This window comes from Giraffa tippelskirchi, chromosome 9 (assembly GCF_054371585.1).
Source record: "Giraffa tippelskirchi isolate mGirTip1 chromosome 9, T2T-mGirTip1v1.2.pri, whole genome shotgun sequence".
Taxonomy (NCBI): Eukaryota; Metazoa; Chordata; class Mammalia; order Artiodactyla; family Giraffidae; genus Giraffa; species Giraffa tippelskirchi.
In genome coordinates this window covers 149,743,657-149,795,176 of record NC_137283.1, presented here as the reverse complement: position 1 = coordinate 149,795,176, position 51,520 = coordinate 149,743,657, and the positions used below count along the sequence as shown (strand labels likewise).

The following is a 51,520-nucleotide window of genomic DNA, read 5'->3' as shown; positions in this document are numbered from 1 at the left end:
TCATTGTTCTCTTGCTTAGCCAATAATCTAACCAGTTATTATTGTCTTCGCACAACAATCTAACTTAAAACAGTTGTGCGTTTAAAACAATTTTTGTTTATTAAAATCCACTTTCTCTGAGTTCCACCTGAGATGTTACCACAAACATCTGCAGGGATCAAGGCAATAAGAACATTGCTAAATTCATTTCAATTTCATTTCACACTGCCCACCAGCCTGAGAACATAAACACCAACTAAATAAAGTTTCTGCCCCTTAGTGACATGACTGTCAACAAAGAGTCAGTAGACTTACAATCTCAGTAGAGACGGTCTCCAGCCCTCAGTCAGAGACTCAGACACTAAACAATAGGGCAATGTGTTCAGTAACCGAGGTTGGAGAAAGAATAGTCAGTCAGACAGCTCCCTGGAAAATTGTTACTTTTCTTACTGTTGGTCGGTAAGAAGGTCTGAGATACTTCAAAGGCTAGACGACCTTTCAAACGCCAGGCCCCTCTCTTGATAACCCTGAGCACTCTGAGATTCAGTTTTCCCAACCTGGTGACTTCATGATGACCCAGAAATGGAAGTCACAACAAAGCTACCCACGTGTGAAAAACACATTAATGATTCAATTAATTGTTATTTTTAAAAATGAAAATGCTTTCTAAACAAACAAACAAAGCTTGCTCCGTTCCTCCCAAGTTGAGTTGTTTCCCTGTGAACCTCAGCCACAGGTAGTCGGTCATGCTTCTTGTCCCTCTGAGCCTCTGCCTGGGTTTCCCTCCATCTGAAACATCCCAGAGAACCCAGCCTTCTCCCAGGACTCTTCAGACTTTCCTTCAAAGTCCACCAAGCCACCCTTTCCTCCGCAAGGCCTCCTCTGCCCCTCACGCAGTCAGCACTTCCCCTTTGATAGGACCTCTGATCTAGCACTTTTGAATCAGGGGCGATTTCACCCCCAGGGGACACTTCACAATGTCTGGGCACACTTACAGTTGTCACCACGTGGAGGGTTGTGCCACTGGTATGGAGTGGGTAGAGGCTGGCTGCCATCCTACACTGCACAGGGCAGCCTTCACAGCAAAGAACCCTCCAGCCTGAAACATCAGTGGTAGTGAGGTTGCTTTCATCCAGGTCTGCTTCGGGCTTCCCTGGTAAAGAATCCACCTGCAGTGCAGGAGCCATAGGATACACGGGCTTAATCCCTGGGTCAGGAAGATCCCCTGGAGGAGGGCCTGGCAACCCACTCCAGTATTCTTCCCTGGAGAATCTCCATGGACAGAGGAGCCTGGCGGGCTACAGTCCATGGAGTCGCAAAGAGTCAGACACGACTGAAATGACTCAGCGTGCACGCACACAGGTCTGCTTCACACTAATGTTTACAGTGACTGTCACTCTTTGTTGACAGTCATGTCACTAAGGGGCAGAAACTTTATTTAGTTGGTGTTTATGTTCTCAGGCTGGTGGGCAGTGTGAAATGAAATTGAAATGAATTTAGCAATGTTCTTATTGCCTTGATCCCTGCAGATGTTTGTGGTAACATCTCAGGTGGAACTCAGAGAAAGTGGATTTTAATAAACAAAAATTGTTTTAAACGCACAACTGTTTTAAGTTAGATTGTTGTGCGAAGACAATAATAACTGGTTAGATTATTGGCTAAGCAAGAGAACAATGACAGCGGCTTTCCCACTTGCTTCTGTCTGGGTTGTGGGTGTGCACGTGGCTGCTGAAGGTCCAGATGTTGTTCTGCTTGTCTCTGTAGCCCTGGCAGTTTTGTGGTGTTCCCTGTGTCCTAAACTTTCCATTATAAGTTCTAGTTATCCCATCTTCATAAAAGTTAGTGCTCATAATAACAACAGCTAACTATTAAGCACTTACTCTATGCCAAGCACTGTTTTAAGCACTCTGTGTGCATTAACTAAATTCTGAGGATATCCTGATGAGACAGGTGTAATTATTTTTTAAAGCATTATTTATTATTGACCATTTTATTTTTATTTATTTTTTTTGGCCAGGCCACGTGACTTATGGGATCTCAGTTCCCCAACCTGGGATTGAACCCAGGCCACTGCAGTGAGAGCACAAAGTCCTAGCCACTGGATCACCAGGGAATGCCCTAACCATTTTCTTTATGATTACTATTTGTTTTTATTTTTCTTTATCTTTTGGCACTGCATGGAACATCGGATCCTAGATCCCTTACCAACAAACCCGTACCCCCTGTATTGGCAGTGTAGAGTCTTAACCACCAAGTCCCCGGTGGGTATGGTTCTTTTCCCTATTTTACATATGAGGAAATGGAGGCACAGGGAGGTTAAATAATTTGCTCAAGGTTACACAGCTAATAATTGGCAGGGCAGTCTGACTTCAAGTTCATGACACCACACTAGCTATTCTGATAAGCTTAGCTCTTTTCTTATACCATTCATAAAAAATTCCACATCATCATAAAATATCCAATCACAAAAAGGGGAAACTTACAAACTTTAGAGATAATATAGGAAAATATCTTTACAGTCTCAGGATAGGGGAGGACTTCTTAAACAAGATTCAAAAATCACAAGTGAAAAAGGAAAAACCAAGTTTTGACTCCATGAAAGGAAAGACATCCACAGGTCCCAAAACATCATAAACAAAGCTAAAAAGACAAGCATTTGACTGGGAGCTGAAAGTTACCAAGGATACACATATACAAGAGAGCAAGGATTGGTATGAAGAATACCTGAAGATTAATACCAGCTAATAAGAAAAAGACTACACGGTAGGCAAATGATCAGTAGAGGGAAAAAAGAAGAAAACTGGATGCTCCATAAGCATGTGAAAAGATCCTCCAATTTACTGCTCCTGAAGGTGCCCAGTCATATCCGACTCTTTGTGACACTTTAGACTATAGCCTGCCAGGCTCCTCTGTCCATGGGATTTCCCAGGCAGGAATACTGGAGTGGGTTGCCATTTCCTCTTGCAGGGGATCTTCCCGACCCAGGAACAGAACCCATGTCTCCTGCATTCTGGGTGGATTATTTACTACTGTAATCAGAGTAATAAAAGTTAAAACAACCATGAGAAATGACTTACCATGTCTCACACATCAGGCTGGTAAAAAGCAAAAAGAATCACAGGCTCAAAGTTTCATGGGGTGACAGAGAAAAAAGAACTCCCACACACTGCCAGTGGAGGAGTCGATGGGAGGAAGCTGGTGATTACCACCAGAGCTACAAATACCTACACCCTGTTTTAGTTCACCGAGAAAACGGATCATACAATCCAGACTGTTCTTGGTGCTCACGGATGCTGTTTGTACAGGGGAGTAGCCAAGCCAAGGACTCTGCCCTGAGTCCGTGAACCACTGAAACAATCCATGCCATCTGCCCACGTGTTCCTGTGTGCCTCCCTGCAAAGGGTCCATACCCCATATTTAGGAGCCACTGTCTCAGCACCTCCACGCTGCTTCCTGAAAGCACAGATCTCTGTCTCTCACCGCAAAGGGCCAGAGTGGAGAAAAATAGCCTCTGGGCAGACTCCGTGCTCATCTTCAGCACAGCAGAAGAGGGAAGTGTGCCACGCTCGTGGTCCCACTCTTCTCTAAGTCTAATAGCTTTAATTTTTTTTTAGCCACTCAGCATGTAGGATCTTAGTTCTCCAAACAAGGGTGGAACCTATGGCCCCTCCAATGGAAGCAAGGAGTCTTAACCACTGGACCGCCAGGGAAGTCCCCTAATAGCCTTTTTTGGAGACATGTAAACATGGGCCCAAGTTACCGCTGCAAGTGGGAAGCTCCTGTTCTCTTTTCAGTGTCTTCTGGGCAGAGTCTAGTTTGGGGTCAGCGATGCAGTAACTAAAACTGTGACCTCTAAGTTCAGTTTAGTTGCTCAGTCATGTCCAACTCTTTGTGACCCCATGAACTGCAGCATACCAGGCCTCCCTGTCCATCACCAACTCCCAGAGTTTACTCAAACTCATGTCCATTGAGTCGGTGATGCCATCCAACCATCTCATCCTCTATCGTCCCCTTCTCCTCCTGCCTTCAATCTTTCCCAGCATCAGAATCTTTTCAGATGAGTCAGTTCTTCGCATCAGGCGGCCAAAGTATTGGAATTTCAGCTTCAGCATCAGTCCTTCCAATGAATATTCAGGACTGATTTCCTTTAGGATGGGCTGGTTGGATCTCCTCGCAGTCCAAGGGACTCTCAAGAGTCTTCTCCAATGCCACAGTTGAAAAGCATCAATTCTTCAGTGCTTAGCTTTCTTTGTAGTCCAACTCTCACATCCATACATGACCACTGGAAAAACCATAGCTTTGACTAGATGGACCTTTGTTGGCAAAGTAATATCTCTGCTTTTTAATATGCCGTCTAGTTTGGTCATAACTTTTCTTCCAAGGAGTAAGTGGCTTTTAATTTCATGGCTGCAGTCACCACCATCTGCAGTGATTTTGGAGCCCCCCCCAAATAAAGTCTGTCACTGTTTCCACTGTTTCTCCATCTATTTGCCATGAAGTGATGGGACTGGATGCCATGATCTTAGTTTTCTGAATGTTGAGCTTTAAGCCAACACTTTCACTCTCCTCTTTCACTTTCATCAAGTCTCTTTAGTTCTTCTTCACTTTCTGCCATAAGGGTGATGTCATCTGCATATCTGAGGTTATTGATATTTCTCCTGGCAATCTTGATTCCAGCTTGTGCTTCATCGAGCCCAGGGTTTCTCATGATGTACTCTGCATATAAGTTAAATAAGCAGAATGACAATATACAGCCTTGACGTACTCCTTTTCCAAATTGGAGCCAGTCTGTTGTTTCATGTCCAGTTCTAACTGTTGCTTCCTGACCTGCATACAGATTTCTCAGGAGGTAGGTCAGATGGTCTGGTATTCCCACCTCTTTCAGAATTTTCCACAGTTTGTCATGATCCACACAGTCAAAGGCTTTGGCATAGTCAATGAAGCAGAAATAGATGTTTTTCTGGAACTCTCTTGCTTTTTTGATGATCCAGCGGATATTGGCAATTTGATCTCTGGTTCCTCTGCCTTTTCTAAAACCAGCTTGTACATCTGGAAGTTCATGGTTCACGTACTGTTGAAGCCTGGCTTGGAGAATTTTGAGCATTACTTTACTAGCGTGTGAGATGAGTGCAATTGTGTGGTAGTTTGAGCATTCTTTGGCATTGTCTTTCTTTGGGATTGGAATGAAAACTGACCTTTTCCAATGCTGTGGCCACTGCTGAGTTTTCCAAATTTGCTAGCATATCGAGTAACCTCTGTAACTTCTGACAGGTTACAATTAGGGAGAAATAGGCTAAACAGTGGGTTCAATCCCTGGGCCAGGAAGATCCCCTGGAGCAGGAAATGGTAACCCACTCCAGTATTCTTGCCTGGGAAATCCCACGGACAGAGGAGCCTGACAGGCCACAGTCCATGGTGCCACAGAGCTGGACGTGACTGAGCGAGTGAGCGTGCCCGCACCCAGGCTGGCTAAACAGTGGTTCAAACCTTTCAACTTCTGACAGTCGTGGCAGCTAAGTCATTTCAGTTGTAGAGAAACCAAGATGCTGCTGCTGCTGCTGCTAAGTCGCTTCAGTCGTGTCCGACTCTGTGCGACCCCATAGACGGCAGCCCACCAGGCTCCGCCGTCCCTGGGATTCTCCAGGCAAGAACACTGGAGTGGGTTGCCATTTCCTTCTCCAGTGCATGAAAGGGAAAAGTGAAAGTGAAGTCGCTCACTCGTGTCCGACTCTTAGTGACCCCATGGACTGTAGCCTACCAGGCTCCTCCGTCCATGGGATTTTCGAGGCAAGAGTACTGGAGTGGGGTGCCATTGCCTTCTCCGGAAGCCAAGATGAATTTTCTCTAAATCAGATACCATAAAGACACCAGACGGTGGTTCTTTTCTTATGAAGACCGCGGAGTAGCTGTTTTTCAGGTTTACATAATGTCTCTGAGATTTCAGACACAGAATTCTGGGGTCTCTGCCAAATAAATGCTGGCTTGTCTGATAGATGAGCAGGTTCTAATGTCTCTTTTTGCATTTGCTGCTGGCCTCTGTGTTACCTGACCTGTGCAGAAGCGTCCATCACCCTGGACTGATATAGATCAGGATTCAGAAATTTCATTACTCAGGTTCATCTTTTGTTAAGTGTGCAGCATGGTGGCACCTGGCAACCTCCACAGAGAATTCCTTCCTTGACTGGTTGCTATCCTGTACATAGAAATATTGTACCTCAGAATCTGGTATTTGGGCAAGAGAGTCCAAGGAGCCCGTTGGCAGTGATTGGTTCTGAGTTCTGTGGCTTTATTTGACCAGACAGTCAGAGAACAAGGCTCCTGGACAATGTCAGGTCATTTCCACACAGAAACCCTTCCCTGCATTGAGGTGCAGCACCACCACTTGGACAGAGGCTTCCAGGGAAGAACGGGCACTCAATGCCCCTGTATCTACTATGGCTTCTCAGGTGAGGATAGTGGTAAAGAACCTGCCTGCCAATGCAGCAGACATTAGAGATGTGGGTTCAATCCCTGGGTCAGGGAGATCACCAGAAGGAGAGCATGGCAACCCACTCCAGTATTCTTGCCTGAAGAATCTCATGGACAGAGGAGCCTGGCGGGCGACAGTCCACGGGGGCGGCAAAGAATCTGATACAACTGAAGGGACTTAGCATGCAGGCATGCATGTTCTACAGGACTTGAGCTGAAAATATTATCTGCTATATTACTCAACATAAGGACTTTGATTTCTCCTAAAATTTCATACCAGGAAAATCTTTATTTCTCTTGAAAACCGAGCATAGGTGTTTGAGAGCTGAGAGGTTACCCACGGCCAGATAAAGGGTGTATTTTGGAGCCTGATGGCCCTGGATTTGAATCTTGACTCAAACCACTTACTGAGTAAACTTGAGCAGTTTAGTTACCCTTTCTCCACACCGCTCTGTGTGTGTGTGTGTGTGTGTGTGTGTGTGCGCGCGCGCGTGTGTGCGCTCAGTCATGTCTGACTATCTGCAACCCCGTGGACTATAGCCCACCCAAGCTCCTCTGTCCATGGAATTCTCCAGACAAGAATACTGGAGTGGGTTGCCGTTTCCGCCTCCAGGGGAACTTCCCGACCCAGGGATTGAACCCGTGTCACTTGCGTCTCCTGTATTGGCAGGTGGCTTCTTTACCACTAGCGCCACCTGGAAGCCCTTCAACACTGATGACCTCATCTCAAAACTGGGAAGACTGGTTCCTGTGCTGTAGAGCTGTTGTGAGGATTAGGAAACTTTGATGGAAACTTAGCAAATGTACCAGAGGGGTGAACGAACCTTAGAAAACCCGTTTGTTGTTAGAAATCTAGGTTTGTTATTACAAAATCTATTGTGTCCCAAATTTCAAAGCTAGGATCAGGGCTCCAGTGAAGTGACTATTTTAACCCAGGTTCTAGTACAGTGTTCTTTTTTTCTTTGAATGGTTTCTGATTCTTGTTTTTGTTTTTAATTATTAAAAAAATTCTTTTAATTGTATGACTTTTCATCATTTAAAAAGAATTAGAGTATAGCTGATTCACAATGTTATATTAGTTTCAGTTGTTTAGCAAAGTAATTTAGTTACACACACACATATATTTGTTTTTCAGATTTTTTTCCCTTATAAGTTATTACGAAATATTGAGTATTTTGTATACTGTGCTATACAATAGATCTTTTTTAGTTATCTATTTTATTTTTTGAACATCTCAATTTATTTATTTTTAATTGAAAGACAATTGCTCTACAAATTGTGTTGGTTTCTGCCGTACAACAACACGAATCGGCCATAGGTACACTTACGTCCCCTCCTTCCTGAACCTCCCTCCCGCCTCCCACCCCATCCCACCCCTCTAGGTTGTCACAGAGCCTGGGTTTGAGCTCCCTGAGCCATACAGCACATTCCCACCAGCTATCTATTTTAAACATAGTAATGTGTTTATGTTAATCCCAAACTCCTAATTTATCCCTCACCCCCTCCCCGCTGTACTTTTAATCTGTATTTAGGTAATCCATTCTATACGCGCCTTAATATTGCAGACTGCCCCCCATCTTCTGTGTGGCACAGATGGGGAATGAAGAAAGCAGAGTATCGAAAATCTGGTAACTTGTGGCTTTCTTATTTCCTCAGCACCGACTCCCAGGCTCTAAATGCAGCTTGACTAACTGGCTGACAGTGTATTTCTGGACTGGTCACATTAGGGACATTGGCATTTGCCGTGCAGGTGGGTTGCTGTGGGGTTTGATTGTGTTCTTTCCTCTGATGGGCATCCCTCAACGCTGGAAATGATCACAAAGCTTGAGGTCTGTTGCCCGTACCTGTTGAGGCTGCAGCAAGCTGGGCTTCAGGATGCTGGGGTCAGGCTCCTCCTGCCACTGTGAGAGAGGAGACCGCCCACCCTATGCAAGGCCACAAAGAGGGAAGCCCAGGGCCGTATAATCTCCTGATAGAGGCCAGTGCCCTGCTCCTCCAGCAAGAAGGACTTTGTGACCTGCCTGGGACCCCTGTGAAGGCAGGGAAATCCCCACGCCTCCGTGCACCCAGGTTCTGTCCCTGCCCCGCCCCCACCTTGGCTCTGTGTAACTTGCAATTTTGTGTATAAAGTTGTGAGCACCCATCCTCCTAAGAAGCATCTAGGATCAGATGCTCTTCTCAGCTGGCGGCCCGAGTGGGAACTTGGAGCAGCCGTGTCCACCGTGTCCACCGTCGAGGGTGGGGGTCGAGGGGAGGCAGAGAGCTCATACTTTCGTCTGCCCCAGCCTGCCCTCACAAAGTGTGTTTTGCATGTGGTTTTTGAACTTTGATTCAGTGACTCATGCTGAGGTGCAGGCTTCATCTCCCTCCCTCATCTGATTGCTTTCTTCCTTTCCTTTAAAAGCAAAAAAAAAAAGGCAAAGCAAAACTACCTTTGCAGCTGAATGTGAATGGTGAAAGGAAGCAGAACTTCGGCTTGAAGTGACTCCCTGGGCCTCGAGGACACCTGGACAGCTGGGAGGACAGCTGAGGGGAGCCGGGTGTCCACCACGAGGGCCCTCCACCGGCCCTGCTGGTGAGTGCACGTCCCCTGGCATGGTCAGTGTGACAGAGTGCTGTCAGACTTGCGGCCGGGGGTGGGAGGACAGAGATAGAGCGCTCGGGGAGGCGGGGGCCAGGATGCAGGGCATGCGTTCTTGGATAGGAAGCATCCTAGCAACAATCTCATCTCCCTCAGTTACTCTGAGGGCTCAGTGGGGGTAAAAAAAAATAGGTAAGCATCTTTAATTTCCTTTGGGTGAAATCTTGTTCTATCTAGCAAAATTGTATTTAGTGTCAAGAGGGCTTTTACTGGAGAAAGATTAATCAAAAGAAACTCTTCAGTTTACGTAAAAGCTCCTGATTTAAAGATGTTTTAATTTTATGAAATCGGAAGGACTAGGGTCCCAAAGAGTTGGACATGACTGAGGCGACTTAGCTTGCATCCACAGAACTCTGGGGCACATCTGAAACCTGTCTGTATGCTTTTGAGAGCATCTTGTAGACGAGATGGTGACTGGTGGGTGTCTAGTTTCCTGGCAGATTGGGAACGTTTGGCAGTGGCCCCAAATGCCATGTCCTCTAGAGGATGGCCCTGTGGGCTTCAAGAAGGCCTATGAGGACATTGAAATAAGTCTTCACCTGACGTCAGTGAATATAATCCTGGCTTACGTCCTGGGGCCAGTTTAGAATGCTTGGCCACAAACCCCAAGATGTGACCTCTTCTCCAGGGCCACATGTTGCCAAGCCAGGAGTGCCAACACCTGGCAGGTGAACAGGTTGGGAGGGGCATTGAGCAGAGGGTTTTGTTTTAAACTTTGCTTCAGAGTTGCCCTGGGGTATCGATCAGGGCTGTAAATACTTGTGTGTACACCAGAAGCAACCTACAGCAGCACACAAGGGCAGGAGAAAACAGAAGGCCAGCCCAGTCTCCCCAGGCTCATAGCAACATTATTCACAACAGCCTCCAAGCGGCAGCAATCCAAGCATCCATGCATGAGTGGAAGGGTAAACAGCGTGGTTTACACAACACGGATGAACCTTGAAGACATTATGACAAGGGAGACAAGCCAGTCCCAGAAGGACGAATACTGTACCATTTGACTTGCGTGAAGTAGCTAGGATTGTCAGCTTCATAAAGACACAAAGTAGAACTGTGATTACCAGGAGTTGAGGTGGGGGGATGGGGAGTTAGTGTTTAATGGGGACAGAGTTTCCATTTGGGAAGATGAAAATGCTCTGATATGGAGGGTGATGATGGTTGCTTAATGCTGCTGAAATGCACTCTTAAAAATCGTTAAAATGGTAAATTTTATGCTATGACTATTTTGCCACAATTTTTAAAAATTACAATTCTGTTAAGGAAAAAAAAAAGAGGTCGGGCCAAAACCACAAATCTCATGGGCTGAAGTCTTTGCCTCTCTCTGACTTCCTCAAACTCTGACAACTCCCCTGAGGGCTTCTAGATCTAAGCTGAACCAGAAAACTTCTGCAGGGACTCTGTTTAGAACTGTCCCCTCACCACGGTGGGTGACTTCCGGTGGGCGTGTCTGGGAGATTTCTCTGCAACTGGCCAAGGCAACCTGGGAACGGACTTGGAGGTCAGGGTCCAGTGTTGAAGGTGGGCTGGCCCTGCTCTGTGGCCCCCGAGTGGCCCTGGGCAGCACCCTCTGGCAGGAACTGCCACCCTTGGGAGTCTCCCATCCAGCTGTGAGATCCTGGGTAAGTCAGCCAAACCTCAGTCTTGTCACCTGCAACCTGAGTAACTCTTTCCATGTCGCAGGGACTTTGGGATTTCCCAAAGATGACACACGAGGAGGCACCTTGTAACCAGATAACACGGTGTCCGTGTGAGCTGCTGATTCTCTGCAGTTCTTATTGCTCTTATCTTCTCATTCTTCAGTTTGCCGTGTGTTATTTTCTTCCCCCAGGGGCTCTTCCAGCCAGACTTTTTGGCCCAGAGCCCCTCCTTCCAGATTGACTGATGCTAAAACCAGGTCTGACCCGTCTTGTTCCACCTGTGAGGGTCCCCCATGCCCCCTCCCCCTTCTCCCTTTCTCTCCTCTGGGTCATCAGGTCTGGAGCCCACCCCCCACAGCCTCGACACTGAGCATCGGACAGCGTGCCCCGCTGACCCTTGTCAGAGGGCAGGAGACTTGGGAAGGTTTTCAAAGTGTGACTAGCCATCTGTGCTGTTTGTCACTTCCAGTCAAGATTGAGGAAGAAAACCAAGATGAAATTGTTCGTACTTTCAGGTCTTAAAAATAGAATGGAAAAAGTAGTTGCCAGCAGCCCTGAGGCTCAAAGACCATCACAGCTCGGGGTGGGGGGGGGTGGGGGTGGGCTGTGACTCGGGGCCCCAGAGAGCAGCCCCTCACCCTAGTGTTCTCCCTTATTTAGAAATTTTAAAAGGAAATGAAGTTATTTTAGAGTCTCAAGGCGGGGGGGGGGGGGCGGGGAGCCTCTGAAGCAGGTGAATTCTTTCAGTTAATTTCGTGTGAAAACAGCCCTCCCGTCCCACGCATACCCTACAAAACTCAGCTCAGAAAAGGAGCTCTGTTGAAGCTTGAGGGTTCTGTGGGGAGCTGCCAAGGCAGGGACCCCCCTCCCACTCCCTAGGAGAAAGGTTTTTCACTTCAGGAATGTTCATGCTTCTGCCCTACCAGAACACAAAGTGACAAAAAACCTCAGACTCTTCTCGTAACTGTTACTGGGTGAGTCAAGAGAAGTCTCCTGACCCAGTCATATTTTGACTTTTCCATTTCTGGAATGATAAGGTATTGTTGCTATCTTGAACCACAGCTCAAAGCAACCCCTTATTTGAAGCATCTACTTATGGTCAGTCTCTGCCATTTGCTAGCTGTATAGCCCTCACTCTGTACCACTCTGAACCTCAGTGTCTTCATCTGTGAGCAAGGAATACTTTTTTTATCCACCCTGTCGACCCACCAGGGATAATGGGAAGTTTCAAGTAAGAGCCTCTGCAAGAAAGTGAGTGGAAACAATGAAGAAAAACGTGAATATAAACTTTTATGTTCATGTTGTCTGTACTGTCTTCCTTCCATCTTAGTTCCCTCCCTCTTTTCTTTCTCCCACCCTCTTCTCTCAAGCTTCCTGTCTCTTTCTTCCAAATCCAAATAAGAGCTGCAGTGCATGCACAAAGAGCAGGGGAGGGGTGGGGCAGGAGAAACGGAAGCCATCAGGTCTGGGAGGACTTCTTGGAGGAGGTGACAGTGAGATTAGGTCTGGTGGAGGAGGGGCAGGGGTTCCACAGAGGGAAGAGCCTGGGGTGCGGTCTCCAGGTCTGAGACTCTAGGGTCTTTTAGGGACAGCGCACAGTCCCTGGTATGAGCTGGTCTACTGAGGTGGGTGCGTGTCGCCTTCCTCTATGGAGATTGGGTCAAAGCTGGACCCTGGTCCAAGGAAACAATCACCCTGAAAGAAAAGAATGGCACTGGTCAGGGAAAAGGTGAGGCTGGACTAGAGGTATGTGGCCATGGAAACCGGAGAGGGACTCGGTCCCGGGTGTGATCAGTCTTGCTTCTCATGCTGAGGGGTTTCGACGTCTACTCTGTATAGGATGGAGGGACATGGACGTTTTGGAGGGACACGGAAGTCTTGATCAGTGACTAACTTGGCTAGAGTGGTTGTGGGTGAGAGTGTGGTGAGGTGGCCCTCCCAGGAGCCCAGGGGAGATGACCATGTGGCCTGTTTCTGGGTGGGAGAAGCCAGCTTGTTCAGCTCTGTGCGGGCCCCTCTGGCCCCACCTTTCTCCTCCGACGAAGACAAAGTCATTCCTCTCTTGAGTTTTGAAAGCACATTTTTCTAATAGAAAGTATTTTGCTTATCATCATGATGTATAACTTGTTACATTTTTTGTCTGTTTTCCTGAGTAGATTGTAGAGAAATCGGATTGTGGATTATTTTGTCTTTATAGAACTGGGTCCCGGCACATTGCCTGGTGCCTAGGAAGTGATCAGTAAGTGTTAGTTACATGAATGAAAGAATGAATGAATGGATGAATGAGTGAACTTGGATAGTGGTGGTGTGAGTGTAAAGGAGAGCATGATTATGGAAAATGTCAGGGAAGCAGAATTAATGACTCATTGGATGTTGAAGTGTGGGAAAGGGATGAGTCAAAGCTGACCTCATGGTTGCTTCTATGGATCCCCAGGGGATGCCATTCGGTGAGATGGGAACTCAAGAAAAAATATTCCAGGAGGGAAGATAATTTCAGCTTTGGGCATTTATTAAAGAAAAAGCTACAAAACTCTTCACATATATGAGGCACTATGCCAGATGCTGGCTTCCTTGGTGGCTCAGATAGTAAAGAATTCGCCTGCAATGCAGGAGACCTGGTTCGATCCCTGGGTTGGAAAGATCCCTGGAGGAGGACAGGGCAACCCACTCCAGTATTCTTGGCTGGAGAATCCCCACGGACAGAGGAGCCTGGCAGGCTGCAGGCCATGGGGTCGCAAAGTGTCAGACACGATTGAGCAACTAGAACGCATATGCCCGGTGCTAGTGACTCTGAGACAGACGGGTCAGAATGCAGTTCACAGTCTGAGAAGCAGATATCTGACAACTCAATATGTCGTTACAGAGGTGTGTGCACGCGCCTGGGAGCTGAGATGCCCAAGCCACTCATTCTGTCAGGGAATCAGGGATGACCACTGTGAACGCGTTTGAGCTGAATCTTTTTTTTTTTCAGATGAATCTTGATTTTTGCCAAACCCAAAATAACACTCTGGGTAGACAGGACATCATATGCATAAGTGCAGTGATAGGAATATTCTGGAGTGGGGAGCAGAAAGAGCTTCAGAGTGGCTGGAGAGAAAGGGCCAGAGAGCACTTGTGGGCTAGAGGTGGACGGGGGCCTGCAATGCATCCTGACAGCTCAGCCATCTGCTCAGGAACTTGGTGTTTTTCTGGAGGTCAACACGGGGTGAGAGGGTGTTTCTAAGCAGGGGGTGACATGGTCAGACTTGTTCTAGAAACCCAGAGCTGGCTACAAATGGGAGCTGGGCCAGATGGGATGGAGGAGGGGCCCCTAGGAGGCTGTGGCCCGCACTGGGGGTGGGATGCAGAAGGTGGGCACGGAGGCTTGGGTGGGGCTGGTGGACAGGAGGTGGGTGTGAGAGGGGCCATGATGAAGGAGAGAAAGACATAGGGCTTCTGTCAGGGGCCCTGGATGACATGTCTATAGGCCACCTACACAGAACCATATACATGGAAAAAACTGTTGAGCAGCTGTGGATTGAAGAAGAGGGTTTTTGGTTTCAGAATTCCTTTCCACTCTCACAAACTATTAAGGACTACCCCCACCACCACCATTTTGTTTATGTGGTTTATATCTATCTGTCGATATGTACTTTATTAGAAACTAAAACTATGAAATTCAAAAATAATCATTTACTTTCAAAATCAGGGTAAACCAATCATATCAACATAAATGATGTATTTTACGAGAAAGAACTCTATTTTCCAAACCCCCAAAATTTGTAAGAAAACTGGCACTGATTTATATTTTTGCAAATCTCTTTAATATCCAGCTTAATACAAGACAGCTGGCTTCTCATATCTGCTTCCATGTTCAAGCTGTTGGCAATATTACAATGACATGTAGCTTCTGGGATACTTCATGGTACACTCGTGAGAGGATGGGTGGAAGAAAAAGCAAATTACAACTTAGCAGTTATTAGTGAAATAGTTTTACCTTATACACTCCCTGGGAGGGTCTTGGGCTCCCTCTGGACTGCACTTTGAGAATCACTGAAGCCAACTCAGCAAATATTCTGAGTTCCCTCAGTGCTTTACCAAATAGCACATAGGGCATTTATCTCACAGGTTTACAGCTGTGTGTGCCTGGTGCTTAGCAAGAAGTCTGAGCTGGAAGTGCAGTTGTAGGTTCATAGATCTAGGGAGCTGGTGGAGAGCACGAGGGGGAGGGAAGATGGCCCGGGCAGGACCCCGACATTGAACAAGGGACCAGAGGCTAAGCAAAGAGCTGGAAAGAAGTAGGAGACCCAGGTGAAGTTGTGCAACCTAAGGGAGACGAGAGAAGGAGGTGGTCCAAAATTTTTGGATTTAAAGTCCCAAGTAAGGACTTTCAGAGCCAAAAGCAGCAGAGAAGCTGCCCAAGGCAAGGAGTGGAAAGATGCTGCTGGCTTTGGCAGTTAGGAGGTCACTGGTGACTGTGAGGGCAATTTCGGTATGGCAGTGATCAGTGGGCCAGGCGGGTAGCAACCGACAAGTGGCAGCAGAGGCCTCTCTATCCAGGAGTCAGTTCAGTCACTCAGTCGTGTCTGAATCTTTTCGGCCCCACAGACTGCAGCATGCCGGGCTCCCCTGTCCACCACCAACTCCCAGAGCTTGCTCAAACTCATGTCCATTGAGTTGGTGATGCCATTCAGCCATCTCATCCCCTTTCATCCCCTTCTCCTCCTGCCCTCAATCTTTCCCAGCATCAGGGTCTTTTCCAAGGAGTCAGTTCTTTGCATCAGGTGGCAAAAGTATTGGAGTTTCAGCATCAGCATCGGTCCTTTCAATGAACACCCAGGACTGATCTAAAGGACTGGTTGGGTCTTCTTGCTGTCCAAGGGACTCTCAAGAGTCTTCTCCAACACCACAGTTCAAAAGCATCAATTCTTCGGTGCTCAGCTTTCTTTGTATTCCAACTTGCACATTCATACATGACTACTGGAAAAACTATAGCCTTGACTAGATGGACCTTTGTTGGCAAAGTAATATCTCTGCTTTTTAATATGCTGTCTAAGTTTGTCATTGCTTTTCTTCCAAGGAGCAAGCATCTTTTAATTTCATGGCTGCAGTCACCATCTGCAGTGATTTTGGAGTTCCACAAAATAAAGTCTCTCACTGTTTCCATTGTTTCCCCATCTATTTACCATGAAGTGATGGGACCGGATGCCATGATATTAGTTTTCTGAATGTTGAGTTTTAAGACAACTTTTTCACTCTCTTCTTTCACTTTCATCAAAAGGCTGTTTAGTTCTTCTTCACTTTCTGCCATAAAGGTGGAGTCATCTGCGTATCTGCTATTATTGATATTTCTCTTGGCAATCTAGATTCCAGCTTGTGCTTCATCCAGGCCGGCATTTCTCACGATGTACTCTGCATATAAGTTAAATAAGCAGGGTGACGATATACAGCCTTGACGTACTCCTTTTCCAATTTGGAACCAGTCTGTTGTTCCATATCCAGTTCTGTTGTTTCTTGACCTGCATATAGATTTCTCAGGGGGCAGGTAAGTTGGTCTGGTATTCCCATCTCTTGAAGAATTTTCCACAAGAATTTTCTATCCAGGAAGCTGGTTGACAAATGTCTGTGACCTGCCAGCCCCAGGCATCATGAGTTCTACTGAGGTTCTTGCATTAAGGGAGAGGCTCTGCAAGATAAGACGAGGCCATGCTGGGAACCCAGAAGAGAGTGTTGCAGAGGATTCCAATAGGAGGCTAGGAAATGAAGATGAAGAACCTGTAATACTGAGAAGAGGACGGGGTGGAATGATAGTTGTGTGTGAATGTGTGTTGAGCACCGTTTGTAGGGGAAACATCAAAGGCCACCTGAATTTCCATCATTTGGCGTATGGATAAACACCATACATTCTTTCATTTGTTCATTCATTTGACAAATATGCATTGAGATTCAGCTGTGCCAGGCACTGTTCTAAATACAGTGGATAGGGTGGGCAGCCAAACAGCTAAACTGGCAGGGAAAGACTTCCAAAACAAATCTTTAATACAAAAAGCAACTTGCTGAACAATAAGTCCAGTATCAGTTCAGTTCAGTTCAGTTCAGTCACTCAGTCGTGTCTGACTCTTTGCAACCCCATGAATTGCAGCACACCAGGCCTGTCTGTCCATCACCAACTCCCGGAGTCCACCCAAACCCATGTCCATTGAGTCAGTGATGCCATCCAACCATCTCATCCTCTGTCGTCCCCTTCTCCTCCTGCCCCCAATCCTACCCACCAAAACAACCTCCCTTAAACAGTATGTGCATGTATCTGCTAGACATGCAAGAAAATGCATAGAGAAAGTGCTAGAAGGAGACAGGAGAGGCAAGTAGGGTTTGGGGTCTGTAGGAAGAGACATTATATCTTTTCATTCGTTATACTTCTACATTGTTTCAATTTTTCATAGTCTATAGATTTTCAGGATTATTTCTATATTTTAAAAGTTTTTTGAAAGATATAGGTCTTTGTGAGTAGAAAAGGAGACCCAGTTTGTCCAGAGTATTTCTTTTGATGCAGTCATATTTTTTTTGTAAACATCTGTCAGGCTGCAGCCTCCTGCCCCCAACTACCCCAAAGGTGCAGGTCAGGAAGTGACGGCTGGGTGGAAAGAATCAAATTTGAGTTAGGATCTCTTATTTTAGAGATTCAGTACTATCTGAATTAACTGCTGTGGAAAACTGTGTTGGTGCACAGAGCTGAATTTTGGTCAAAGCATTGTGTTTCTGGGAATAGAATTCACCAGAGGGTGTTTTCCCCTGTTTAATTCGAGGAGTTGTATTAGTTTGGTATGGCTGGGACAACAAAATACCACAGAGTTGGGTTTTATTTTGGATATATATGGGCTTCCCTAGTGACTCAGATGGTAAAGAATCTGCCTGTAATGTGGGAGACCCAGGTTCAATCCCTGAGTCAGGAAGATCCCCTGGAGAAGGGCATGGCAACCTGCTCTAGTATTCTTGACTGGAGAATCCCATGGACAGAGGAGTCTGGTGGACTATAGTCTAGGATGTTGCAAAGAGTCCGACACTACTGAGTGACTAGCACTTTATGACCTATATATAATATGTAAACAATTGGCCCTCCATATCCTCGAATTCAACCAATTGTGGATTAAAAATATAAAAAAAAAAGAATCCCAGAAGTTTCCTAGGCTCTGGGAGGCCTAGCCCCCACCTGCCCTGGGCCCCAGAGAAGCCACCCGGCCTCCTGTCCCCCTTCCTTGGCCTGGTGGGGCCTGACTGAGGAGCAAGACTGAGCCATGGGGGAGGGGGAATCCCTATCTGCTGCTGCTTCCTCTGTCATCACTGACCCCCTTCTCCCCTGAACTCCTAATCATACTCAAAGAGTTCCTAAAGCTTGAGACCTGGGTCATACAAGCAAAACTTGACTTTCCCATGTCCTGGCAACTATTTACATGGCATTACACTGTATTAGGTATTATAAGTCATATAGAGAGCCTGTAGAGTCCTGGTGGATATGCTTACGTTGTATATAAGTACTATGCCATTTTATATAAGGAACTTGAGCATCCATTCACAGAGTTTGATATCTTCAGTGGTCCTGGAACCTTTCCCCCAGCCACGTACTGAGGGATGACTTTGTGTTAGTTGCTCGGTTGTTTCCAACCCTTTGCGACCCCATGGACTGTAGCCCACCAGGCTCCTCTGTCCATGGAATTCTCCAGGCAAGAATACTGGATGGGTAGCCATTCCCTTCTCCAGGGCATCTTCCCAACCCAGGGATCGAACCTGGGTCTCCTCCATCGCAGGCAGATTCTTGACCGCCTGATCCGCCATTTTTAACATTGAACTTTATCGCCATCATCATCATCACTTCCTGGAAGTTCTGGTGGCTGGAAGTCCGAGATCATGGCGTTGGCGGGCTGGTTTCTTCTGATACCTCCTCCTCAGCTGGCAGCTGGCCTTTTCCGTCCACTGTGTTTCCTCACGGCCTCCCCTTGTACCCATCTCTGTCCAGCTGTCCTGTTTGTATGAGGACACCAGTCACATCCGATTAGGGCCCGCTCCACTGACCTCCTTTTGACATAATCACCTCTTTAAGACGTTATCTCCGAATAGTCACACGCTGAGGGGTGGGGTGGGGATAGGGCTTCAACATATACATTTGGCGGGGACACAGTCCAGCCATAGCAGAGCCTCAGAAGCACTTCTGTGGCCTGTGCGCGAATGTCCTAAGCTCTGGGTGGCCTGCTCAGGCGGGGGACCCTCATGAGGGCCGGGAGTTGGGGGAAGGCCTAGGAGAGCCTGCTGGGAAAGGCGAGATTGCATCTGCGGCTCACCAGCCACACCAGCAACTGAAACTCCCCAGGGCACGAGGCCCGGATGTGACTTCCTGACAGACATGGCAGGTGGGGAGCACACAATCGGCCTCCAGCGGCCCAACAAACACCTGATGCATGCCTCTTCTCTCCAGCTCATGCCGGCGGGGCGCTGCCAGGAGGAAGCCGGCGGCAGGACCCTCGCGGGGGGCCCGGCTGGCACAGCATGGAGCGCTCGAGCAAGATGGAGTTCTTCCAGAAGCTGGGCTACAGCCGGGAGGACGTGGTCAGGGTGCTGGGCAAGCTGGGCGAGGACGCCTTGGTCAATGACGTGCTGCAGGAGCTGATCCAGACGGGCAGCCGGCCCAGCGCGCACAAGGGCAGCGCCGCACCCCTGCTCGTGCCCAGGGGCTCCTGCGGGACCCCGGTCTCTGCACAGTGCGGGCTGGGAGCAGACCCCGGAGAGGACAGCGGAGATCTCGCCAGCTCCTTGAGACCCATAGTGATCGACGGCAGCAACGTGGCCATGAGGTAGCGTCCTTCACCCCTTCTTGTCGGTGGTTTGGTCCATGGAGCTTTGGAGCCAGTGGGTGGGGCTTGGAACCCCCGGTACTTCCCTCATTAGCTGCGTGGCCTTAAGTCAGTCAGTTAACCGCTCTGAGCCTCACTTTCTCCATCTGTAAGGTGGGTCTACGACCTCCCTAGAAGGTAGTCCTAAGAACTGGAGCTGCTGGACATGCCTAGGGCGGTGCTGACACAGTAAGTGTTCAACAGAGGGCAGCTATTCTCCCGTTAAGGCAGAGGGAGCTCTCGTCCCCCTCTTATCCCAGCAGGGATAAATGGCGAGGTGCCTAGGGCTGGGAGAAGGTGGCTTCTGGTCTGGAGTCTGTCCCTAACCAGCCGCATGACCCTGGGAAAGCTGGGTATCTCAAGTTTCCCCTTCTGTGACACACAGGTCAAGAGACAGCTCTTTTGCTTCCCTTAAGGTTATGAGAATCAGACGGAAAATGGACTTGAACTGCCTTGAAAGCCCTCTGCTGGGGGTGGGGAGCAGTGGTGGAGGTTGTGGAGCTCCCCAGCTAGGGTGGGGGGGCGGTGCTTGTGGTCCCCAAGCTGCAGAGGCAGTAGTTATACTGGTGCGTTGGCATCTTTGAGTGTTGCGGTGATGAGAGCTCCACGCCCGGCCTCATCTTTCCTGGAGAGGTTAAGTTCCACTGAGAGAGGGGCTCCACAGCCTCACCCACACCCACCACTGGGCATGGAGAAGGCTTTGCCCAAACAAGTGCATTATTTTACTGTTTGGCTAAGCTATAGCCCAACCAAGGGCAGAGCCATAGGGAGTTGGTCATTCAGAGCCGCATGGGACATAGATACATGTCCCTTTCCAAAAGCTGAGCCACGGTGGGCATGGAGAAAACCAGTGTCACCGCTGCTGAATATGTCAACAGAGGATTCTTTGGCTGAGGAGCTGAATGGTTTTCCCTGGGAAATTGGGCTCACTCTGGATTGGGTGCTGCAGGACAGAAGTTTGGAAGGGTTAACTCAAGATGGCCCAGCCTTGGGGGTGGTTCCCCGCTTGGTGTGTAGGGCAAGATTGTTCAAGTGTTCATTCAAGTTTTAGCCACCCAGGTCTCCCTGGGATTGATTATATCAACAGGCAATAGAGCCCTGCCTTCTCCCTGTGGCCTAGGAGCTGGTCCTCGGGTCTGGAAAGCATTCTCACACATGCTCTGTGTAGGCACCAGGTAGGCGAGCCTCTGGAAGCCTGCTAATTCAAGATCCTTGGGGGAGTTAAAGGGATTTTTAAGAATTCAGTAGTTTCTGAGGGTCCTAGGAACTAAGTCTGCTGGGTTCTGAGAGGTGGCCTGGCTTCTGGTCTGGATGAGGCATCTCTTCTTCGGGACATCGGTAGGAAGATATCCGCTTGCATTTAAAGTAAGATGGTTGTTGTTCAGTCGCTCAGTCATGTCTGACTCTTTGTGACCCATGGACTGCAGCACACCAGGCTGTCTTTCACTGTCTCCTGGAGTCTGCTCAAACTCATATCCATTGAGTCGGTGATGCCATCCAACCACCTCTTTAAAGCAAGAACTACAATCCTGTAGCCTCCAGAATGAAAACCACAGTCACAGAAAGTCAACCAAAATGATCACATGGATCACAGCCTTGTGTAACTCAGTGAAGCTATGAGCCATGCCATGCAGGGCCATCCAAGACCGATGGGTCACGGTGGAGAGTTCTGACAAGATGTGATCCGCTGGAGAAGGGAATGGCAAACCACTCCAATATTCTTGCCTCAAGAACCCCTTGATAAAGTGAACTGATACTGTTTAAATCAAAGACCTTTTCAGCCTTAAGATTATATGAACTCTCTGATTCCAGCTCAGAAAAGCAGAGTGGCTATAGGGTGAAAAAACTACTTCAGGTGCTACAGGAAAGCATTCTCTCTTTTTGGGCCAGACATTTTTTAGGAATGGTTACAATAGGGTGGTGGTGGAGCATTTTCTATTGATGAAAGTCTCTGTTGCTGCTTGGAATTCAAATTTAAACCACGTCCTCTATTTGCATGTGACCTTGATGTGTTCCAAGTAAATTCTGGAACACGGGGGTTTAGTCTCACTCCACGCACACCTCTTACATTTGTAATTGGTCTAGTCTATTCATGCTCAGTCTGTATGGGTAACAGATAGAAACCATCTCTCAGGCTTATTCTGAATAATGTGTCAGAACTTTAATTCTTTCACACTCATGCTGCCTTAAAACCACCTCAGATGCCCAGAACATGTGTATCTTTGTGTGTTCTCATTGTGTGTCTGTACACGTATGCTGCTGCTACTGCTAAGTCGCTTCAGTCGTGTCCAACTCTGTGCGACCCCATAAATGGCAGCCCACCAGGCTCCACCGTCCCTGGGATTCCCCAGGCAAGAACACTGGAGTGGGTTGCCATTTCCTTCTCCAGTGCATGAAAGGGAAAAGTGGAAGTGAAGTCGCTCAGTCGTGTCCGGCTCTTAGCGACCCCATGGGCTGTAGCCTACCAGGCTCCTCCGTCCATGGGATTTTCCAGGCAAGAGTACTGGAGTGGGGTGCCATTGCCTTCTCCACGTATGCACATATACACAAACATCCCTTCCCCTGCCCCCCGCATCCCATTAGTTAGGAAAAAAATTCTCACAGCTACCACCTATGCGTGAGACTTCATTGGTCCAAAGGCACATCTGGGAGAGAGTGGGTCAGACATTCAGCTCCAGCCCTGTTCCTTCTCCTGCAGTAACGCCTCCTGGTCCTCCAACCAGAGTTCAACAGGACCCCTTGACCTCAGACTCTGCCTGGTTCTCAGTTGTGAAGGATAGATCCCAGTGTGGGGCGCATCTTTAGAGGGGCTAGATGGTTGAAACCCAGTGTGGAATCTAGTTGTTATCTCTTGACCTCAAAACTCAGTTAGCCTGAAAACTCTCCTTCGCTGAGGTTTTGTAGTATCGTAGGTATTGCCATTCTTTGCTTTCGAAGATGCTTCTGCTTCATGTGGTGTCTGGTCCTGGAAGGAGGAGGAGGAGCTTAAAAGACAGGTTGGGATGCATGTCCTTTCTGTCCTAAGCAGGCGGGAGGCACGTCTTCTGTTGGCAGTAGCATCCTCTAGGGTGCCTGTTGCCGACTTGCTGTCTGGGGTCTGTCCTCTGAAGTCTGCCTTTGCTCACAAATAGCCTCATTTTTTCTTTTCTTTAAAAATTAGCTCAGGGCTACTTTATTTTTAAAGTTTTATTTCACTTTTCAAAAAATTTCTAGTTTATTTATTTTTGACTGCACTAGGTCTTCGTTGCTGCGCAGGCTTTTCTCTAGTTACAGCGAGAGGGTTTTACTTTTAGTTGCAGTGTAAGGACTCTCCCTGTGGTGGCTTCTCGTGTTGGGGAGCAAGGGCTCGTGGGCTCGTGGGCTCAGTAGTTGCGATTTCCAGGCTCTGGAGCACAGGCTCAGCAGTCGTGGCACACAGGCTTAGCTGCTCCTTGACATGTGGCATCTTCCTGGACCAGGGTCAAACTCGTGATTTTTGCATCGGCAGGCAGATTCTTTACCACTGAGCCATCAGGGAAGCCCCAGCTTCACTTTTCAGTCACAGGGGTTTTTTTTTTCCTTCTCATTTTCTTTTGGAAGTTGTGTTTCCTTAAAGATCAAAATCTGTATTAGTTTCTATCGCTGCTGTAATAAATTACCACACAAATGTAGTGACTTAAACAGTACTAGTGTATTGTCCTGTAGTTCTGGAGGTCAGAAGTCTGGCTTGAGCCTCCCTGGGCTGAAATCAAGGTGATGGCAGAGCTGTGTTTCCTTCTGGGACCTCTAGGGGATGATGTATTTTCTTGCATGTTTCAGTGCATTCCTTGGCATGCAGCCCCTTCCATCTTCCAAAGCAGCAGTGGCCTGAAATGATGAACAAAATGTGGAATCAGTATACATATCTGTGGTTTCCTGGGGAGAAGATCTGAAGCTTCCAATAGGCACTTAGAAAGTCTGTGATCCCCAAAACATACAGAGCCACCAACATAGAATGAGCAGTTGTAGGTAGTGTCATGCTTTATGGGAGGTGCTGAGCCTCTCCATTAGCTCAGAGAAAGTGAGAGGGGGGTCATCTGTTCTTGCCTCTGGACATCTAGATTGAGAGAAGAAGAAGCACAGAAATGACCTGGATGGGCTTGGCCAAGGTCAACACTGACTCCATCAGACCCTGGCTCCATCCTTGTGCGCTGACCTTGCCACCACTGTAGAAGTTTCCATGGGCCCCTCTCCCCAGGTCTTCAGAATGGGTAGCCCAAGGCTATCTGTCACGGCTGAACCCAGCCTGGGGTGGCTGCTCTCTGAAGAGTGGCAGCGAGGGTCACTGACCAAATGCTTTTTAAAAGGAGTGGGAATGTATTTGTTCTGAGCACACAATTCTGTTCAAGTTATTTCAATAGGACCATACCACCCAAATCCAAGAGTCTTCCATCTCCCCATGGTAACAAAAAAAGGAGTCTATTTGGCTCTTATAAGCAGGAACATTCACTTCATTTATCATTTCCTAAGTGGCAGGTCAACTTCAGTGAGAATTCTATCAATAAGTTGCAGCGGTGCAGGCATAAGATGGCAACCTGGGAAGCCAGACCTTATGCTTGCCCCTAGTTTTGCCAGTTTGGGTTCCCTGGTGGCTCAGATGGTAAAGAATCTGCCTGAAAAGTGGGAGATCTGGGTTCGATCTCTGGGTTGGGAAGATCCCCTGGAGGAGGGCATGGCAACCCACTCCAGGATTCTTGCCAGGAGAATCTCATGGAGAGAGGTGCCTGGCAGGCTACAGTCCATGGAGTTGCAAAGAGTTGGACACGACTGAGCAACTAAGCACAGTTTTGCCAAATCCCTTGTATTTCATGTAGGAAACCAGGGAGGTGAGAAGCAGGCAACAGAACATGGGGCTGAGTCCGAAGACCTGAGTTCTGGCCTCTAGCCTGTGTGTGTATGTGTGTGCTGAGTCGTGTCCGACTCTTTGCAACCCCACGGACTGTAGCCCCCCTAGTTCCTCTGTCCATGGAATTTTCCAGGCAAGAATACGGAAATGCATTGCTACTTCCTACTGCAAGGGATTTTCATGTCCCACAGATCAAACCCGTGTCTTTTGCATCTCCTATATTAGCAGGCAGATTCTTTACCCCTAGCACCATCTGGGAAGACCTCTAGCCTAGGACTGCCCAATAGAGGTCCCTGTGAAAATGGAATGTTCTCTACCTGCACTGTGGATTGTGGTGGCCGCTTGTTACACAGGGTGACCTAACGCTGGAAATGTAGCTGGTGTGACAGAGGAGCTGAACTTCCAATTTTATTTCTTCTGAATTCACTTGAAGGGTAAAGAGCCACATGTGGTGAGTGATACAGTACATAACAGCTGGTATAGCTCCAGTTTCTCATCTTACCCACTGTGTGACCTCCTCGTGAGTCATCTGACATTTCTGAGCCCTGTTTATTACAATTAAGTGGCTGCGCTGAGTAATAATAGTCTCAAGTAGCTTTTCATTTCTGACATTCTAGGATTCAGGTAACTATTTTATGAATGCATTAAAGAAATAAAGGGTTTTTCTTATAAAGGAAGTTGTCTTCTTCTGCAGAGGTTCAGAGAGAGTAAGCAACTTGCTCAAGGTCGCAGAGAAGTGCGTGCCAGGCTCTGGATTCAGTGGTCTTTCCATTTCCAGCACCAGGTACATTTGGGCTGCAAATTCTGTATTATCTTTTGGTCTTAGGGCGGGCTACCCTGGGACCAGAGCCTGCCCATGCTCCACCGAGCTCTCCCCAGGCGTGATGAGGCCCAGACAGGCCTAATACATGCAGGAGGTGCTGTATCTCACTCCTTCCCCAGGGGTCAGCATGCCCCTCCTGGGGCTCCTAGCCTGTTGGGAGCCCACAGAAGGTCACGGGTACATCGCATGGTTGCTCTACCTGATTAAAAGCACAGAGACTGGTTTCCAGGCACACTCTCTACACCTTCAGGGGTGTGTATGTAAGTGTGTGCACATGTGTGTACGTGCAGGAGACAGGGAGATGTGAGCTGAGCCCTGGAGTCGCTTTACGTTTGGCCTTAAGAAAAAGGTGCAGCAGGTTTTAAAAAGATGCCTTTTAAAAAAAACGTGACCATTGAAAGCCTGTGATCAGCTGCACCATGGTGTTCAGGAAGAGCATTAATTCTCGCTGCCAACTCTTGTCAGCATTTTTCTTGCCTGGCAAACTGACAGATACCCACACATTTGCTCACAAGTATAAGTGGTGAACGCTGTGTAGGCAAATTTAGAAAGGAGCCATCTGAGGGACATCAGCTTGGGGAAAAACAAGCTGGTAATTTCCCATCCTCTTACTGGCCTTGACAAGCATTTCATCTGAATGTGTCCTTGCCTTGGGTTGTATAGGATTTTTCGTTCGACTTGTTTACCTTTTTAAACTCTTAAAAACCTTAACAGGCTCTGGCATATGGTGGAGAAACAAATCTTCAGTGATGATAGAGCTCAGATCGACAATGGAGGTTTTCATCAAGGACTACCAATGGGGTGGAGTGGGGCGCACTCCTGGGCAGGGGATCCGACCTAGTTTTCAGCCTCTGAGTGGACTCTGACCACGCTGACCTTGGGTTCCTAAGTCTGCACCCATTTCTCCTATTATGAGATAAGGGAACACCCTTTCTCAGAAGTCAGCCCCCTGGACCTGAGCTGGGGAGAGATTTCTTGGTGAAATGGCTGTAAACTCCGGCTTCAGAGTGTTTGCAATTTAACCCCAAATAAGAAACAAGATTCAATCAGTGTTGGGCCTTTGTATCTCACACCGCAAAGGAATCACTGCTTAACTTTTCCTTTCGTCCCACCCCAAAACCACTGCCTCGCTCTTCACAGGACTATCTTGTGAGCTGCTAATTTATGCAGAGATTTTTTGGGCAATAGTTAATGATACAGAAGTGTTTGATTGGATTGTCAGTTACTGTAGATGGCTACACGCTAATGGGTAGGTGCCCCTGGCACATTTGTCGTGTAGGCAGAATTTGCCTTGGGCACCAACCCACTTCCCTCACTACCTCCCTTTGTTCAAAACATACCACTCCTCCAGCCTTTTCCCAGGGCCCGCTGCTCAGCTTGCTGCCTGATGAACTGGTTCTCACTGACTGTTAATAAGCGCTAGGGTCCCTCCCTCAGCTTGAGCATTTTACCAGCTGGTAATTTTTGTGCTGAAGGAGCTGCTGTCTGGATCCCAGGGACAGAGACTGGAGAGGGGCAGGAATAAAGGGGGAAAAAAATGGAGACGGTGTTGGGGGAAGAGTTTGCAGCCCAACAGATCAGGCTGTGAGGTCAACTGCAAGATCAGTGAGCCGGGCACACGGCTTTGCTTTAGTTTCCTCAAGGGTGAAATGGGACCACTGTCACGTCCTCAGGGCTCCTTGCAGTGGTTGAATCAGGCACGTGTGCCAAGTGGCCAGGTACGCAGACTCTGTTAGAAATGAGCTCTGAGAGGCTGGGGGCAGGTCTGTTCTTTCGCTGCTCCCCAGGCCCCCAAGCACAGCGCCCCATTGATGGAGATGCTTGCTTACACCTGGATGCTGAGTGAGTAGAGGAGACGCAGAGGGGAGGGCTGCCTCTGGCTTACGTCCCTCCCTCTGTATGCAGGGCCTGGACTCCCAGGGTGACCACTGAGCTTTATTACCAGAGCTCTGTCAGCTCCCATGTGGCAAGCAGGTCTCCCCTGCTTGTGGCATCAATCCTTCCATTGTCCAGGGTGTTCTGTGGCCAGATCTAGGGCAGCCATGATGGGGTTGGTTTAGGAAAAAAAAAAAAAACATAGTAAGGACTGAACAATAGATAATCTTCACATTTCAAGAGACCAGAAGGCTCTTGAAGCTGGGGTAGGGTCTGTGCAAGAACAGGAATGAATGAATGAATGAATGAATGAATCCTGAATGAAAATCTTCCATTCCAGAGAGGGCCAGTCCCTGACCTCCCTGAGCCTGGAATTCCAGCTGGAAGAGAGGGCACTTCTTAGGGAGACAGGGAAGGTCCTGGCTGCACTGATGGACAGACGGGCACCTCCTCCATCTTGCCCTGGCCTAGCTGGCCTAGGTGGTACTTAACCTGTTCTTCGGAGATTCTTGGTTGGAGTCTTGTGTCCAAGAAGCTGTGGGGCCAGTGTTTGCTGCATGAAGCTGTTGTGGCACCATTCCTTAGCTCTTCTCTTCCTGAACTCCTGAACCTCCAACCCCCTCCCCTCCACCTGCCTCCAGCCAGGGCCACTGCAGGCTGAGGTCCTGTCCAGAGTTACTGGAACTGGTCACACTTCTCATCTTTGTCCCCTCACAGACACTGGGTTCCATTTACCCCCATCCCTGCCCCAAATCACACACCCATCAAAGATGTCAGGGATGGAAAGCTGGTGTTTGGACAGTTGAACAGATACATAGATGTAGTCACAGAATAGAGAGCAACCAAGGAAAAAACTCCAGGGACTTCTTTGAGGGTCAGGTGGTTAAGACTCCATGGTCCCAAATGCACAGGTTCCATCCTTGGTTGGGGAACTAAGATCCCACATCCCACACGGCATGCCACAGACACAAATTTTAAAGAATTGTGGCAATGATTTGTTTTCCTGAGAACTGACTGAGGGTAGACATTGCTGCAGGGCTTCCCCAGTGGCTCAGTGGTAAAGAACCTGCCTGCAGTGAAGAAGATGCAAGAGACATGAGTTCAATCACTGGGTTGGGGAGATCCCCTGGAGGAGGGCATGGCAACCCGCTCCAGTATTCTTGCCTGGAGAATCCCATAGACAGAGGAACCTGACGGGCTACAGTCCGTGGGGTTGCAAAGAGTCGGACGTGACTGAAGCAACTGAGCACCCATGCACGCACAGACTTTGCTATAGCCAAGAGATACCTGTGCTAGGGGGCAAGGTGGGAGTGTGGGGGTCATCAAATGTTCACATCACTGCTGCAACTGCTTAGAACATAGACTTTATTTTCTGCAGTACATGAAATCTCTTCACCACCTCTTAGGAACCAGGAAGGAGCAAGCTTCACACTTGCCCATGTGTGATGGCTCAGCCTCTCCTGTTTTCCGGAAAACTCCAGCTTCATGTCTCCTCTCCCTTCTCCCACTCCTCTCCCAAGTGGCATCTGGAAGCTTCTGAGACCTGGTGCTGGCTGGGAGAGGGCTCTGGGACCCTCACTGGACTCTGCTGCAGGGTGACTGGGCTGGCCTGGCTTCCGGAATGGTCATCAGAGGGGCGTTGGTCCTGTTTGGCCTTTGGGGGAGCCGTGCTGGCTTTAGTACCGTCCCCTTGTGCTTGTGCTGTGCTAATTCACTCAGTCGTGTCTGACTCTTTGCGACCCCATGGACTGTAGCCCGCCAGGCTCCTCTCTCCGTGGGATTCTCCAGGCAAGAGTACTGGAGTGGGTTGCCATGCCCTCCTCCAGGGGACCTTTCCAACCCAGGGATCGAACCGGTGACTCTTATGGCTCCTGCACTGGCAGGCGGGTTCTTTACTGCTAGTGCCACCTGGGACGCCCCCTGTTGCATCCACTCTCAGGCCACATACCATCCTCCAGGGGAAGCAGGGAGTCCAGGGGTGTTGCCTCGGGCTTACCTAGATGCCATTTTTCTTCACGATGGCCCTGCAGTCCTGGGGGAGGCTGCATCTGCTGAAACCAGGATTTCTCCGAGAGGCTTGCCACCTGCCCAGGCTGTGCTGAGAGACAAGCCTTCAGCCCCTTGTTCACACCCATCCCGGTGTTTCCAGCCTCTTCAGCCCCTCATGGCTCAGTGGGAGGGGTAGGCCTGGGGGATGCAGGGTAAGGATCCTGTGAATGGCCTCCACATTCTTCCTCCATCTGCTTGCTTTTTTCGATTTCTGCTGGGGCGGAAGGAACTAGCTTTCCACTTCCTCTTCCTTTTTTTCACGGATGGCCCCATTGATATTTTTCTGCTTACTGTTTGCACAAGCCTCACAGTCTAGTCTCAGCGGCCAAAGGGCTATTGCCCTAAGCTGGAAGACCCTATGGACCTAGGGGTTGAGGCCTGGTTTCTGGTATGTCCCTGGGGTGTAGAGTCCTCTTGAATCTCCACAAAGCCTGGCTTCCAGCACTATTGATGAGCGTTTCCAGACTCCCTTTTTCTCTTGACAAACCCGGACCGCTCCTAACCCTCTCCGAGAAAACAGCAGAAGGAGCCCTGCACCAGAGAAAGCACAGATGTGAGGATTTGATGTGTTGGCCTTCCTTGGATGTGGAGAGGGTGCGAGAGTCATGGGGACCTTGGCTCTCTGAGCACCCAGCCGCGCCCCCTCCTGCCTCCCCACCTCCCCTGCACTCACTCCCCACGCTCCAGCCACACTATCCTCTTCTTGGTCCCTGGACACGCAAACCTTTCCTACATCAGGTTCCTTCCAGCCAACCCTTCCCTGCACCTGGACTGCTTCCCCTCCAGCTGCTCACAAGACCTGCTTCTTCTCAGTCATTCATTCCTTCGACACGTTCTTATTGAACCCTTATCAATGATCAGACACCACTGTGCTAGGTGCTGGGAATTTGATGGGCAGCAACAGGAACCTGTGATCTAGAAATGCATGCATGCATGCTAAATTGCTTCAGTTGTGTCTGACTCTGTGACCCTATTGGACTGTAGGGTTCCACAGGATTCCTCTGTCCATGGAATTCTCCAGGCAAAGATACTGGAGTGGGTTGCCATGCCTTCCTCCAGGGGACCTTTCCAACTTAGGGATGAAACCAGAGTCTCTTATGTCTCTTGCCTTGGCAAGTGGGTTCTTTACCACTAGTGCCACCTGGGAAGCCCATGATCTAGAAAGGGGGGGGCCGGTTCATCCCGTGGGTGGATGTGCACGTTCAGCTGTGGTAAGTGCAGGAAGGACAAGGACGTGTCCTTGCTGTGAGGACTTGTAACAGGGGAATCTGATGGGGCTGCTTTTCCTAATGAAGTGGCGATGAAGCTGAGATCTAAAGGAGAGGGAGGAATGGACTGGGTTAAGAGGGGAGGAAATAGTTGGTACAAAGGCCTTGCGGTGGGAGTGGAGGGAGGTGCATGGCCAGGACAAAGGGCTGAGGGATTTTGATGGGGTGGAAGTCGTGAGCAGAGGGTGGCTAATCTAGTCTTAAGCTGATCTGTGGCCCATCCATGGCTGAGTTCCATTGAGTGTGCAGTCTCAGTATCTCAAATCCATGCCCTTGTCTCCCTCTCCAGCAAAACACTGCTGACCTCTACTGACTGAGTCTGAGGGATGTTTTAAGGGATGCTCTGGCTTCTCAGAGCAGCATTTGACTGCTTCTTTCTCGAGGCTCCCACAGTGCAGTCTCTTTTGTTTTACCCCCTTCCTTTCTTTTCTTTACTTTTAATATTTAATTTATCTTTTGGTCTTAGTTCCAGACCAGGGACTGAACCTGGGTCCCCTGCATTGGAAGCGTGGAGTCTTAACCACTGAACACCAGGGAAGTCCCCTACCCACTTCTTTTCTGATAGATGCCTTTTGTTTCTTGTGTGATTGTCCTTCTCTACCTGCGACCAGCTGCTCAGCTCTGGAGCTCCTCCACGCCCAGTTCCCCAGCCACTCACTCCCTGTCCAGGCGATCGGGCAATTCTCTCCACGTGGTGGCTCCAATCAGTACTTAAACAGATGACTCACATGTTTTATCACCCAGACCTCTCTTCTGAACCCTGGCTGTTTATTTAATATTTCCATTTAGAGGTCACCAAGGCTCTTCTCATCTCAACATGTGTCTAAAACCAAACTCAGGATGCTTTTCTCTAAATCTTGTCTTCCTCCAGAGCAGGGTCTGTCTCAGGGCCCTCCATCCCCTTATACAAGCTAGAGATCTTGAAGCTCCTCAATGGCTTTTTTGCTAGCATCCCTGTATCCAACTGATCACTGCATCTGGAGATATTACCTCCTGAGTATCTATCTCTCAAGTTCACTCCTCTTTATCACCACCAGTGGGCTCCAGGTCACCATCAGGTTCTGCTTTGATAGTCACTGCAACAGCTTCTGAACTGCTGTCACCCTCCATTCTTGCTCCTTCCAACTTATTGTCCTTTGTGCTGCCAGGTGGAGCTCTGAAACATACATCAGATCAGCTTACATCACATAAGCATGCCTGCTCAGTTGCTCAGTTGCTAAATCATGTCCAATTCTTTGTGACCCCATGAACTATAGCCCACCAGACTCTCTGTCCATGGGATTCTCCAGGCAAGAAGACTGGAGTGGGTTGCCATTTCCTTCTCCTGGTGATCTTCCCGACCCAGGGATCGAACCCTTGTCTCCTGCCTTGGCAGGCAGATTCTTTACCACTGAGCCACCACACACCACATGTACCCCTGGTCTTAAAATCCTTCTATGGCTTCTTACTCCTCTTAGGAGCAAGACAGACCTTCAGTAACAAGCTCCTGCCTGGTTCTGAGCATCCTCTCACACCACTCTCTCCTTCCTGCCTCCATTGATGATTTCAGTGGAATTTGTGGGGCATGTTGACCTTGTTACTTGGACTTGGGAAGCCCACTATCACATTGTTAACCCTCTCTTGGTCCTTATAAGCTTCAGTTAATAAGAGGAGCTTGTCTTTTCATCCTTGGAATGAATGTACTCCCCAAGGAGCCTGAGACCCACTAAATGTTATCACAAGCTAATTGGTCCCGATTAAGGAATATATTTTGTGTACAGAATGACCTATTTTCAAAATGCAGATTTGCCTGATTCCCTTTGATGATGAGACTAGGATCCAGGCTATTCCCAGGAAAAGTTTTGAGGAACCCCGCCTGTTTCTCTACAGATCCCTTTGTTTTCTCATTGTAGCCATGGGAATAAAGAAATCTTCTCTTGCCGGGGAATCCAGCTGGCCGTGGACTGGTTCAGGGACAGAGGACACACCTACATCAAAGTTTTTGTCCCCTCCTGGAGGAAAGAGCCACCGAGATCTGACGCCCCGATTAGAGGTATGCTGGAGCGGGTGCACTCTCAAGATGCACTACACACCTTTCCTCCGCAGCACTCCTCACAGTTGCAAATCAGTTGTCTGCTTATCGTTTGTTTGGTGATGTCTGTCTTCCTCACTGAACTCTAAGCTCCATGAAAGCACTGACCAGAGCCCTAGCACCTAGCGTAATATCTGACATGTCGCAGGTGCCCAGTAAGTAGTTGTTGAACAGGCGATTGGGCATATTTACTCTTATAGTGTGAAAGATTAAGTTTCAAAAATAGCTATTTTATAAGTTAACACTCTGCAGAAAAAGTTGGTCTGCTTCCCACCCCTAATACAGTATAGGAATTGAAAGAGACATCCATTTGGTCCAGTGATATTTATTAACTGAATATCTAGTCCAATCTTCATTTAAAAAAAAAAAAGGAAATTGAGATCCAGGGAATTCTTTAGTTTTAATTCTTACATCAGCTAGGAATATTTTAAGCTACAAAGAACAGAATAAGCCATTTAAATAAACAGGTGTTTTTTTTTTTTTCTGGTTTGTTTGTCTGGCTTTCTTATAAGAAGAGGTCCCATCCTGAGATATTATTGGTGTTGTTTCAGCCACATTAGCGATGATATGACTGACTCCTGGTGATCCTAGGAGGTTTCATTGGTTTTTTTTCTTCCAGCCTTTTAACTGAAGAGTTTTGGTTTTGTTTTCAGTTCTATCAGTGTTTACCAATTGCTTCTTCTTCTCTTTCTGATTCTATTTTAAATAAAATACTATTCTTGTTTTATAATATCTTCTTGAATATTCCTATACTAATACAGGCTTTGAAAAAGTTCTCTGAAGGTCCATGAATCATATTTCTTTTCTGGGGGGTCAGTTCTCTTTGTTCCCTTCTCTTTTTCTCTCTGGGACTCTTCTTCCCGAAAGTCTGGTGATCCTTTGCTTGTTAGTGTTTACTTGTGACTAAAGAACCAGACTGGTTAAATATACACCTTTGCAATTTATATGGGCTTTCTCTCCTGGTATTTGGATCTTTCCCCAAAAGTCAAGGCTGACTTTTGACTATGTTGGCCAGCAGAGTTTGCTTCATCGCACCCTGCAGGCAACAGGCAAAAGGCAGCCGTTGGAACTGAAAGTGGCGTTGCCGCAAGGGTGATGTATACTATAGAAGGTAAATTCCAATGCCACAAGGGAGATGTTTTACTGTAGGAGGTCAAAGGTCTCCTCCTTTGTAGTTACGTCTTCACTTCCCTTATAGAGACGGGACAGGAAAGGGTGGATGCGGCTGCCCCATAGTAACCCTTCAGTTAATCATCTGACTTCTCCTTACTCTCCACTCCTGCTGGAAAGTGGGGCTTTGCAGAGAACGGGCTCCACTTCTGCTTCAGCCTCTGCACACGTTCGAGGCTTATGGCTCCCTCTGTAATGTAGGATCAGTATGATCCTACTTGCTTTCTGTCTTCCTAAAATTATTTTGCTGCTATTTTTTATGTGATTTTTTAATATGATTATGGATCTCCTCCCCCTACTGTACTTTTTTACTGCTTTTTCAATGAGATTATGAGAAGCTGGGGAATAAACGCTTGTGTTTATCATGGACCACTCATCCCAGATTACTCTTTATGGTCTGAATGTGGAGGATGTTGGCTTTCAACAGTTGTGCAATATTGTGCAATATATATTATGCAACCCAGAACGGGTAAAGAGTAGGGAATTCACTTTGGGGTAGGGAAGAATTTTTAAACAAGCCACAAGAAGTGTCAGGAGATGGGAAAGAGTCATAAATTTGCCTACATTAAAATAAAAACTTCTGTTCATTAGTGGATACCACAAAAACAAGAGAATGAAAAAACAAGCCTCAGACTGGGAGAGGCCACACATCACATATCCCTGATGAAGGATTACGGTCCAGAATCTGTATGGAACTTCTCCAAGCTAGTAAGACTGAAAGGACAGATAGAAATAGGTGCTGAGGCATGAATAAGCCTTTGATGGAAAACACAAATGGCCAATAAACATATGAAGAGATGTTCAGTTGTATTAGTAAGCAGAGAAGTGCAAAATAAAACCACAAGAGGCTACTTTATACCCTATCTATCTATCTATCTATATACCCAATCTATATATAGATTGGGAAAAATTTAAAATCCTGCAAATGCCAAGTGCCAGCAAGTTCGTCTTAGATGTTGCGTTGAGTAGTAACTTGATATAACTACTTTGGAAAATGATTCAGCATTGTCTCGTAAGGCAGCTTTCCCTACAACTCAGCAGTATCACTTCTTAAGAGACCCTGGAGAAATCCTTGTCTCCTGTACAGGGAGACTTCTGTGCAAAACTGACAACCATGACATGGCCAGACCTCCCCCACACAATGTTCAACGAAGAAACAAGTTGCCTAGGATATATGCACGATGCCTCCATTCATGTAAAGTCTGGAGGTTCATAATCACATTGGAGATAATCCTTTTGAAGGGTACATACGTATGCATCCTAAAAAGTAAAAGCAAGGGAATTATAAATACAAAGTTTTAAAAACTGGCTTATCTTAAAGGGAGTAGAGGGAGACGTAAACTTCGAGTGGCAATGGGGACTTCAAAGCATGAACTGTGCTCTGTTTCTCAAAGGGAGTGCTGCACACATGGCATTTAACAAATTAATTATAAATTTAAATTGAAGTATAATTGACTTACAGTATTATATTAGTGGGCTTCCCAGGTGGTGCTAATGGTAAAGAATCCACTCACACTGCAGAAGACATGGGTTCAGTCCCGGAGTCAGGAAGATCCCCTGGAGGAGGGCATGGCAACCCCTTCCAGTATTCTTGCCTAGAGAATCCCATGGACAGAGGAGCCTGGAGGGCTACAGTCCACAGGGCCGCAGAGTCAGACATGACTGAGCACAATTACATTAGTTTCAGATATATGACATAGTGATTTGATATGTTTATACATTACAAATTTATCACCATGCACACATGTAATTTTTTAAAAGTGATTTTTGTGCCATTATATGCATTATGCACTTTTTAAAAGTCTGGGAACCATGTCATATAGCAAAGGACTTAGACCTGAGGGGAGAAATGATTTGTGAAGAACATGCTCATATTCTTCCACGTTGGGAGTAACTGTTTCATGTGGAAGGAATTTCTTTTGTCTCCAAATTCGAAACTAAGATCACAGAGTGGATCTTCCAGGTATGCAGATTTCAGCTCCTGTTAAGAGCCCTTGTAACGCCTGCACCACCTGAGACACACTCTGTCCTCCCAGGTTTTGTGGGGGCTCGCCAGCCCCACATAGCCTGGTTCAGTCTCTCCACAGACGCTGTGAGGCAGGTGCAGGAGTCATTTTCCTTTTTTTATAAATGTAAAACTTAATGTTCAGAGAGAGGCGAAGCACCCCAAGGTCAAGTGTTAGTTACTCAGTCGTGTCCGACTCTTTGCAGTCATGGACTGTAGCCCACCAGGCTCCTCTGTCCCTAGGATTTCCCAGGCAAGAATACTGGAGTGGGTTACCACTTCCTTCTCCAGGGTATCTTCCCGCCCCAGGGATCGAACTTGAGTCTCCTGCATTGCAAGTAGAGTCTTTACCGTCTGAGCCCCAGAGCTGGAGCTAAGACCAGAATCCAGGCTGCAGATTCTGGCCTCTCCCTGTGACATTCTCTGCCAGTTGTGGGCTGCTCCGTCCCGAGGTGTCTTGGTAGACTCTTGGTAGACTCTTGTGTCGTAGAGGGCATGGTTTTCTGGTAAAAGCCCCAGCAGGAGACTTCCAGGTGGATGTGGGGAAGAAGCGGGGAGGAGGGGGCTATCGGAGAGAAGCCTGGAGTTGCTGGATCTGCCCCGGGTCTGAGGCTGGTTCTGGGGGTGGGGAGGGTGGGGAGGGTGGGGAGTCCCCCCCCCCACCCGGAGAAGAAATGTTGTCCCATGCAGTGCCCCCTGCGGTCTGCAGAGCAGCATGTGCTGGAGGAGCTGGAGAGGCAGGCGGTGCTGGTGTACACGCCGTCCCGCAAGGTGAGCGGCAAGCGTGTGGTGTGTTATGACGACCGCTACATCGTGAAGTTGGCTTACGAGCAGGACGGCGTCATCGTCTCCAACGACAACTACCGCGACCTGCAGAGCGAGAACCCCGAGTGGAAGTGGTTCATCGAGCAGAGGCTGCTCATGTTCTCCTTCGTCAACGATCGGTACGTGGGGCCCACGGGGTCCGGGGGTGTGTGGTGCGGGGGTGGTGACCGGCAGAAACCACCCCAACTAGCTGTGGCCCGCGGGGCTCAATCACGGGCTCTAAGACATCCCCCCTCCACCATCTCTGTCGCCCTCTCGGTTCTCCTCTCTTTCGCGACCAGCTTTCCCCTTGGGGCTGTTTTGTACCCACTGCCTGTGACCTTTCTGTTCCCATGCCCGCATCCGGCTGACCCAGCACCCAGTTGCCTGACAGGTGTCCAGGCACGGGCAACATCCTCTTTTCTTTGGGGCTGTTTAAGATCTTGGAACTGACTCTGTCTTAATACGGCTTGGTGGACATTTTCCAGAGAATCTGATTGATTTCATCTGCCCACCCTGGGTCAGGTCCACCCCGGACCAACCAGCGACAGGGCGGTGGGTGGGACGGGGAGGGTGTGGTCAGGATCACAAGGTACAGGCCAGACAGCAGGTGCAGGACAAGGGCCTCCTGGCAGAGCTAAGGTGGGAGGAGTGATGGCTGGTCCACGCCGGCATGCTGAGGGGGAAGGGGAGGAGCCTGGCAGGGTGGGCGTGGTCACAGGGTGGGACAGGGTGGGGGAGGGCACAGCCGCTGAGACCTGGCTCCCATCTCAATTTCTGTTCCAGGGATGATAGCTCGGTCCCCATTTCCGGCTCTCTCCTTGGCTGTTGGGAATGTGCTCAAGGACAAGCTACCCAGCCTTGTGAGGGCAAGGCGTATATGTGTGTTATCTGCCACGGCCCCAGCAAGCCTGGCACACGTGGGCACCCAATGGCTAGGAATAGTTGTAGATAGTGAGTAACTGTTACTGGCTGTAGCCCTGGGGAAGGGAAGATGGGGACAGAGAGGCCACATGGCCACTGTATCAGGACGCGTGCACGCAGCAGACCAACTCGACCGTGGAGCCAGAGGGGCTGGGTGTGTGGTGGAAAGAGCTGGAAGCAGCAGATGAGGTTTCAAGCTGAGGCTCTGCCATTTACCGGCTGCGTGCGGTGGGTGAACTCTCAACCTCACTGGGCTGAGTGTTCCTCACCTTGAACTTACACGCTTTGGTTTAGTCAAGGGGCTTCCCAGGTGGTGCTAGTGGTTAAGAACCCACCTGCCAAAGCAGGAGGCATAAGAGACGCGGGTTCTATCCCTGAGTCAGGAAGATCCCCTGGAGCAGGAAGTGGCTACCCACTCCAGCATTCTTGCCCAGAGAATCCCATGGACAGAGGAGCCTGGCAGGCTGCAGTCCATGTGGTCCCAAAGAGCCGGACACGACTGAAGAGACTCAGCACGCACGCACAGATTAGTCATTCTTACCTCTTAGATGATCTGGAGGATCAGAGAGGACTGTACCCCGTAGAGGCTGTGGTTACTCTTAGGTCAGGCTGGGACATGTTCCTCCAGGGGGGCACTGGTGCCCCCACCACCCCCAGGCTCACAGCCAAGAAGGCAGAGGTTAGCTCCTAAGCCCCAGGGCAGATGGTCAGAGCAGCTACCCTGCAGTAACCCCCACGGTCATGTCCACATTCACAAGGCTGGCAGTTCCCTCTCTCTGGCTCCGCCCTGGAGGAAATCTGGCATGGCTGGTCATCATGGGATCCAGAAAATCCTCACTGAGGTCTGATGGATCATGGCTGCCTCTGGCCTGGCGACAGCCCAGGGTCCAGGCCAAGTCCTCTTGACGCACTGGCCTCCGCTCAGGGCCTGCCCGGAGGTCCCCAGCTGCCAGAGTGCAGAGCCTGCCGCCTGCCTGAGGGCTAGGACGCCCTCCCCGCACCCAGGGCATGTCCACAGGGCTGTTTTGGCCCAGCTCCCGGCTGTGAGGCCCGGAAAAGAGCAGGAGGTGAAGCCTCAGGGAACTTTTAATAACTGCACTGGGTGGCTCCCAGGATTCTTGGTCAGGGCCCAACTCTGAGATGCCGGCTGTGTAGCTGGGATCTTAGCCACGGAGGCTGTCCTCAGCCGGGGATTGCCCAGCTCAGGGCCGGCCTGGTGGATGTGGTCTGCAGGGTGGGAACCCAGCATGAGCCTCCACTCTTAAGGGGAAGCCAGTCTGTAAAAACTGGCCCCAGATTAGAATCCACACCCTCTCTAGTGGAACCTTTGTATGACCTTCGAGTGTCTCCTGGGAATGAAAGTATTCATATTAAAAAAAAAATGGATTGTGTTAAATGAGGGAGTTTTCCTTCTGAGAAATGTTTTCCCCCTTGAGCTCTGGGCTCTGAGGATGTGTTCCCTTCTTCCTTAATGCCTGGGAAGGGAAGGGGCCGGCAGGGGGCAGGGTGGTGTCAGAGAGTGACACAGAGTGACATCCCCCCAGCCCCCAGGTTTGCGGAGGGTGGGGTGGAGCTGAGGCCGCACCCGTGTGCAGGCCGCACCTGTTACTCTGCCTCACTGACCTGCTGACTGGCCTTTCGGACTCTGTAAATTTTTTATCCTCCACCTGAGAGGCCCAGAGCTGTGGGGTGACCCGGGAGAAGTGGAGCTCACAGGACGAGAGGCCGTTTGTGGCCCCACGGAGGTCTCTAGCCACCCGTTGAGCACACTGGAAGGCAGCATAGAACCCCTTTCAGACTAAGTCCTGGGGAGACCTGGTGCACTTCAGCTTCAACTTTAGTGGCTAAAATCCACCTGGGAAATTGTTAAAATGCAGATTCCTGAACAGCCTGAGGTTCTGTTTAAGCAGGTCTCTTGTGAGGCCTGGAGCCTGCCTTTTTCAAGGAGCTGCTGAGTGAGTCTGACGCTACTGACTCAGCAGGAGAAACACCTGGACAAGACCCGGGGCCGCTGTCCTGGGATCTCTCCATGCTGTGCTCTGTGCCGGTCAGTGTGGACAAAGGCTGCGCATCTCTAACACGCTGCAGCTCCTGGGTGGGAGAAAGAGCCCAGAACTGAGAGGCCAGGCCAAGGCTAGGCCTGGCACTGCCCTCCTCCCCCTCCACTTGGTGCCAGTGGTGAGTTTCTGTGCGGCTTGCAGTCACCCACCCCCATGCTTGTTTTCCAGGTTCATGCCTCCTGATGACCCCCTGGGCCGTCGGGGACCCACCTTGAGCAACTTCCTGAGCAGGAAGCCAAAGCCCCCAGAGCCTTCCTGGCAGCATTGCCCCTACGGTGGGTAGTGCCCCACATCTGTGGGCCCTGTTCAGGTCAGAAGTGCTGGCTGGCTGGTCAAAAGCGTGGGTTCTAGCCTGGGTTCCAATATTTCATGTTTCTAGAAAGGTGTAAGGTAATATAGGCCGTGTCCTATGTGTATTAATAAGCAGATGAAGAATACAGAGGCTCCATTTGGATGTATACATTGCATGATTCATCTGTAATTCACGTCTTGGCAAATGTGTGTAACTGATGAGAAGGTTGTTATTGTGTCTGATGTGTAGTGTGTTGCTAAAAATAGGCCTGTTAAGATTTGTAAAATTAAGTAAATGCCTAAGAGAGAACCAGAGTTTCATCCTGATGAGATGTTTGATGGTCAGCAGCGTGGGCTGTAGCCCGGGTTCTGCCCTTAGTCAGCTGTGTGACCTTGGGGAGGTAACTGAACCTCTCTGGATGGCAGTCAGAAAGCTGTAATTATGGTCATTGTAATGATAAACTGCCATCCCAGACGCCTGTTGCATAAGGCTTGTGAGGGCTGGATGTAGGGGTCACCTACAGGGCAAAGCCATGTCCGGGAAGCAGGACTGCTGTCTGTGTGCACCCCAAGCTCCCCTTTCTCAGTCCCTTCCCCTGGCACCTTGTGCCCCCATCCTGCCCCACAGTCTCCCCTACCCTCCTACTTTGGTTAGTAGGAGACTTTGGTTGGTGCTATCCATTAAGAATCGAGGATTTTATCCCAGAGCCCTCCAGGCACACCAGCCTTCTAGCCAGCTCTTTCACTAGCTTGCTTTAGCAAGTTATTTAATGTACCCAGGTACTGTTTCTTTGTGCCTATAAAAGTTTAGGATGCCTTAAGTGATACTGAAAGTCATTTCTTGTTAGAATTAAGGTGCTCACACACACACATTCTGGGGGCTGGTCCTTCTCCCTTCCACTCTCAGAAGGGCCCTGGATTGGATGATAAATTGTTTGATCACCTCTGTTGAAACAGTCTATAAGGAGGAGGGCAACGGGTGGCACAAGGGATGTGGGCCACAGCGAGGGGAGGGGGGAAACCGAATCAGCAGTGGAGGCCCATCCATATGCACCTACTCTTCACCTCCGAGGTTGGCAGGATCCACAGGATCCCTGGGGAAGTAGAGGCTGAAGGTCACTGGACCCAGAGATTTGGTCTCAGGTCCTGGTTATGGAGCCCGCAGACAAGACCTTGCCTTGAGCTGGGAACGCTGGGGTGCCGTGTGCAGCGCCCGGTACCACGAGGAGCAGGGTGCTGCGGCCGCGCATCGTCCTGTCGGCGCCCCAGGGCACTTCTCGCCCACACCTCCTCTCGCCCCAAACCTTGTAAGGCTGCCGCAGGCCCCGGGGCCTTCCCCCCAGGAATGGGCAACAAGAAAGGCGGTGCGGGGCGGCCGCTGCCGGGCCCCCCGGGCGTCCTCCCCAAGATCTCACCAGGGACCCCCCCACCCCCACTCTGTCCCTTCCAGGCAAGAAATGCACCTACGGCGTCAAGTGCAGATACTACCACCCGGAGAGGCCGCACCAGGCGCAGCTGGCGGTGGCAGACGAGCTCCGCGCGCAGACGCGGGCCTGGCGGGGCGCGGGCGGCGAGGAGGAGCGGCGGGGGAGCGCGCGCGCGGCCAGCCTGGCGGAGCAGGGCGGCTCCCGGGACGCCCCCGCTGCCCGGCCAGGCCCCCGGGAGCCCGGCACGCGCAGCCTGCCCCCAGCGCGGCGGTCGGCGGGCGTGGCGACTCTCGAAAGCAGCTTCTCGAGGCTCTTCCTGAGCGACGACCTGGGGCTTCTCCGGGCGCCCCCTCGGGGCTCCGGCTGCAGCCTCGCGCCCGGGCCGCCCGGTCCCGATTGGGTGGCGCCCGGGTCTCTGTCGTCCTTGCCAGCCCCACTCGGCCTTCTGAGCCCGCCCGGCCTGCGGGATGGGTATGGCCCTCGCGCTCCACAGAGCGACCGGCGCTCCCCACGCCAGCAGCCCGGCGATCCGTGGGTCCTTTCTCCAGGCGCTGGCCAGCTCCCAGGCCGCTCGGCCTGGGCCGAATCGGACTGGGACGACGGTGCCTTCGGGGGGCCCTTGAGGCCCGCGCCCCAGGTTGTAGCTGGCAAGGTGGACGCGCGCGCCCGGGCGCGCAGCGCACTCTGCAGTATCTTCCCGCCCCACGAGGTGGACAGCATCATGGCCCTGTTCCCCGAGCTCTCCGACGTGGACAGGCTCATGCTCCTCATCCAGAGATTCCGAAGGTCCAGTGCGCCCGTGGGGAAGCCCTGAGGAACTAGTGGAAGCCACCGCGTGTGATGACCCAGTCTTGCCTCGTACCCTAACTGGGCTAGTGCCGGAGATCAGCCTGCACCTGGGCTGGCCCACCCTGTGGAGCCAGCCCCTTTTGTTTTAAAGCTGGTCAGTTCCCTGGAGGAGGCCAGCTTCATCAGCCTTTGTAGTGCCCATGGTGGCACTTGATGACCTTCACTGATGACACAGGGGCTGCTGCTGAAAGTCCATGTCCTGCAGAATAAGGTTGACCTTATGCGGCAGGAGTGATTTCTCCTGCCTGAAGACTAGGAGGCCCACTAGGGCCCCAAGGTTTTGTCCGGAGCACTCCAGGGCTGTTTTTGTCCAGCTACAACTGGAAGCCCTAAGTTGGTCACAAGATCACTTTAGTGAGTGACACCTCAAATAGAGTGAAACAGGAAATTGCAGAGCGTACCCCACTTAAACGGGCTAAGTAGGAAATTCTTCTGTTAGCTACCAGTGTGCTTGGTAGCTATATATATTCTTGGCTTCCATGGACAGAGGAGTCTGGCTGGCCCATAGGGTTGTATAGAGTGGGACGCGACTGAAGCGACTTAGCACACGCACGCACACACATACACACACACACAGCCATGTGAACTTAATGTGGGTCATGGGCAAAAGGGGGGAAACTAGTAAAAGGCCTTGGATTTCACTGCAGCAGATCAAGTTTGAAATCTGTCGTCAGTTGGCCAGTGGAGGTGTTGGCATCTGGAGGTTTTCATATGAGCTGGTTTTAACCTCTGAGGGGAACCCAGAGTTCTAGCTTCCAGGTATGGGCCCCAGTTGAAACTCTGACATTGTGTGGCTGTGCTGGTTTGTGGAGGTGTGGCGAGTCACCTGGTACTGGGCCCTCACACCCACACACACCCCACTTGACTCAGGGCTAGTGTCCTCGTTTTTCAGCCAGCCGTCCATCATGGTAGTTTCCAGCCCAGGCCCTCTACTGGCCAAGCCTTCTGAGCCACACCCCACAGCTGAGCCCAATCCCGGTGAGTAGGACTTTGCTCAGAAACCTCCAGGGGGATCCGAGGAGAGCTCGGATGAACCTCTCAGTCTGAGATTTCCCGCCACCTCAGCCATAGCTGTTTCTCCTAGCTAACTACTGCTTTGAGTTTGGGGAGGGGAGGGGGGGGCTTACCTATCTGCAATAGACAGAGATGAGGCAGTCCTGCCAGGACGCAGGCCCTGTGCTCTCCAGGGCCCTGGCAGCTCTGGGTGGCATCCACCCATTCACTCTGGGGTACCAGTCCAACTCACAGATCTTGGCTGCTTTGTTCCCGAGAAGACCATGAGGCACCTCCAAGTGGAAACACACCTCCCAGACCCCGGCAAGACTGCAGACTGGCAAGCACTCCCAGGGTGTCCCCTGGAGAATCTGCTTCTGGGCCCTTCAGTGTGGTCAATGCTGCCTTTAGAGATACAGAGATGATGTATTTCCTGCGAACCCTTTCATCTTTTTAAACCAGATTCTTAGTATGGTTTCAGTCAGATCTCTTCCTCACCTCTTTTCTTCCAAAGAGGAAACAGACAAAATTGGACCTTAGTATTTTGAGACCATGGTCTTGAAGAAGACCCAGTCTTTCTAGACAAATTGGATTTCCCTCACAGTGGTTTTTGTTTTCCTTTCGACAAGACAAGCTTTCTGGTAGAGCTGCTTTTGTCTCTTGGGTCTGTGTCCTGACTTGGAATCGTTGTGTTGCTGATATACAGTGAGGAATGTTTAAACTGCTTCCTTTGAGGACAAGTTTGAGTTTTAGTAAGCTGTAAAGCTATTTTATTTGGTTCACTGTGATTAAGACAAGCACAAAAACACGTGAAGAAACAGCACATTTCAATGTAATCCCCTTTGGAATTTTTTCCAAAGTCTTGGTATGTCTTTGTGACACAAAACATGAGTGGGATGGGAGTGAATAAAACGTTTATAGTTGCATAGCTGTTATTGTGTTCCAAGAATAAATCATTTTTTTTTCCTGCACCTGGACTCTTCATTGTCAAACTGCATATCAGTTTCTCTAGTGGCAGCTTCCCACCTCCCCCATGCCCAGGGCTGGTTTCTCACCTTAGATACTGTGCGTGTGAAGGCTGGGGCAATGGTTGCTTTATTGTTATTTCTCCCTTGGCGGGGGGCGGTGGAGGGGTGAGAGAGGGCTGGAATTCACTTTTTTCAGGAGAAGCAGCAAGGCCCAAGGTGAGATGGGCCTTTGCTGGATGCTCAGCAGGCTGTTGCTGAGGACACTTGCAGTGTTCTCCATCTCTTGAATCTGAGGCTACCAGGGCTGGACCGTGTTTTTACCACATGGTGTAGCTTTCCCAGAGGCCTCGAGGAGGTGGTTTGAGACGCAATCGCAGAATTCTGGAGGTTGAGGGATAGAAGCAAGAGAAGCCACTCATGTCAGCCTTGTTCTAGATCAAGTGAATCCCTGCTCTCAGGATTTTACACAGAGCTTGGACGGGGAGCAAGGAGCCAACTGCCAGTGGGCACGGGTATGACTCCCTGTCTCTGGGAAAAAACTCTGCTGTGGGGGAGAGCAGGATAGGGGAAGGGGTGAATGGAAGAGTCATTAAGGAGTGGGTGATGGAAGAGTGAGCTCTGGGAACTAGAGCAATGAAGTGGAATCACAAATCCCATCAGGAGGGAATGTGACCCTGTGTAAAATTAACCTGTGAGGCATACACAAAATAAAAAAGCAGGGCTCTGTGTTTAAAAGTGATCAAGAATTTCAAGACATCGGGACTTCCCTGGTAGTCCGTCTGCCGATGTAGGGGACACAGGTTCGATCCCTGGTCCGGCAAGCCATACACTGGATGGGCCACTGGCAAGTGTGTAAGAGATGTAGGTAGGGATGGCTCTAACAGGGTAGCAAGCATGCTCATTGGTATAAGGCAAGGTGGCTTTTCACTAGCACTGCTCACAAACCTAATGGTGGGAGCTAGGATGGGGGCAGCTGTGGGGCTGACTGAAATTAGGGGCTTGAACCTTGTCAGGACTCTCTCATCTGTGGAATTATTCTAGCCTTTTAAGGACTTTCCTACATAATGAAGGAGAAGGAAATGACAACCCACTGCAGTATTCTTGCCTGGAGAATCCCATGGACAGAGAAGCCTGGTAGGGTATAGTCCATGGGGTCACAAAGAGTCGGACAGGACTGAAGTGACTTAGCACATAGCACACAATGAAAGCCATTCTGTTGGGAGACAGGCACATATCCTTCTGGCTAAAGGACTCAAGAGGCAGCCTCAGAAAACTTTTGGAAAGAGTTCTGATTGGTTGGGCTTGGATCATGTGTCCACCCCAATGGGTGGCCTAGAAGTTCTGCCCTTGGTCCAGCTGGGCCACAGGTCCACCTGTGGGCAGAGTGAGGGGGCACACTGATTGTCCGTTCATACCTGAACCCACAAGGTTTGTGGGGAGTTGATGGAGCTGATCAGAGCTTCCATCAAAGAAGTGGGGACAGTGTCCAGGCAGACAAAACAAATACCCGATGCACAGCAAAGCCAATCTTCTGAAACTGTGCATGCTAAGTCGCTTCAGTCGTGTCCGACTCTTTGCGACCCTATGTACTGGAAACCAGGCTCCTCTGTCCATGGAATTCTCCAGGCAAGAGTACTGGAGTGGGTTGTCATTCCTTTCTCCAGGGGATCTTCCCAACCTAGGGATCAAACCTGAGTGTCCTGTAGCTCCTTCATTACAGGCAGATTCTTTACCACTGAGCCTCTGGGGAAGCCCATACAGAAACTGGGTCGTGGGGAAAGAAAGTACAGTTTTATTGGATGGTGCCAGGCAAGGAGAATGGGCAGCTGATGCTCAAAACACCCAAACTCCCCAATGGCTTTCAGGCAAGGGTTTTAAAAGGCAACATTAGACAAATTTTTGATTGGTTGGTGATGAGGTAACAGTGTGGTGTTTTCAAAATCTCAGTCGTCAGACTACCGGTTCAGCTCATCTAGGATCCACCTGTTTGTGGCCAGCAGCTTTCACCTGGTAGGATCCTGGCTTCTGTAAAAACAACTTAAAAATGTGATCAAAAGGTTGTCTGTATCCCTCAAGGAAAACTAGAAGTCTTGTGATTCTTTTACAGCTGATCTGTTATTTAGGTTATCACTACTTTTTTTTGAGTTGACTGCTTTTCCAGTGACTCAGTGGTAAAGAATGCACCTGCAATGCAGGAGACGTGGATTCGAGTCTTGGGTTGGGAAGATCCCCTCGAGAAGCAAATGGCGACCCACTCCAGTATTCTTGCCTGGAGAATTCCATGGATAGAGGAGCCTGGGGAACTACAGTCCATGGGGTCACAAAGAGTCAGACACGACTGAGTGACTAAAGAACAACAACAATCATTAACTGCTTTGAGTCTGTTCTTTGGGACTCGGGGAAGCCTCGGAGACTAGGGCTTTTTCTACAAGCAAGAAGTGGTGCACACACCGGGTCTGCACTGAAGAAGGTCCCTGTGCCTCAGGGCTCAGAACGGCCTCACCCTCCAGTACCCTCAACGATGGCCCTACCCGAGAAAGAAGCTGCTGTTGATCCTCTGCCCCTGTTAGTCACATCCACATACAGCACAGAGCAGAGCTTTCTGTGGGAGGAATTTGGGAGGGCCTGCCGCCACAGCGCCTGAGGTATCATTGTGTTTGTCTTGCCAGTCCTGGAACTGCGGCCAGGTGAGTAGTTAGGTGAGAGACGGCCAGAACCCCTGCAGGGGAGGAAGCGGCTCCTCAGAGTCAAAGGTGACCTGGTTCTCCCTCGGTCACTTCTCAGCTGATTTTCTCAGGAAGTTCTCAGGATCATGGCAGCGCAGCCCAGCAGCTTATGGCTGGGCTGAAAATGAGGGCTGAGGGCCTGACCCAGCTTGGCAATTGCTTTGTTCTGGATTCCTGGGGAAACAGTTCCCCTCAATGTCCTCATGGAGGCAGGACACACCTGTCCTCATGATCAGAAACAGGCAAGGTGCAGGGTAAGTGGAGGCAAATGGGTACGGTGCTCAGAAACCAGCTGACTGACAGACACTGATTGGTTGACTGACTGACACTGATTGTTCTTTTAAGCTTTTTGTTTTTGGATGTGGACCATTTTTTAAAGTTTTTCTTGAATTTGTTACAATACTGCTTCTGTTTTTTTATGTTTTGGCTTTTCGGCCACGAGACATATGGAATTTTAGCTCCCTGACCGGGGATTGAGCCTGCACTCTCTGCATTGGAAGGTGAAGTCTTAACCACTGGACTGCCAGGGAAGTCCCTGACTGACAATGATTGATTGACACTGACTGTCAGACACTAACTGAGACTGACTGACTGACTGACCGTCACTGGCTGGCGGACAATGACTGGCAATGACCGGCGGATTGATTGACATCGAGACGCTCACAGGCTGACTCTGACTGACACTGGATGAATGAAAAGTGGAAAGTGTGGTCAGCGCCTGTAGCTGTGGGGAGAGATTACTCAAATAGGATTTGAAAAACCACAATAGTTTTGACTTTATCTGCAGTCACCTTACTCTTGTTTTCAAGTCAAGTGGATGCTTGACTAAAACAAGCCGTATTAAACCTCCAAAGGTCAGTTTGACCGATGTCGTTCCTGATGACGCAGCTTACGGAGGCAGTTTTTTCTTCAAAGGAAGAATAGGAAGCACAGGAAGGAGACGGGATGTCTCTTCCAGATGGGCTATTTGTCTCTCTCTCAGACTGTTTTTATCTCTCATTTTTTCAGAACACCTGTTTCACATGAATTCACCTGCTCAGCAGCCCTCTGGGCTCCGTGTGTTGCTCAGTCTTGGCTCCTAAGTTCTCACCTCCTTGATCTCTTGCCCCAACCCCGGTCCTCAAACCTCCCGAACCTTCGACGCCCCCTCCTCACGCTTCCTCCACGAAGCCTCCTCAGGCTGTCCCAGCACTGGTGAGCAGGCTTTCTGCTCAGATCACGTCATGCTGTCTTTCCAGGGACTGAACGTTTCCGGTCTGCTCCATGGCACTGTGCCTCATGGTGACTGGTGGCTCATCATTGAACTCTTCCCTGGTTTTCAGGCTGGATGTCCCCAACACGACTGTGCACACTTGGAGGGTTCGGAGGGTTGAAACTCTGCCTTTAACCTTGTCTCTCCATCAACTCTGAGTCCAGGCAGTCAGGGTCAGCAAGGTTATGTTACGGAAACAAAATGGTCCCTAATCCCTGCCTCCTGAGAAATCTGTATGCAGGTCAAGAAGCAAGAGTTAGAACTGGACATGGAACAACAGACTAGTTCCAAATTGGGAAAGGAATACATCCAGGCTGTATATTGTCACTCTGTTTATTTAACTTATATGCAGAGTACATCATGCAAAATGCCAGACTGGATGAAGCACAAGCTGGAATCAAGATTGCTTGGAGAAATACCAATATTTCTCAATAACCTCAGATATGCAGATGACACCACCCTTATGACAGAAACCGAAGAAGAACTAAAGAGCCTCTTGATGGAAGTGAAAGCGGAGAGAGAAAAAGTTGGCTTAAAACTCAACATTCAAAAAAAGAAGAGCATGGCATCCGGTCCCATCACTTCATGGCAAATAGATGGGGAAACAATGGAAACAGTGACAGACTTTATTTTTGGGGGCTCTAAAATCACTGCAGATGGTGACTGCAGCCATTAAATTAAAAGACGCTAGCTCCTTGGAAGAAAAGCTATGACCAACCTAGACAATATATTAAAAAGCAGATATATTACTTTGTCAACAAAGGTCCATCTAGTCAAACTATGGTTTTTCTAGTAGTCATGTATGGATGTGAGAGTTGAACTACAAAGAAAGCTGAAAAAACCGAAGAATTGATGCTTTTGAACTGTGGTGTTGGAGAAGACTCTTGAGAGTCCCTTGGACTGCAAGGAGATCCAACCAGTCCATCCCAAAGGAAATCAGTCCTGAATATTCATTGGAAGGGCTGATGCTGAAGCTGAAATTCCAATACTTTGGTCACCTGATGTGAAGAACTGACTTCTTGGAAAAGACTCTGATGCTGGGAAACATTGAAGGCAGGAGGAGAAGGGGATGTCAGAGGAAAAAGATGATTGGTTGGCATCACTGACTTGATGCACGTGAGTTTGAGCAAGCTCTGGGAGTTGGCGATGGACAGGGAAACCTGGCATGCTACAGTCCATGGGGCTGCAAAGAGTCAGACATGACTGAGCGACTGAACTGAACTGAATCCCAATAGCTAAGCCCACAGAGCTCGTTTCCCCACTGTGCTCCATGTCTGTTGTAGGCTGGCTGGGGCTGTGTGTGCAGAGATACTCTCGGATGGGTACAGATCCTTAAAGCTCCTGCCCAGGTTTATGGCTGCTCACATTTCATTGGCCAAAACAAGTGACATGACAACACCTAACTCCCTGGGGGCAGGAAAATGCAATTCTTCTGTATGTCTGTATATTAGAGGTATATTTGGAGAACAGCACTGCAAGCATTTGCCTGTGGTGGCTTAGAGAGAAATGTTTGGTGATTGAAAACCTCAACAGAAGGAATGAATTAAATAAATCATGGTGCATCCATTTAATAGAATACCATAAGCCACTGAAATGGTATCAAAGGAGGATGTCGATGACACAGAAAATGTTGAGCCTATATTATGAAGTAGAAAAGTAGATTATAAAAACAACAATAACAAAAGAAAGCATATGGTCTATTTCTTAAAAAAATGCATACTATACTTATAGAAAAGAACCAAGGGAAATTTAGTAGAAGGTCAAGAGAATTATATCTGGGTGGGGTGATTATGATTACAAGTGACCCTCTTTCCCTTTTGGTCCGTATAGTCTTCTAAATATTCTACAGGTAATAATTTTGGCAACAAGAAAAAAATTCCTTGATAAACAATGCTGCCTTTAAAAAATAATAAAATACATATTCATTATAAAAGATCTAGAAAATTCAGGCATCTTAAATTAACATTTGATAACACCAAGGTGTAGATCCTTCCAGACCTCTTTCCATGCATGCATGTATCTTTAATTGAAAGAGAATCTTCATGAGTTAGGACCTGGGTCACACCTGGCTGAGGTCAGCAACGTCAGAGTCCAGGTAAGCAGAGCCTCATGCTGGATCCACTGCCAGAGAGCATCCTGGGCAGGCCCTGGACCCCAGGAAGGCTGAAGCTCTTGGGAGGCACCCCTACCCCAACTCTATGTCTGTCAGCTGAAGTAGGTGGTCCATGAAGACCCATCACCCCTGGCATCCGAGTCCATGAACACTCACATCTGGATCTCACTCTTGCAGGTAAAGGGGGCAGCTCTCACTGCGGAGGTCTCTCAGGCTTATCGCCTGGGAGACGAGGAAGATGGACATTTCCCATTCTCTATTTGTGTTTGTTGAGTTGATTCAGCGGCAGGGATTTTTTTTTTTTGGCCATTTCAAAAATAATCCTGCATGATCTACTTGGTGCAAATACAGTTGATTTATGGCTTTGCTGACCTTTGACTTGTTGCCTGGGGCCCCGGGGGAGCCTTTCCTTTGCTTGTTTACCCAGAGTGATTTAGGAGTTGCAGTGCCAAGAAGGGTTCCCTGGTTCTTCCTGCCCACGGCCTGACTGCGTGCATGGCCCCTGCCCTCAGGGCTCACACCCTAGTCTGAGCTCAGCCCCATATCTCAGAAAGGCCGTGATCCTTTGGACTCCCTGGACCACGTCACTCATGGTCTCTGGCTTTTAACCCCTTTCCAGAAACCCCCAAAGAGATTCCCATTGTGGAGTGTCTCACTGCACAGCTACTGCCTGCAGCCCAGCTTCATCCCCAGCATCTTCCATGCCTGCTCTTTCCTTGCTGGGGACTGAGTCAAATAATTTCATATTGATTCTGATGGGTCAGCTTGTTACAGTCTGTCAGCACAGCTGGGCTTGTGGACCCTGGGAACTCGGGCCTCCTTCTTGGGGCCTGTAGGTGAGGGCTGTGCACAAGACATTGCAGCTGGTGGGCCAGACTCAGTGCTTTCCCGTCAGGATGGACCCAGAAGGACACTCCCAGGGGCTCCCTTCACGGGAGGCGCGCTCAAGGCCCAGGGCAGCTTCCAGCTCCAGGACCATTCCAGGCAGCCATCTATAGTTCTTTTCTTTGTGAAGCAGAAAGCATGGCTGTCTGGTGGGACTTCTGGGGATGTGGAGGAGTGGATGGAAGCTGAAGCAGGGCTGGAGGGAGCTTCCTAGGACCCACAGTGTGGCCACGGCAGTTTGCCTGACAGCAACCACTTTCATCAGGAGGATGTGCTGTGGTGTGGAAAACTGACCTGTCCTCACTGAGGGAGTGTGGGGAGCTGGGGTCAGAAGAGACCTGGATGCAGGTGAATGGACAGGTCAAAAGACTCCTGAAATGCTACAAGAAATGGCCACTGCCCTCCTTTGGCTCTGATATCCGCAATGACTAGAACGTCTCCTGAAGAAGGGGAAGAAGAGGGGTTTTTATTTTTTTGTTTGGTTTTGGCCAGGCCATGTGGCTTGTGGAATGTT

General features: G+C 49.3%; 1 protein-coding gene across 2 annotated transcripts; it reads left to right on the top strand.

The window, feature by feature from the left end:
* The first annotated feature begins 8,883 nt into the window (after nucleotides 1–8,883).
* Nucleotides 8,884–44,039, top strand: ZC3H12D (zinc finger CCCH-type containing 12D). 2 transcript variants are annotated; one of them, XM_081529932.1, is made up of 6 exons: nucleotides 8,884–9,022; nucleotides 19,175–19,550; nucleotides 32,361–32,500; nucleotides 36,424–36,658; nucleotides 39,671–39,777; nucleotides 41,244–44,039. In XM_081529932.1, the coding sequence occupies exons 2-6, from the start codon at nucleotides 19,246–19,248 to the stop codon at nucleotides 42,032–42,034; spliced, it is 1,578 nt and encodes a 525-aa protein (XP_081386058.1). In that variant the 5' UTR covers nucleotides 8,884–9,022; nucleotides 19,175–19,245; the 3' UTR covers nucleotides 42,035–44,039. The 2 variants fall into 2 exon arrangements, with proteins under 2 accessions (XP_081386058.1, XP_081386059.1); XM_081529933.1 differs by lacking the exon at nucleotides 8,884–9,022 and adding an exon at nucleotides 10,450–10,707.
* Nucleotides 44,040–51,520: the final 7,481 nt, after the last annotated feature.

Bases quoted from the DNA above. Each gene is read 5' to 3' on its own strand.
- ZC3H12D (XM_081529932.1), top strand. From the start codon at position 19,246: ATGGAGCGCTCGAGCAAGATGGAGTTCTTCCAGAAGCTGGGCTACAGC. The intron at 32,501-36,423 runs GTATGCTGGAGC...TGCGGTCTGCAG, and splicing joins ATCTGACGCCCCGATTAGAG to AGCAGCATGTGCTGGAGGAG. The intron at 39,778-41,243 runs GTGGGTAGTGCC...TGTCCCTTCCAG, and splicing joins CTGGCAGCATTGCCCCTACG to GCAAGAAATGCACCTACGGC.